Source organism: Pseudoliparis swirei, chromosome 18, assembly GCF_029220125.1.
Source record: "Pseudoliparis swirei isolate HS2019 ecotype Mariana Trench chromosome 18, NWPU_hadal_v1, whole genome shotgun sequence".
Taxonomy (NCBI): Eukaryota; Metazoa; Chordata; class Actinopteri; order Perciformes; family Liparidae; genus Pseudoliparis; species Pseudoliparis swirei.
The window spans coordinates 6,724,853-6,786,552 of NC_079405.1; the positions used below are offsets into that span (position 1 = coordinate 6,724,853).

At 41.0% G+C, this 61,700-nt stretch overlaps 2 protein-coding genes across 6 annotated transcripts; both read left to right on the top strand.

Moving 5' to 3' along the window:
- Positions 1-21,135: 21,135 nt before the first annotated feature.
- Positions 21,136-46,813, top strand: LOC130208744 (immunoglobulin-like and fibronectin type III domain-containing protein 1). 5 transcript variants are annotated; one of them, XM_056438040.1, is made up of 24 exons: positions 21,136-21,431; positions 26,039-26,125; positions 32,329-32,448; positions 33,901-34,043; positions 34,279-34,378; positions 34,512-34,556; positions 36,117-36,150; positions 36,276-36,459; positions 36,581-36,694; positions 36,789-36,957; positions 37,161-37,433; positions 37,543-38,670; positions 42,046-42,170; positions 42,316-42,457; positions 42,634-42,927; positions 43,043-43,339; positions 43,872-44,051; positions 44,173-44,301; positions 44,395-44,703; positions 44,854-44,939; positions 45,044-45,236; positions 45,339-45,635; positions 46,129-46,455; positions 46,576-46,813. In XM_056438040.1, the coding sequence occupies exons 2-24, from the start codon at positions 26,077-26,079 to the stop codon at positions 46,578-46,580; spliced, it is 4,743 nt and encodes a 1,580-aa protein (XP_056294015.1). In that variant the 5' UTR covers positions 21,136-21,431; positions 26,039-26,076; the 3' UTR covers positions 46,581-46,813. The 5 variants fall into 5 exon arrangements, with proteins under 5 accessions (XP_056294015.1, XP_056294017.1, XP_056294018.1 ...); XM_056438042.1 differs by lacking the exons at positions 21,136-21,431; positions 26,039-26,125 and adding exons at positions 26,132-27,222; positions 29,689-29,785; XM_056438043.1 differs by lacking the exons at positions 21,136-21,431; positions 26,039-26,125 and adding exons at positions 26,132-27,147; positions 29,689-29,785.
- Positions 46,814-50,978: 4,165 nt separating this feature from the next.
- LOC130207885 (immunoglobulin-like and fibronectin type III domain-containing protein 1) lies at positions 50,979-58,312 on the top strand. Its single transcript, XM_056436623.1, is given in 24 exon segments — positions 50,979-51,030; positions 51,206-51,328; positions 51,439-51,575; positions 51,726-51,825; positions 51,931-51,972; positions 52,057-52,099; positions 52,170-52,353; positions 52,446-52,559; positions 52,664-52,826; positions 52,958-53,230; positions 53,346-53,885; positions 53,977-54,101; positions 54,197-54,338; positions 54,470-54,763; positions 54,864-55,160; positions 55,250-55,429; positions 55,537-55,665; positions 55,755-56,016; positions 56,018-56,061; positions 56,149-56,234; positions 56,391-56,583; positions 56,883-57,179; positions 57,889-58,215; positions 58,308-58,312. Coding segments are annotated over 24 exon segments (4,152 nt in total).
- The last annotated feature ends 3,388 nt before the right edge of the window (positions 58,313-61,700 follow it).

A 61,700-nucleotide genomic window follows, 5' to 3' on the forward strand; every position in this document is an offset into this window, starting at 1 on the left:
ATATGAAGAGGCTAACATGTGTAGCGTGTTGTGTGCGCCACATGATGGGCACTTACAGATGACGGGGTTAAATACACGGTGCATAGAGAGAGAGTGGGCGGTCAGAGGACACCCAACCAACTTCCACATGATTCCTACAAGCATACGGCCACTCTAAAAAATAAACTTCCAATCTAGATTTATTCCGATTTTACTTTAATTTGTTAGGTTTAGGCAAAAAAATATACTTATACTGTACTTGGTTTGGATTTAATGAGGATGTCGGCGACGTTAAATACCTATTTGTGTTAACTAATTGATGCCCAGCAGGCTGTGTATGCAATTCATGACAAAACTAATAAACTCAACATTTATTTGGTTCCACACAAATGCCTGTGCTTATTTGACCCGTCCATCTTTCCCTTCCACCTGCTCTTCACGGACCGCCTCGCTCTTCATCAGTTGTCGGTTGCTCTGACCGTCGGACAACGTCTATTGGATAGGTAGACATTGGAGTTCGTTGGTTTCAGACGCCAACGGGAACTGACCGAGCATCGTCATGTTGACCAATTGGGAAGTGAGATCGCTTTGGTTTGTGATGTCAACTGTGTTTTGTGTCAGCACCAGGAAGGAAGAAGAGTGTTTTAAGATATTTGAATAGAAACCGGAGTTTTTGGGAGCATGTGGGTGGACAGAAAGACTTTTAAGCCCCTCACAGCCTCTTTTCTCCATTAAAGTGCAGACCAAAAACTTTTTACAGCCATCGTTCAAGTCTACAGAGTTTAGTATTTCAAAAGATACTGTAGGTTTGGGGTGGAGTATATCACTTTAACAGCCTGAAGGTGTTGTGTAATTCACTGCACTGCCTGTCATCTCCTCGGAGAGCTTTCCCGGCTGCTTTTGTTTCAGCACAATCACGAGTCCTTGAAGCTGACAAACTGCTTTAATCTGGCTTTAAATGACTGACGACATTGACGAGGAAACAGCCTCAGAGGAAGAGGAACATTCTTTTCGCACGTACAGCGAAATGAATGAACCTCATCAGATGGACTCATGATTCATAATCTACGGGCACAGGTGGGGGAAGCGAATGAGTAATACTTCCCTTTCCTCAGAAATTACGGTCAAATTGCTCTTGATGAAGGCGCTGGAGTTGGTATTCAGTAGTGGGGGGGGGGGGGGCACAGTGATCCGATCTCTAGGAGGATTTTGTTTGCTCTGTAGTGTCAAATAATTGTTGGAAAATAAAACGTGCATGTCTGATTAGCATCACTGTTGTGGCAATTAGTGGTGCAGAGGATAGGGAATTTATTTGTATTCAAAGAAAAGATAGAGGCTGACTTCAAATAATACTGAATCAGCAACACACGTCTGAACTGATACCTCACTGCTACAAAGCATTTAACATTCAAATTGAAACTCTGCCGGTCCCGCCCCTCCATCTCATTCCAGCTGATATAGGGGAGAGACGCAATCACCCTGATTCCCGACAGCTGAGGCCAATTAGGCCTCATTCCGGCACGTATACCCTGAGCCACTCCCAATCCCCGAACCACGCCCCAGCCACCACACTGAGCAAAAATAGTTGTGTGATTTAAGTGATATTTTAAATGTTCACATTTTTTTTCTTCAAATCAGGTTAATCTAATATTAGGACCAATGAGTTACATTTCTTCATTGTGCGATTACTAGATTTGGAATGAAAAACAGTTGTTGACTGTCTGTCTGTTGTCCGGTCTCCGGATGTCTTGACTTTGCTGGTCAACCGTTTACTCCACCTTCTCTTGTCATTCACCTGTTTGTAAGTTATATATTTCATTTAGTCTGTATGCTTTTACGTTGTGTCTCTGACATGATGTTTTTATTCTGTCCATTTTAACATTGTTCTCCCTTATTTTATTTGTCTGTAGATTGTATTTGTAATCTTATGTTTTTAGGTTTGTTCTTAACATCAGAATCACTGGGACTACAGATGAAAAATAGCTTCTTGGCTAACTCTGGCACATTTACTGAAATGTTTTTATCAATGTGCACTGTCCCTTATTAAATAAACCATTAATCAATCGTCGATATTACACAAATACTCGAGAATACCTGAACATACACAAATACATATTCAACTTGTTCATCAGAGAGACAAAAAAGGTCAGAATGATGTCATACTTAATATGTTCAGGTCAATAAGACCCGATAGATCACATCAACATCATGTTTCTGACTAAATCTTGTCAAATTAGGCACAGTTACAACATATCAAGCTGGTAAAATAATGCGCAGTATGTTTTATATTCACTTTTAAAGAGGGACGACAATTTGAAGAGCCCGAACAGAGCATTAGGCTTTATAACACACTGTAAATCTGTGCCACAAACCTACCAAAAAGGTGTCTCAAGACACCTCTCCACTCCTAATTCTCATATTCTGAAATGATGCTTTGCAGTAAATGTGTCAGAGCTGGACATCAAGGCTGAGAGAACATGATAACAACACTTATGGTAAGTGCATGCACTGCCGATTGGAAACATGATGCCCAAACAACGTAATTTACAGGAAATGTGAGGGCCAGTGAAAGGGCTGAAGGTAGTGTGTTTCGGATACACAGAGACATTCGTCTGAGCAGTACCATCGATAACGTCGTCATGCAATGAGCTAAAGCTTACTTTCTTGAAAAGGACTCATCCATTGGAATCCTGGATTAAGGGCAGTTTCTTTATCAATGTTAAACGTTTTCGTCTTCCTTTTTAGCTCGAAGAGCTTAAAATAAGTGAGTAAACCTACACAGTGTGACAAGTAGTCGGCCTAGATGCTCTTTACAATAGTCTAATATTGTAGTCTATTACCCTCCGACCTCGGGGCTACACTCTCGCCTCACAGTACTCACACTGCATAGACATGGATATACATAACATTTTAAATATATGTCTGCACTTGGTATGAGAGTTGTGTTGATCATATTTCACAAACATCCTTTTTTTGGTATTGCTGTGTATTTGCAGTGAGCCAAGTTTGATCTGGATCTGGAGTGCAGCAGGATAAATGGTTCTTATGATCGAATATGATAGACTGTACGAACAAGAGTACTTTTTTCTTCTTTATTGGCTATTTCCAAGGTGAGGAAAAAAGCCTAGACAGCAGAACACATTACATTAGCAATTCTACTTCACATATAAAAGCTCAATTGTTGAAGGGTTTTGCTCGTCTAATTCCTTCCAGAAACCATATTTATCCTCTTCAACTTGTAATCCGTCACAGAGAAAGAAAAAAAAGCTTTCTTTGCAGAAGTCCACTATGTTTGAGATTGAGTTTTAAGGTCTAGGATTGTTTTCATGTTCTTCAGATGGAAGCCGAGCTGCTGGACTCTTTCGTTGTTTCACCTTCACTTCAGGCCGACTGGGCAGCGGTACATGCTCTGCAACTCCCAGAAGAGGACTCATGTGCCGGATTAGCTTTGTGGGGTTCAGAGGTCAAGTAACAAAAGGTCATTAGATTTTTTCATTCTTATTTCAATTGCCCTTTTCTCCACCTGATCCACAACAAGAGGAAGAGCTGGGGAAGCGTCTCACTGGGCCTGTTACTATAAGGCTCATCAGACAGTCCATCAGCGACATGAAGAAGAGAGGCATTTAGCATAAGCAAAGCCTAAGATGGGAACCTGAGAATATGACCCGAATTGATGACGCCCATTTCCCCCTGCAGAGGACAATGGAAATTCACTCCTCAGAGGGCTTTACAATCTGTACACATATGACATCCCTGACCTTTGACCTCACATCGGATGCCGTAGATGACAAGTCAAGGATGACCACACGTTGTTGCAATCGATCCTGAGGGGCCCATGAACGTCGATACCAAGCTGTCTGCCAATGCATCACATGTAAGCTGCTGGTGGAACCAGATGAAAGCCAAATCAAATCACCAAAGCCAGTCGGGTGGATCCTCTGGGGATCTTCAATGTCTGCACAAGATTTCATGCCAATACATCTCATAGAAGTTGAGATGCATCATTCTGAACCAAAGTGGTGGACCGACTGACAGACCGAGGGACCGCCATTGGCATGCAGGAGCCTCGCCGCTTGAAGAGCTGAAATAAATGCCTCAGCTTTGTACAATTGACCTCTGACACCGTGCGGCTCAAATGTGCCTACAAATGGTGAATGAAATAGACTTATTATGTTTTTTTCAGCACTATTAGACAGGAATTTATTCTGCATAGTGACAACCTTGGGCAGCTCAGATGCCCAGAGGAGAAGCGTGGGGATTTAATTTCTCCTGGGGTTTCACCTACATGACACTTCCAGAAGAAAGGACCCTTATTAAAGAAGTGTGTTTTATTAACAATACCTTCCTACAAAGCAGGGACTCGTCCATCATCATGGCTGCTCAGAGGTCCATTATTACAACAGAGTTATCGCTCCTGTTCCTGGTAACACTGCAGTGCTCAATCGGCTACTATGAGGAAGGGTAACGGTGACCAAGACAGAGAGATATACAACGGCCAAGCATCACATGATGAATTACGGCTTTGCCTGGGCTTATTTGCTGGTACTTAGGGCTGGCTGTGATATATACTAAAAAGCTGTGGCGCGGTACAGAGGTGGTTTGCGATAGTCTGTCAGGGTGGTTGGGTGTCGGACAGGCCAACCACCGAAAAGAAAGAAGAAGGTGGGGGTGGGGGAAAAGAAGATAATGTTCTAACATACACTACCGTTCAAAAGTTTGGGATCACCCAGACAATTTCGTGTCTTCCATGAAAAATCACACTTTTATTTATCAAATGAATATAAAATATAGTCAAGACATTGACAAGGTTAGAAATAATGATTAATATTTGAAGTATTAATTTTGTTCTACAAACTTCAAGCTCAAAGGAAGGCCAGTTGTATAGCTTATGTCACCAGCATAACTGTTTTCAGTTGTGCTAACATAATTGCACGGGTTTTCTAATCAGATATTAGTCTTCTAAGGCGATTAGCAAACACAATGTACCATTAGAACACTGGAGTGATCGTTGATGGAAATGGGCCTCTATACACCTATGGAGATATTTCATTAGAAACCAGACGTTTCCACCTAGTCATTTACCACATTAACAATGTATAGTGTGTATTTCTGATTAATTTAATGTTATCTTTATTGAAAAAACAGTGCTTTTCTTTGAAAAATAAAGTCATTTCTAAGTGATCCCAAACTTTTGAACGGTAGTGTACATGGGGTGCTCTATTTCATTATCCCATCATCCATCACTACGCCATGAAGAGGCCATAAACAAACCTTTCGCGGAGAGCCGTGAATATGGCTGTAGGAGTCAGCTGCCATCGGAAATATATTTTCAATATATGTAGATTTCCTTGCAGGCATGGATGGAATAAGAAGGATAGGTGGAGAAAATAGGCGGATGGACATTTTTAAGTACTGACTTATGGTGAATAATATATGTGTGATACATCAAATAATATCCCATGGATTTGACAATTTTGGATCCAAATGTTGAACACATTTGATCCAAATTAGTAGCTCCTCTGGCAGAGCGGACAAGACCGAGTCCTTTACCATAACTGGGTTTGAACTACAGTCCTTTACTGCATGTCCTGCCCTCTCTCTTCCATTTCCTGTCTATCTTCAGCAGTACTAATAGTTTTTTTTAAAAGCCCCAAAAAATAAAATCAACAAAAAGAGAAATAAAAGGCTGTGCCCAACAATTACCTCTGTCTCATTGCAATAATACAGAATTGTAATTACTATAAAACTGGCAAAAGAAAATGCACCATAATGTGCATTTCCACCCACTAACATTGTGCCCATTGAGATAAACATCTGGTCACATTAATTCTCCTGTTGAATACCATGAAACCAGGAAGACGGAGGGCAATAATGAGACCGAAAGAGCGACAACCGAACCTCAAACTATGTCGTAGATCACGCAGTAAAGGAGACTCATGCTTCATGGACATCACGATGTCTTCCCTAAATCTGTTTCCATTGCACTTAGTCACATTTCTATCAATATATGAACTTTTCCATTACATTTAACACTTTCTCACCTAATGGCACTGCACCTGTATATAGAATGGATACACTGGAATGATTGAAATGTTTACATCGGAGGAAACCATTTATTATCGACTTTGAATGCATCGCTACTCATTTACTTTAAATTCACTATTTGTAAGGTCATAATATAACATTGACTCCTGGAGGGAGGTGAGAAAATGTGTCTTCAAATGTTAGACTTCACATAGATGGAAAGTTTTATCTGACACAAATCAACAGATTTCAGGGAAGGTTAGTGACGTATCCTTCTTAGCATTTATAATACAACACCAATCGGCGGTTTTAGATGAGAAGTACTTCCCGGGTAGATGTACTCAACTCACGCTTTTAGGAGTCAACAATCTTGAAGTTTGGTGCTCAAGATCATTTTTGTAGAAAATAATAAGATGCTAATCTTATTAGCCTATTTCTACATCACTATCCTCTTACGCAACTGACGTCCAGCTGACGTCCAGCTTTGAAGCTTCATGTTTCAAAATGTTGCCTCAATAAATAAATAAAATGTGTTATCCAGTCGTTGTCAAAGCCTTTACTGTTGTAAGAGAGTGTTCCTAATGGATGCATACTTGATAGATCTGTTTGTAAAAGTTTAAATATCTATTTTTCAAACTACCAACTATTATTGATTCATATTATTGCAATGTTCTCGTCAAGATGACCTTAACCCCAATATAGAGAAATAAAAGGCTCCGTGATAGCTTGTAATCTCCATATTTTAATTTAATACAAACTTAATTTATGAATTGTCATTCAATGTCCCCTCCGGTACATTATCCACATGATAAATGGTTAATGTGATTTTTAAAGAACAGTTGGTTCCTCATCGATGAAGAGCCTTCCCCCTTGGCAATGCAATCCAATTGTACCTCTGCCTTCAACGCACTGCTACATGTCTGCTAAGAAATGGATGGCCATTAAGAAATGGAGGTCTCTCTGTTTATGTATATACATATTCCAAGACACCACTTATCATCGAAGTGAATTTCATAATGCAATCGATACTTCATGGCCACACGCCAACGACATCAACGCAATGGGAGCCCAGCCTAAAAAACTAAAACGCATTGCTACTCGGGATCTATAAATCCTGACCGGATGACTCCGCAAGTTTTTATTTTTTAATGTACTCATCTCATCCCCTGCTTCGAGGGGAACCTGCCCTCAGCTGGTCGTGCGACACAACAAAGTATAACAATGCCATCTAGTGGCAACGCCATACACAACATGACACAGACACGGGGAGTCGGGTCGTGTTTGTCTGTGTGGCCGCCGAGCCACACTGGAAGGAACAGATCCTTATTAATCGACTAGCTTTCAGCGGCTGATCCACAATGTCGTTTCATAATGCTGACAAGGCCCTTCGTGTCTTAACCTCACTCTGATATGGAGGAGACATTCGATCTCTATGGTTTTCACTGCTGCTCAGCACTGATGATCACTTACCCAGGAACTATTTTAAACCCTGCTGGCCGCAGACAGACACCAGAGCCTCTCCGGGCCTCGTCTGGCGCTCATGGATTGTAACTCTGCAGTTTGTTCACTTTCTCATCATCATGAATACTATATGATGCTTTAATCAAACTGTTATAAATGTAGACCATTCTCATATGCCCGTAAATTGTACATTTTTGGGGAAATGTCCATATGGTTATCGTCAAAATTCTGGGCTTTGACACATCTAAGTCCTGTATGTTTCTTTACTTTGGTAATATGACAACAAATACTGTGTTAGGGGATGATTATCTGCTGAAAATTCTGCTAGCAGCTAGTAAAAAGGAGTAGTGGGACAAATGGACGACGCTTACGCATCAACGATAACACAAGATAAGAACATTTAAATGTTTCTCTGGATTTATCTTTATATTTAGCTTTTGAGAGGACAGAGCAAACCAAACCCCTTTTTATTTATTGATTTGTATTTCTCTTGCTGTTGTTATTTGTTTTCATTTCTGTATATATGTGCTCTATCTGTGGTGAAAAGACAAAAAATAAAGTGTGAATAAGAAACAGTTATAGATGAATGCACTTATTGAAATACCACAAAAAATTACTACAACAATGCTTATAAGTCACAAGAGGTCATCTACAACCTCTCTGCTGCCCGACATAAACATCCACATGAGCTCCACTGAGAGATCAGAGTTCATAAACATCTCGCTAGTTAATCAGTACATCAGTAATCATGTACAATTCATTAAAAACCAATCGCAGTATTTCCTAACTTAAGATATGGAAATATAAGCAGATTTAAGAAGAGGTTGTTTTCTGACAAAACGCAGGAATTTGTTTTCTTTTCCTCTCTTCAGGTTTTCCATCTGTTGACCTATATATATCCACATGTGTCTGTATTTCTGCCTAATTAGGTCTCTGAGAAGAAAAGAGGGGAACAAAGAGAGTGCTTTGTCCAGTAGCCATGGCGACTGAGGATAATGATTAGACAGTTGTAATGTCTTAATGATAATAATTATTGGGAAAAATATTTTGAGAAATAGACCTTGACTACCTAATAATGTCTAAATACGGTATAAACTATTGATCAAAGGAGATAAACAAAATGGTATCTAAGGAGTTTAATGTATTGGACAATTCTTTGTTGATTTATATATAAACATAAAAGTGTTACGTGAACCTTTCAGTCCTGTTTTCAGCAATCGAAGCGACTGTGTGCATCGACTTCTTTCCCCGTTGATTTCCTGTTGGAGTAGTTTGGGGTTCTGTAGGTCTTGTCTTTGTCTGATCAATAACACGTGCTTCTAATATCCATTTAAAACCTTGTTGCTGCTTGCAGAAATGTACACAGAACCTTCCTGTGTGCGAGAGGATCCACCAGCAGTAGAGGTGGTTGGCCAGTACATGTACAAGCGTCCATGAGCTGGAAATATACATTATGTCATCCAGCAGATGAAAATAGTCAAATGTTGTTACACATGTTCAGGATTATCGCTTTAACTCAGAGGCGCTCTTGAAAGGCCGTGGCAACATCTCAAATAAATCTAGAGGCCGTTCATGTGAGAATGTGCCAGCGGCTCAAATGTCAAAAGGCGCTTCTGTTTACTGTTGCAGAGGCGTCAAGTTGAAAACAGGGCAGACGCTTTGGATCAGCGTATCATCCATCATCCGCTGGGCAAGGCAGGAGAGGGGGAAACCAGTGACACTCGGCCGATTACAACCCATGATAAAAATCGTCGAAAGGCCAAAAGATGTATCATTCCAGAACTGATTGTTTAAAGTCAGTGGAAAGAAAATCAGACTCAGTCTAAAGTTTTATTGTTCCAAATAACGACTTATGGATACTTTGGGCATGTTGCCAGTATTCTGGAAGGTAGTCCTCCAGTTGAGTGTAATCTCCATGAAGAAGACTGCTGTTGTTATGTTAAAATGTTAAGGTCAGAAGCTGTTTGTAAAAAAAGGTTTGAATGAGTGAATTTATTTTAGGCAGCATGGGAGTAAAAGCTGCCTGAAAACAGAATTTTGAGGAAGTCCAAACTTCAAACAATGTTGTTGATCATGTAGTAAAAGTGAGTCATGCTTCATGTGCATCACACTTTCTTCCCTAAATCCGTTTCCATTGCACTAAGTCAACAAAGATGTTGGGATATTGAAGCATATATTTGGTACCATTAATTTTGATCTGGTTAATTAAATAGGGCAGTGAATATTAATATTTTTAGGCATTCATTTTATTTTTGCCGACTGGGCAGAACACCTCACAATCACTGTACAACATGGAACTGTTCTGCAAATAATGAACCAGTTGTGTAAATTTGTTTAAAGTCATGCATTTGTAGGATTTCAAATTCCCAGAGGGGCTGATTAATCTCCATAACCCAAAAGCGATATAAAGGCCGAAAAGTACTACGGTGAGGTTTCTAGATTTGATGTGCGAGTACAGTTTCTATATCATTATTGGCATCTCAATGTCTTCAGGAGGGGTAGCAAACTTCATCTACTGATGAAGTATAACTTCCCCCTCAGGTCCACCCACTGAATATATACAGTATATATATTTTTTAATGCAAAAAGAAAATTGGAGCTTGAAAAACAAACGATGAAAGTCTTGACGCAGCCTCAACAAATATGACAGCTTCAGTAGCTTGGAAAATAGCAATATGACCCGGGGCACTGAAATCAATGGATTCATTTGTTTATCAAACCACAAGTGAGACAAGAATTACACCCCATAGTACCTCCGTCTCACTCCCCGCCGCTAAGAGACGACTTCACTGTGAGGAGAGCGCATGCCAACTCCAGAGAGAGACCGTCACGTGGCGGCTGTAGCAACTCGAGCCGTCTCCTAGCTCTCGTCTGGATATATAGATAGATACTTAAGTAGTCCTGGAAGGGGACATTTGTTTGTCTCCCAGCTGTCGTCTCCCAGCTGTCGTCACCTAGCGGTCAGGAGCAGGAACCCAACGCTGCTGCTAACCACCAGCCCGCTTTCCCCGCTCATTTCCCAGTGTTAGCATGAACGCATGTCGCTATTAGCAAGCTAACGTTAGCTAGCTTACTCGCCAGCTACTAAATGAGAACAATTCACATTTTGGGAAAGGTACATTGCTGTCGCTAGATAGACATTCACACTGACTCACCAGATGTTGTGTTGTGCTAAAAGGCTCATTTACAGTACACAGAAAGGAGAAAAACGGCTTGTGCTGTGATAATGATGCCATACAGTGGTTACCCAAAAAGTAAAAAATGATAATCCGCTGTTGAGAAAGGCGAGTACCAGGGTCTGCTCAGAGAGGGTTTTAATTAATTTTATTTCATGATGCAGATAAATCCAAACTGTCGCCTCTCTCAGAACTGCAAGATTAGGACCGATTTCAAACTTGACATGGTCTTTAGTGCCTTTTCAAACATGAAATGCTGATTTTTTTCAACACACTTGAAGAAATGTATATATTAACACCCTCATTGATGTCTATCATCAAAGTACGGTCATATAATTTAGTTCACAGCTTAAAAACATGTTTAAGCCTTTGATTATGTAAAGGACACATGTTTTTTCAACATATCACCCGACAGCTGTATTCCAGACGATCATCTCTTTCACAGCACAAGTGTTAATTTCCCAGTTATGTGGTCATTGTTTAACTGGATTCTCATGGATGCCTTTTGTTTGTGGTTGTAAATCGCTGGGCTTATCGTAGATTACATCAAAGCTACTTTTTTGCATTAACCAGGAACGTTGTTAATGAACGCTAGAATGTTATCTTTCCACTGTAGAGGCTTATGTGACTGACCTTTTTTTTGACTGAGTGGATCCTAGATAATTGTACAGCAACTACCACTGATGCTGGGCGACAGAGCTTACAATTAAGGCTGCGTTGAAGATCTTAAGTCTAAGATTTCACGCACAATTACACTCGACTATTTCACATCAAATGCACGTTGTAGACCTACCAATGTGACATAACAAGGAAACAAGTGGGAGAAATTTCAGATAACCTTTAATTCGTTGGACATATTTTCTACTTACCCAAGATAATTATAATTACTTCACAGCAGCTGTGAAACGCACTCACTCCCCCACTGCAAAAAGCTTTTACAAACTAATTTAGCAGAATCTAATCTTGAGTCTCATGTTAAGTTCACTGAGCCGGCTGAGCATTAAAACATTGCACCACAGCAGCAGCAGCAGATCCTCTGAGATTACAGCGGTTTAGATGTACTATGGAGACTGAGATGACTTGCTATGGAGGTCAGAAGACTCTTGGAAGTACATACTGGTTTTTTTTTTAAAGCAATTATATTTATCAAAGCTGTCAACTGTTGATTGCCTCTTTGGCCCCAAGATGTGTCGATGAATATTTATTATTTTGGCACAGTTCATCATCCCTTTCAGAAAGGGCACATATTTTTTTAAGACCTCAGCAGAAAAACATTGTTGTTGGCACCTCCCAGTGACGTAAAAGAAATATATCCGTATCACTGCTTTACTGTCTTCACGGTGAATGTTTGGTTTAGGCCGTAGCCTGTAAGAACAATACGGATGAAGTCTCCGTGACGTCACCCATCGGTTTTCTGAAGAGCCGCCGAGAATATATACACAATTCACTCGTTTGAATTCTATTAAGGTTGAAAGTCATGCGTGATTGTGGGTCACAGGTGGGAGCCGCCTCGGATCGCTCGACAAGCCCCATCTCCTCAGCTCCACCGTCGATCCACCTCCTTGCTCGCTTTTCGTAGAGGTCGCGAGTCCGTCCGTGTGTTCACTGCAAAGATGGCACCTCACAACATTGTTAACACCTTATATGGGTGACGACACAGAGCCTACGTCCATATTTGATACGGTCCATGATGCTTCCCCATGAAGTCTGGCTAACACAGTGTTATGCTGCTTCTGGCGTTGTTCCTTGTAAGGACTATGGCATTTAAATAACAATTTATTTTTATTTTTATCAGGCATATTTTTTTTTATTAATGCAGTTGCAGTTTTCCAGAAAAATATAATGATAACTATTTAAGAAATTAAATATTTTCGATAATATTGTCTATTTGAATTGCAGATGAATAGGCACGTAACTGCCTATTTTAAATAGTGGATTAATGCTCTTACAGTAAAGTACATTTGTGCGGTATGAAAGCTCTAATGCGTATACACTACCGTTCAAAAGTTTGGGGTCACTTAGAAATGTCTTTATTTTTCAAAGAAAAGCACAGTTTTTTCAATAAAGATAACATTAATCAAAAATACACACTATACATTGTTAATGTGTTAAATGACTATTCTAGGTGGAAATGTCTGGTTTCTAATGAAATATCTCCATAGGTGTATAGAGGCCCATTTCCATCAACTATCACTCCAGTGTTCTAATGGTACATTGTGTTTGCTAATCGCCTTAGAAGACTAATGTCTGATTAGAAAACCCGTGTGCAATTATGTTAGCACAGCTGAAAACAGTTATGCTGGTGATATAAGCTATACAACTGGCCTTCCTTTGAGCTTGAAGTTTGAAGAACAAAATTAATACTTCAAATATTAATCATTATTTCTAACATTGTCAATGTCTTGACTATATTTTCTATTCAATTTTCAATTTATTTGATAAATAAAAGTGAGTTTTCATGGAAGACACAAAATTGTCTGGATGACCCCAAACTTTTGAACGGTAGTGTATATACGTAAATCCATAGTTGTTTTTTAAGACGTGAATAGCAAATATATTCTGACTGCACACGGTGGAAGATTAACAACATTGTTGATCCAAAACTTTCTAGCATTGAGCCATCAGCCTCCTGCTTCTCTGCTTAAGGCAGCACGGTGGCTCAGTGGTTAGCACTGTCGCCTCACAGCAAGAAGGCCCTGGGTTCGAATCCCGGTCGTTCCAGGTCCTTTCTGTGTGGAGTTTGCATGTTCTCCTCGTGTCTGCGTGGGTTTCCTCCGGGTACTCTGGTTTCCCCCACCATCATAAAGACATGCACCGCAGCCTCACCCCGGTTTGTATGGATGTGAATGAATGTTGGTGGTGGTCGGAGGGGCCGTAGGCGCTGATTGGCTGCCACGCTTCCGTCAGTCTGCCCCAGGGCAGCTGAGGCTACTGATGTAGCTTACCACCACCGGGATGACTGTGTGTGTATGACTACTGGACTCTGAACTGTAAAGCGACTTCGGGTGCCTTGAGAAGCGCTATATAAAATAAATGATTATTATTATTATTAATATCTACCTTGTGTTAGCAATGGACTGAGCAGCATTATTCAGACCCATGACACCAGTAAAAGGATACCCGCATGGGGGTTGGGGTGCTTGGGGTGCCACGTTTGCAGGACTTCAAGTGTCCCAGCATGCAACAGCAACAGGTGGCGCCTTCATGAGTGTCGCATGACAGTGACAGCTATGCGTTTATCGTCACGGTCAAGGGGAGAGACGGGCGAGAGGAGGGCGAACAGGAGTTGAATGTCAGTGGATGAGAGGGTAAAAGTGTGACTTATTGATAAGCGGTAACCTAGATGGCATCGGGGGTCAAAAATCCCCAGTTAATGATGATTAGTGAGGTCGGCACTACTTCTCTTTTTCCATTACGGTGTGGAGGAATGAAGTAGATCACCTCCCGGCTGAAAATAGAGACATCTCCGTCATCCCAAACACTCCGACAGAGAATACCGGAGAGGCCACGCTGACCTCGACCCCGTGAACCCCGTGCAGCTGAAAGAGCTTCTGATCGTGACTCAAGCCAGTCGGAGGACCCGGACGAAACTCAACCAATCACGAATCTTATGACCTGCAATAAAATGACCCAGTACAATAATATACGTCACGTACAACTCCACCAGCCAACGCACAAGTCAAAATGACATATGCAGTATCATAACTTTCAAACAGTTTGTACTACAGCCCCCCACCCCGGGCCCTGGAGGACCTTCAGGCCGAGCTGACCCACATCCACACTCACATCCATCTTTAATAAGGGGGGAAGTAACAGCAATTGTTATACTTTTTGTCCCTTATTGGTCTATTTTGTTTGCATTTACTGTCTTCTATATGTACACTACCATTCAAAAGTTTGGGATCACTTAGAAATGTCTTTATTTTTCAAAGAAAAGCACTGTTTTTTCAATAAAGATAACATTAAATTAATCAAAAATACACTCTATACATTGTTAATGTGGTAAATTAATATTCAAGGTGGAAACATCTGGTTTCTAATTAAATATCTCCATCAACGATCACTCCAGTGTTCTAATGGTACATTGTGTTTGCTAATCACCTTCGAAGACTAATGTCTGATTAGAAAACCCGTGCAATTATGCTAGCACAGCTGAAAACAGTTATGCTGGTGATATAAGCTATATAACTGGCCTTCCTTTGAGCTTGAAGTTTGTAGAACAAAATTAATACTTCAAATATTATTCATTATCTCTAACCTTGTCAATGTCTTGACTATATGTTCTATGAAATGTTCAATTCATTTGATAAATAAAAGTGTGAGTTTTCATGGAAGACACGAAATTGTCTGGGTGACCCCACATTTTTGAACGGTAGTGTATATTTGCCCTTAATGCCTCTTTCATACCTCTAAGTAATTTATTATTATTAATATAATTTACGTCATTATATTCGATTACATATTGCTTTAGTAAGTTTCTGTTCAGACTGTTTTTGACAATTGTCATGAGAAATTCCCGATCTATAACGTAACTTTAGGATCGTTATTTTTCCTCTTCCCTTTTTTCTCCGCTGTATCGTGAGTCTCGGCCCCCCGACTCTTTTCAGTTGTTCAACTCCGGAGACGAAGGGGACGGAGTGACTTCCTGCATTTCTGTAATTTATCAGACGGGCTTCACAAGGCATAACTGCCCCCATCTTAGGAGACGCTTCGATTAGTTATTGCAGTCGTAATCTTTACCGCGAGTGCCTCAAGCTCAAACACTTGCATGCTTAATAAATGCCATAATGTACATCATTAAACCACCCAAAGGCTGGTCAAATAAAGTTTTGTGTTCTGCTCTGAATCAATCTCAAGAAGTGCAGCTTCAAGTTTAGCATAGCACCTGCTAAAATCACCGTGACCCTGCTCGTACGCACCCACCTAATCAAGAACTAATTTGGTCTCCGTTCAACTTCATCTTGCAGCTAATAGCTGCGTGAAAACCAATTTAGCTCAATATGCCGCGCTGACAGGTTGACACCGGCTCCCGCTCTAGCGATGGCGCCGTGCCAAGATGTGACCGTTTTGCGTTCCTGCTAGATTGTCAATTAACATGTATGACGAGCGTATCACCTCTCGTCGCGAGGTACCGCACGCGTCTGCTCGGCCATCTGTTGACTTCGCCACGCCAGAGCCGTGTCGCGGCCACGCGGCCGCAGAGAATTCAGTTCCTCGCGCTCGCCTCCTCATTCGAGTAAAATGTAGTCGTGTGTGTGTGACAGGAAGGGTCATTTATTCGTTAGCATCAAGGAGATTATACGATAAATTCTCTGCTACTTTTTACTCCTACGCCATCGGGATGAAGTCACTTTTTAGTCGACTGCAATGACAGCTGTAATTCAATTCAATTTATTTTGTACAGCCCATTCCCACAAATTACAAATGTTCCTCAGAGGGCTTTACAATCTGTACACATATGACATCCCTGACCTTTGACCTCACATCGGATCAGGAAAAACTCCCAAACAACCCTTTGACAGGGAAAAAAGGGAAGAAACCTTCAGGAGAGCAACAGAGGAGGATCCCTCTCCAGGATGGACAGAAGTAAAGACTAGTCATTGGTTTATGCGCACAACAAATTAACATATTATTGCACTTCCACCCCAGTGAGTTTTATTTTTGTATTACCACAAAAGAGAAAGACAGAGGAGGACTTCTGTACTGTATTTTTCCATGTTCATATTCAGCCCCACTCAAGAGCTTCACATCCACTTGGGACTGAACAGCATGTTCCTCAGTGCTCTATTAATCATAATGATAACACAGTGTAAGGCCGACTACTCTTGAGAGTTGGGATATTAGGATGGAAACCAAAATATTTCCCATTAACTTAAGGGAATTTGTGCGTCTCACTGACAGTCAAATGAAGGTAATCGCACATGTATAGTCCACTGCTTCCACTTGATCACATCAGACTGCAGCGTCTCTGGGGGTGATACGCATTTTGCTACCAGGGTGACGGTAAATGTCTCATAGTACATTTTCAGTATTTCTTTGAACGTATAATTCCGCCAAAATGTAGTTTTCCGAGCTGTTGAGTCCATGACGGGGACATGATTAACGCGCTTTAGAGTCAGACAAGTGTGAAAAGTAATCGTTCAATTACTCTGGCGGTAAAGGGAGACGTTCGACATCACTGGTTGAGGGTGCACGTTTGCTTTAAAGAGGTTTTATTTACTTGAACCTCTTGGTTTAAAAGGTGAGATAGAGGCCAACATGTCAGTCTCAGCAACCCAGTGTATCGAGAGATTTCTAACACCATTTAATGTGTGGATGATGCCATTAAACTTGAACATGACATACATGCCAGAAAAAGAGAATGCTACCGTCACGGCGCTATTAGAGTGGACCCAAAAGCACGACTCAGACAGGAGTAACAAAGATGACTGTCTTTGGTTGGAAACAGGCTGGGTCAAAACCGGGTGATAAGTCGAAGAAGCAAACAAGTCCAATAAGGGGCGGGGCAGAGAATCAGAGGTCAGGGCAGGCAGGCAGGGTCAGAACAGACAGGTCAGGAATATACTCTAATAACGCTTGAGAACTTGGCACGAAAACACAAGACAATCTGGCAGAGGACAAGTGGAAGTGAGGGAGCTAAATAGTGAGGGACTAATGAGGGGATGGGTTGCAGGTGAGAAGGGCGTGAGGACCAGGTGAAGGTAATGAGGGACTAACGAGGTGACCAGAGGCAGGTGAGAAGGGCGTGAGGACCAGGTGAAGGGAATGAGGGACTAACGAGGGAGTGATCGGAGGCAGGTGAGAAGGCCGTGAGGACCAGGTGAAGGGAATGAGGGACTAACGAGGGAGTGATCAGAGGCAGGTGAGGGGAGTTGGATTGACGAGATGGTGTGACAGGATGAAAACAACTATTACAAAAAGGAAGGCGTGGAGCTAAACTGTTACAGCTACAACCTCTGAAACACTTTTACAACTTATTTTACCATCAAGAAGGTATCAGAAATATCTGGCTAATATGTGCTGCAGTGGGGTGAGTTCTGACCAGGATGTATCAGCACAGCTAGCAGAGCAGTAAACCAGACGCATGGTGGGGCCTCATCAGCCCCTGGCTTCGAACAAGGATTGGGGGCATTACCCTTCCCGATGGCGCTGGTGCACTTCCCCCGACGCTCCCCAAACATTATCCACGGTTGATAAAAATGTCTCTCTTCTGACACCATTAAAATCATTCTGATAACACCCGAGGAGGAGAGACGCCGGACTGCACTGTTAACTGGGAAAATGTCACCTTTCCAGTCGAGTCTCTTCATACCGTGATATTTAAAATAGCATTCGGGCAACTTTTTTTTGAAGCAGTTTTCATGTCAAATGGTGCAAACTAACAAACTGATGGATGCTCCGCAGATAAATATCAAATACAGCTCCCGACGGGGGGCAATAATGAAGCAGCAAAGTGGTACATTGACCGAGACGGATCCAAATGAAAGGGAGCGAGATAAGACGCTGCTTGAGGGAACAGACTCAAAGGAAGGACGATCAAAGAATAGGTAGATATGGAGGGTAAATGAAGTGGAAGGACGACAACAGGGAGCCGGGGCACGTGGAGTGTGAATTATGTGTGAAGACCATCGAAACAGATGCAGACAAGACACAGTTGTTAGGAGCCAGCAGGCAAGTAGGTGAACGAATTTGGAGCGACCACCGTGCATGATGCCAGGAAGCTGAAATCAGAATAAGAAGCAGCGACAGCCGGGGTCCCGAGCTTTGTTGTATATGTGTGTGTAAATATATATATTACACAGATATATATGTAAATATGTGTCTGTTTGTTTATATACATACATTTGTATACACGCACATATACGTATATTATATATATATACATACACACGTGTATATATATTTACACACATAAATGAAAATATGTGTGTGTATATATATATATACACTGTATATATACATATACATATATATATATACACAGACATATACGTATATTATACATATAAACACACAGAGGTATATATATATAAATGAAAACACAACTTTGCAAAATAGGCTGTATATAAATTTTTTCTTAACAATATATAAAAAAATAACACGTGAAAGCAGATAAACATATTGAATAACTTTCGTAGTTACAGAACCCGGACGACCACCTGCTTGAAAACGATACCTGGAGGCCAACGAGTTGAAGTGAGACGGATTTATGATTGTTAACGTTTTGCTGAAGGCAAAGTTCACCCGTTTTACTGTTGGGGCAAGACATCATTTCAGGGAGATCTGTCCTATTAGATCGTACACATTTCTAACAAATCCATAAAAAAACTTTACAGATATTTTACATTTACGAGCAAAATACAGGTGTGTTTTATCATACAAGTCCCGCCGGTCATCTAATCAATATTCTAAGACCCTAAAACACAAGAGTATACTGCACTACTTAAAGTAAGGAACAAAGGTGCTCCCGCTTAAATAAATGTGGATCCCTTTGGAGAGTGAAATGTTGAATGTTTATCGTTTAATCCGTTGCTTCATTTACTTCATGTGTGTACTTACTGTATGCTCGGGATGTTTTCGTTGGGGACGTCGATCCCCTCGATCGGGTTTCAGCCGTCGAGGTGTTCATCGGGACATAATCAGTGCGTTTACATGATGGTATAATTCGAATCTTGCTTTAGTCGGACTATGCTATCTTTTGGGGGATCTGCTATTATCCCAATATACATGGCAGTGAGTAATTCGAATCATTGGCGAAGCATGTCATATCCGTGCGATACGGCGGCGCTGTTTTCATTACAACTCGTGGTGATACAGCCATTTCCGCTTGACCTCTTCACCACTACCAACAACAACATTTCGAGAAAGATGGCGAACAGAGCAAACTACATCCTCTACTATTCTTCCATGGTGTTAATAGGAGTACAGCGAATGCAAATGGCGCTATTGGCTGAGTTGATAACGGAGAGAAGACCCGCGTCAAGAACGGACAGAATTTAATTTATCGGGTCACGACATGGGAGGGAGGAGGCGGAGGGATCTCGAGCATGCGCAAAGGCGGAAAGTCCAGTTGCGAATCAATTCAGAGTTACATGCCGCGAGTCGAATTATCAACTGGATCGGACCGAGCTATCCAGGGTGTTAATCCGAAGTCGGACCGCACATAGTCCGACTAAGGTGTTTACATGAAACGGATAATTCGATTTCAGTCCGACTAAGCCAATAATTCGATTGCATGTAACCGCACTAGTGTAAGTGCGGAACAGTTGCTCAGCGTTTGGTTCCCCCCCCCCCGCTAAGTGGGAACAGTGTGTCACACCTATAACATCACTTCTTTATTTAAGCCTCTGAGGACACAGCGGCTGGCAACGTTCACGGTGTCGTCTCAAAATAACACAACTCTGGACATGACGTACAACTGGAATACCGCTCTGTGATAAAAGACGGGAGGGAAGAGCGTCCGAGGGCTGCAGCCTGGAGGCAACACATCAGATGCAGCTTTCGCTTCTAATCTATAGGTTTCCTTTCATAAAACGACCCAGTGTTATAATAGTATGTGATTAAAAACTATTTATATTCTAATGCGTCTGCTATGTTTTACAAATACCTGCAGGAAAGAGTTCTTTGGTATCATGTGAGCGTGATCATTATTTGCTGTATTTCCACCCACGTCAACCCAATGTTTTCCATTTGAATATTCCTTCTTTTGTTATTTGAAGTTGGCAGGATGGTTATTAAAATGTTCCAGTTATCTCAATATTAATCAGATGAACAAAATGCGCTGGACAGAGTGCATTTGAATGGGCTTCATGTTAATGTTCTTCGTTTTTCTTTTGAGGTTTTACTCAGTTTGTGCTTTGTAATAAAAGTGTGCTGAATGGCGTGAGATAAGCCGGCACATTGTTACTCACATGATTATATATTCAGGATTTATTATTGACTTAACCCTCCTGTTACCTTCACATTTACTAACATATTTTACCCTCTGGGTCAATTTGACCCCAGCAATTAAAACCTCCAGAAAATTATTAGAATTAATATTGTTTCCCAAGTTTAAGTGTGAGGTACTGTTTGTTTGTTGACTACCTAAATAGCCCTTTAAATATATAAAAAAGTTGATATTTCTTATATGTTTGACACAGTGAAAAACAGCCTGGGGTCAAATTGACCCCAAAGAACACCGACATTAAACATTGAATGGGATCAAATTGACCCTAAAGGTAACAGGAGGGTTAAAGGTGGCTGCATTTCATGTGTATTAAAAATGAACAATCCTTGAAAGTGCTCTTGTAAAAACAGAAACGACACTTTGGTTGCGCTCAGTTGTACCTTCTTTATTTTCACTAAGAATCATTTAAGTCAAGACTTTAATGGTTACACAATCCCATGAACACACACACACACACAGGAGCTAACCTCATCAAGTCCCGAAACGTGTAGCTAGATGTGACGCTTGTCAACAAATCAACACAATCATGTGTCGCTGCATCTGGTTCATGGGAACGAGTGATTCTCACGGAGATATTTAACCTGCTGTGACCCGGCCTCCGCCGAGCCCCCCTCGCAGCCTCACCGCCCACCCGACCTCCAATGTCTTTGGAGTCAACACGAATACAAAAAAAGCCGAAACAGCTTTTGGCAGTCGCTGGTTCTCGGCAGTAGAGGAGCATCGAGCGCAGACTTGCACGCTGCCGAAAGGATCTATTACATCGAGAAGGAAGGAAAAGAAGGCTCAGTGTGAGCAGAACTGCCGCCTGCAAGGGAGCCGAGAGCAGCGAGGAGCGCGAGCAGGTAGGTGGCCCTCAGCACGAAGGCATGCCGGACAGCAACATGTTGTGAGCAGACATGAGAGATGAATTACTGCTCAACCCATTTCTTTAAAGTCAGCCCCCATAACGCGCTCAGGATGAATACGATGTGTGCCATCGCTGGAAGTCGTTCTGCGGGCAGGCGCAAGAAACGTGGCAGTAAAAAAACGAAAAATGCGCGTAATGGATCCTCGATTCTATTTTCCTCCGCAAAGAGTTGAACTTGTCGAGTTTAAAGAGCGATGAAGTGACATTTTTACGTGCTATCAGATTTCAGATGCTCAAATTACAGTCTCTGTGACCATGTTATTTATTTTTTTAGATTCAGTGAACATTGTAGAGGATTCAGTCACACAGAGGACACGGTGCATGGAAACCGTTTTGGTAAGGCACGCAGGCTCCTCAGTTTTGAATTTCACACTTTTAAATCCGGGAAGCTGGATCCCAGACGGGAGGTCAGAGCTGTGAGGCCGCCGGTTGACGGCTAACTTTAGATAGGTATCAAATCAATATGTAACCCGAGAAACAGAGTGCGGCGTCAATGGCGTGGGTGGTGTTTTGGGCAGAAAATACGATTCTCTTTCCACGTTAAAAGAAATACACAAGCCTGTATAGTGTATGCTATTCTCTCTCTCTCTCTATGCCTGAGTCTCACGGCATGCACGTGCAGAACGTGTTTTTGTCAAAGGCAATTATCCCCAACGCAGTCACGCCTCGTAGATCTGAACGAACACAATGAATTTCTCAGATAAGACCACACACAAAAAAAAGTTTTTAAAAAAAAGTAAATGAGAACACGCACCGTCTGATCAAAAAACAAAACATGCTGCGAGCCACCGTGCAGCAGCTTAAGCATCTACGACAACATATACAGTACATCGACTTGTCGGCCCACCGGAGCGAATCCACCAGGAAGCTCAAGAAGCCCCATTAGTGCTTATTTGACACCAAAAAGCCTCGCCGCCGGGTGCACCGTGGTGCCAGTTACACGGCTGAAGAGACTTTCTCCGTGTACGCGTCGCTGCTGTCAGCGGACGAATGCAGTGAGGGACATCTGAGAAGCTAGAAACACATTTCAACATTCTGTGGCCAGTGGAAGCAGACGTCCGTGTCGGGACACATGTCCACGTACCACCTGTGACGTAAATCCGTCGATCCGACGTGCCGCAGCTTGTATATCTGTTGTTCAATCTTCAAAGAACACTGCTGACACGAGAGGTCAACTTTTAGTAACGTCGAGGGATTTGGCGCGCATGCAAAGACGAGAGAACACAGGCAATTATCACAGGGACAGCTCACACAAACACTCCAATCGGCCCGACGACGACGGCAACCAATTAGTTATCGAAGGACAAACCGTCAAAATAACTAAAATAATAAGGGCAAATAACTGCAACGCAGGCCTTCTTTTAATTAGCTTACGCACATCTATAGGTAAACATCCATCATATGCATATTAGTGAAATGTTCTTCCTTATCATGGTGTGTGCAGAGCAGAGAGTGAGATTTCACACATGTGACCCGATCAGTTAGTTGGGCGGATGAGCATGTACTTGGCCTGATGTCACCGACAGCTGGGAAGAGCTCTTGAAAAGTGATACAGAGTCTGGTGATGCGTGGATCATGTGTACACACACACACCCCCAGACCCACACACATATTATTATATTATATATAATAATAGTATATATGTATATAATATATATATAATATATATAATATATATATATATTATATATTATATATATAATATAAATTTATATATATATATTTATATTATATATATCTATATTATATATATAGATATTTTATATTTCTATATATATAAAGTTAATGACAATGGAAGGCATTTACAGAGGCTCCGAGGGTGAAAAGTTGGACATATTCTATTTTTGCTGCAGTGGACCAACATTTCAGATATCTGTCTCTAATTTGGGGATTGGTGACTTGTTGCCTGCAGTGACAGCCAGCCTGCCTCCACTGGTCAGATGTAATGATGTTATGAACCGTTTTTTTTTATTTTTAACAGTGTTAAAACGGCGACTGGGGGAGACGCTCAGGGTCTATTGACAGCTACTCTGTGGACAACTTCCCCTCCCCCCACCAGTCACATGCCATTTAATCGGATGAGAACATTAAACTATAAATATAATGAGCTAAAACAGCAAAACTATTCGGTGGGAGGGAAGAGGAGTGCGCTTTCCTTTTTAATGCAAAGGGTGTCCTGCCAAAGTGTCTCCTGTTGCAGGCGCTTTTGCTGTTGCCATATACGTGTCGCGTGGTTCATTTTCAAGACCCAGCAAACAGCCAAGATCGCTGCTGGAGCCCACGGCCTCCTCTGAGCATACGCCGGAGGACCAGCACAGCTAAAAATAACATGCTCACTTATTTGAAGCGAGAGGATCGTATTTGAATGTAAAATCCGGACGGATGGGAAATGTTTACATCACTTTTTGATGCAGTTGCACAAGCAGTTGCAATTAAGAAAAGAAGAAAAGAAAATCATTAGAAAGGGGGTAATGCATAAATGCTTCTATGTTCCTCAAGGAGATGAACTTGCTCTATTTAAAGATAGATTTAATGATTTGTATGTGCCATCTATAGAAATAGAAAATGTGAAACCAAGGTTTCAGGGGCTTCAACAGTTTGGAGACGTTGGAGCAAGTTTAATGCACAAGTTGTTGCAACCACGATGGGTTTGTACCGGTTCCAGAAGACGGACATGATAACGTAAATTAAAGGGTTTGTAATGGTTACAGGTGCTGGAACCCAAAAGTATGACACGAAAACAGAAATGCAGGAGGAGGCTCTTTACTTAGTGATGCAGGCAAAAATCTTAAGTCGGGTCAACAGGCAAGCAGGGTCGTAACGGGCAGATCAGAATTAGTATTTTTGGAATTCTCTGGAGAGTTTGGCAATGACACACAAGACAATCTGGCAGAGGACAAGTGGACGTGAGGGAGATAAATAGTGAGGGACTAATGAGGGGATGGGCTGCAGGTGAGAAGGGCGTGAGGACCAGGTGAAGGGAATGAGGGACTAACGAGGTGGTCAGAGGCAGGTGAGAAGGGCGTGAGGGCCAGGTGAAGGGAATGAGGGACTAACGAGGTGGTCAGAGGCAGGTGAGAAGGGCGTGAGGACCAGGTGAAGGGAATGAGGGACTAACGAGGTGGTCAGAGGCAGGTGAGAAGGGCGTGAGGGCCAGGTGAAGGGAATGAGGGACTAACGAGGTGGTCAGAGGCAGGTGAGAATGGCGTGAGGACCAGGTGAAGGGAATGAGGGACTAACAAGGTGGTCAGAGGCAGGTGAGAAGGAGGAGGACCAGGTGAAGGAATGAGGGACTAACAAGGTGGTCAGAGGCAGGTGAGAAGGGCGTGAGGACCAGGTGAAGGGAATGAGGGACTAACGAGGTGGTCAGAGGCAGGTGAGAAGGGCGTGAGGACCAGGTGAAGGGAATGAGGGACTAACGAGGTGGTCAGAGGCAGGTGAGAATGGCGTGAGGACCAGGTGAAGGGAATGAGAGATGACAGGATCTGGAAAGCAGAATTCAAACACTCACCTCTTCGGGTCGACAGCATTTTCTGCAAAGTAATAATGACAATAATATGAATGTGCGTGCGTAACCACACATACTTTAAGACCGTGTCCATTTAGAAGGTTATGACCAATTAACTTGAGTCCTTAGGTCACATTTTAAAAGAACAGAACAATAGTGACGGCTTCAAGCTTGATGCACGTCACCTTTCATACCAGAGAGGAGACATTACTCATCTAACGGTTAAACAGTGAGTCAGGTTTTTCTCATGATTTTTTATCTATTTTTGGGTCTTTTTTGTTGTTGTTCTTTAACCTTTCATTTCTCCTTTCCCTTTCTATTGTATCCTTAAAGTCCTGTCTTGTTAATTTGTAAAATCAAAATAAATATATAAAACATATATTTTTAAATATGAAATATAAATATGGGATATTTTGAGGAGAAAAAAACAGTGAGTCAATCACCATTACACCTGATGTCTATATATTAAACTTTTCTGGTGTCTTTAAAGAACATTATAATAAAAAATTGGTGGTGGAGAAAATATTCCCTCTCAGAAAAATCTCTCGATTAATCTTTTCAGAGTTTGCTTTCCCTAAAGCCTGAGAAAAGGCCATTTCAAATATAGTATATTAATACTTACTAATAATAAATAAGGACCGTAATACTATAGCAGTGCCAGTGTGAGAATTTGGAAACTAAGCCTCCGTCTCCACCCGGCTTATGATAGGCGTTCATCTCACACCGAGGCCAACAGACACCGGCTGCTGCCTCATACCGACGGTCAGAGGAACTGCACTGAGCTTTGGACAAAATACAACCCGTAGGTCAGAGCAGCAGCATCTTCCTCCAAATGTTGTGAATAAATAAATGAAAACCTTTGGGTGGCATCTGCTTAAATTCTCATTTGAAACACACCAACGTAAAAAGACTGACGCCTCGAGTTCCGAGCAGAACGTCGGTCAATATCGCGGTTTTGATTTTGCGCCATGCTAATAAGTATGCGCCGCTAAATATGTCCTCTCGTCTCTTTTGTCTTTTTGTCTCGCCTACAGAGACTTCTGAATCAGCAGCGCTCGAGAGGAAAGGAAAGATGTCGAAGAAGGCAAAGGTGACGGATGAAACTGCCGCTGGGCAGACGGGTAAGTGCCAGGTGGTGGACGGCCCTCGGTCCGAGGGTTTGTATTGCAGCGGCCTCGGCCTTTACTTCCTCTGAGGAACAATCACGAACGGGATTCGACAGACACCACTAATCTTTAAACAAAACCCAAAAAATATTTTAGGGAAATAGCATTTACGAAAGCAACAAGGAATGAAAAGACACCGGGAAGTTGACCACGTCAAAGATCACACGAGGTGTGTGTGTGTCTACGAAATGCCTCTTTTGAAGAAGACTTGGGGTGCCCGAGACCTCCACTGAGTCCAAATGGTATTCATGGCTTTTCCAAGAAAACTCGACAACAAAGAAAAATTGTTTTGTCATCAAGAACACACTTTAAAAAGAAAAGAAAAGCTTTTTGCTTTGTGGAAGATAAACGAGCAGCAACCGGCCAATGTATCGACGTATCTTTCACGAAGATGTCCGTCGACTGAATGAAGGAGGGGGCGTCGGAGATGCCAGAAGATGAGATGCAAAAAGGCTGAAGAGGGAACACCGGGGGGGAAAAAAGGTCTCAAGGAACCTTCACTCTGCTTTACTGCGACTGACGAAATGGAAGACGACATGAAGGCGTCCTTTAAAATCGATTTCCGAGAAAGTATTTGCACATAATTTCTCTCAAGCACTGCGCAGGAATCATCCTGCCATGAGCCATGAGAAAGAGTCTGAGCGAGCTTGAAGTTAAGTGTCATGCACAGCACAACTATTAACATGCTGCTGCAACAACGTACCGCTAACACACTGTATGACACTTTGTCTCCGACTAACCGTTGTCGTCTGAATATTTTGTTCTGCCCAAGTTGTGTGTCTGTGCGCGTGCCGCCCACTCCTGGGTGATACTGCTTATCGTGTTGTTTTATGTTTATTGTGACCATAAATCCTGTCGAAGTTCCAACCTGCCGTGGTGCTTTTGTCAGGATTAATATTTACCTGTCCTGTTCCCCTTCTGTCACGTTGTTGCGTGTTTCATCGCCCAATCAGAGGGAGTTCAGCCGGACGACAAAGGTATGCGAAGCAACAACAACAACAAACAAACAAAAAAAAGAAAAGAAATCAAATTGCACAAACGACTCACCTCCTGTAAGTGCATGACTCCACGATGGGTGAGTTGCATGTCGTGATGTGATCTCCATCACGCCTTGAAAGGTGCCATCCGGAACGGATGATCCAACTTTCAGTGTCACAACGGATGCATTGTCATTGTGACCGTTTGAATAAACCTCCATATGAACACTAAGGCTGTCGCTATCGGGCACTGCGGTTGATTTCCATGCGGCTGCTTCATCTTGGAATTTAAAAAGGAGAACAATGTATGTCGGCAAGGTTCGGTCTCAAGAAGGGAACTTGCTCGACAGGGACGTCCCCAAAGGATGGGGTCGCTCCTAAAATCAAGCTGAACTGACTGGCCACTTTGTTTGTTTGTTTGTTTGTATTTTTTATTCAGTCAATCAAATCAAATACAATACAATATTATCCTATAAAAAATACAAAAGAGAGAGACTGAAAATTTATAGGTAGAAGCAAAAAAATGCTTATAAATTCCTATCCTCAATTGAAATCAAAATAAATCAGAAAATTAATATAAAATAAAGAAAATTAAAAAAAGAAGAAAAAAAACAATAAACAAGATTTAAAAAAAAATATATTTATATATACTACCACATACATCTTCCATATTAATCCGTTTTTATTTACATTTATAATTCTCAAGGATTTTTTTATAAATATCAGCTTTAACAGCCCCTTCAAATCACATATAACTTGTAAGATGATGTTTAGATGCAAACTGCATGAATGAGTAGAGTACAAGTACAACCTATTTAAGGCAGTACTCTCATTCTACGATTACCAAAGCAAACTGACCTCCCTTAAATTACACATTATATATTACTTCATGTGATTTTTAGCCTTTTTTCACACCTGACCCTTACGCTCTCCTCGGCTTCACCGTGATGAAAAGAACTGTCACGGATACAAAATTGGAATTTTTATGACCCTCGCAGTTCAAAAGGTGATCTACGAGAACCGTATGCTGTCTAGTTAACACAGAACATTGAGGTCTGGAGGTAATCAGCTGGAATGACCCCTGTGACCTCTGGGAGCCCTTTTGGCCTCACGCAACTCTCAATACCTTTTGCTTTCTTGGCTTCCTTTCACTGCTGCTTTGGGGGAAACACAAGTAAACAACGCGCTTTAGGATCAAATCTCTGTTAACATTGGCCATGGAGGCAAATACATTAGAAATAATGATAAATCAGAAAAATACTAGTTTACATCTATAGAACAAAAACTGGTAAATTTAAAGAAAACCTGGATTATTTGTTGGATCAAAAACAAATGAAAAGAGTCCATCATTATTTACGGCATATGCTTTTTTCCGGCTACAAATAAGATAGTTAAATGTAAAAGAAAAACAAAAAGTCTTTAGAGCCAATAATGTAAATGGTGAAAGCTGCACTGATAATAAATGCACTAATAAACACAACATCACACAACAGCGGGCGAGTGGACACACACCAAACTTTTGGAGAGCTTATCGTTCATTCATTTATTTGTTTGACAATACAAGCCCGCTGTATTTATAAAGCTGTTTTCATTCACAGAGACATTTTCAAAGTGCTTTCAAAAAGCCATGCAAGACGTACCATTTTAAAATAGCCAGAAGCAGATAAGAAAGAAAAGACGAGAGCACAAAGCAATAAGTAGAGGAAAGTGCAGCACTCGGGTGTCGAATCTAAGTTCATAATATTCAGAGAGTTAGAAAACTGCAATATCTCCTGTGAGTTTGTTCCAGCTCTGTGGAGCGTTGTGTTGTGCTCCACATACATATGGTTAAAGCGAAAAAATTTAAAATAATTATCAAAAAGGTGGGTGGCTGAAACCGCAAACAAAGGCGCCTTCCTTTAGAGGGGATGCGTATCCTGTTGATAAGTCGTCCTCATTAGACATTAGCAAATAAACAACTGCAACACACTTTGAAAAAATAGTTAAATACAAAAGTAAAGCAAGTAAAAAGTCCTCCAGTGCAACTGTGTTAGAAAACAGATAAGAGCAGTCTGGCACTTTCCGCCACAGGCTTTTCAGACAAGGACTGAACGTAACACCCTCAGCTTGTGCATGCTCATCCTTAGCTCCGGCTGTCAAGATCTCTTGAAAAACTACAAGAATCTGGTGATGTTTTGCATCTAATATGACTTGCTTAATATAATCAAACGCAGCATTTACTAAGCAAAGTAAATCAAAACAAATCTGCTTAGGAGTTACTTATTTCTGTCCCACATTTATGCCAATTATACGGCATTAATTTCTTTTTGCTCACTGACCCATGAAAGCAATGCCCAGCTGACACGCGCAGCTTTAATCACTCTTCTTTATTAATAGGCTGATCAAAACAAATTGCTTTTAACGGCGTCATCTTCACAGTTTCCACTTGTCATGTGCATTTCAACTCCATTGCGCTTAAGACTGCAAGATGCTGCATCGCCCTGCTCATCCCTTCATACTTAAACAACATATTCTATAGTATATATATTCTGCCTATTACAGGTCTTTCATGCCAAGAGAAAAGATAATTAAAGATCCCCGGACCAGCTGAACCCCGCGTGATCAGCATTCAGTGATGTCGCCCTCGAGACGTCTCTGGGTTAGTCCATACCGGTGCTCTCAGGTTCTCAGGGACTTAAACCGGCTTCGGTGCCTAATTCTACAGTTTGTAATAGCTTTAAAAAGGAAGCCAAGTCGGACTCGTACTTTGCGTCCTGTGTACCTCTCGAGAATGCAGACGGGAGAAAACCTCTGGCCAACTTTCCCTGTTTTGAGTGCTCACAATTTAGACTGAACTGTGCTGGAAATAAGAATAATATGAAGTACTGGTGTGAAGAGAGAAACATAGGGGGTGCAATTAATTACAGATGTGTCAACCCTTATGCCTGTTAATAGCAAATTGTCTCGTTTGAATTATATCCTATAGTATACAAATATATAAATGAATAATTAAAATAAACAATCGAAATGTCTTTATATTGTAAACGTTACTTAGGTGACGCAATTGTCATTTTATGTATATATATATATATATATATATAAATATATATACATATATCTTAATAAATATATATATATATATATAAATAATCATATATAATATATAAATATGTTAAATACAGTATATACTATATAAATATATATAAATAAATACATATAAATAGATAAATTAATATAAATATAGATTGATGTATAAATAAATATATATAAATATATACATATATATATCTCAATATATACATATATACAGGACTGTCTCAGAAAATTAGAATATTGTGATGAAGTTCTTTATTTTCTGTAATGCAATTAAAAAAACAAAAACGTCATGCATTCTGGATTCATTACAAATCAACTGAAATATTGCAAGCCTTTTATTCTGATTTATTGCTGATTATGGCTTACAGCTTAAGAAAACTCAAATATCCTATCTCTAAATATTAGAATATCATGAAAAAGTATACTAGTAGGGTATTAAACAAATCACTTGAATTGTCTAATTAACTCGAAACACCTGCAAGGGTTTCCTGAGCCTTGACAAACACTCAGCTGTTATAAATCTTTTTTTTTACTTGGTCTGAGGAAATATTAAAATTTTATGAGATAGGATTTTAGAGTTTTCTTAAGCTGTAAGCCATAATCAGCAATATTAAAAGAATAAAAGGCTTGCAATATTTCAGTTGATTTGTAATGAATCCAGAATGCATGACATTTTGGTTTTTTTAATTGCATTACAGAAAATAAAGAACTTTATCACAATATTCTAATTTTCTGAGACAGTCCTGTATATACTGTATATATATATTTTAGTCAACTCTGAAGACACTTACAACATGTCTACATGGTACATCTATCATGGCCATGAACTGCATCTTTAGCTTATAAAAAGAGAATAATTTTGTTATAAAGTAAAACGACTGCGGTGCCGACATATAAAATAACAATAAGCACAAGGCTTCTTTAAACTTGATCCATTTACAATATGTAAGTTGTCCACAGAAAGTATGGAGCTCTAGAAATTTAATCGATAATGTAGAATAGACCACACTGTGGACAAACACAATTAACCAGTAATATGACTGAAATAAGAATTATTGGAAAAAGACCAACCATCTTCAAATAAACCAAAATTCATTTAAAGTAAATAGGAATCGTCTCATATTCTAATTAACATTAACTGAAAGTTCCCACTCACGTTTTCAACATGACATAAACATTGATGTTTATGGGAAGAGTCCGACAACACCGAATATCAGCTTATTATGCCTGCTACTGACATAAATACGGTCGATTTGGGATGCATGTTCATATGAAGATTAAACACTCAATACTAATGTCAAGAGGCCCATGAGGTGGAATATCACAGAAAACCTTACACTCTTTTACAAAGTTGCTTTAAAATTGGTAACGTTGGAAATAGTCACGATGCATAAATTGGACATTCACGATCCTTTTTGGAGAGGTTTCTGACTCTTTCACCTCACTGGTGGTGGTGTGCGCCGCTCCTTTAGAGCACTCTGTTTCGAGGGAAGCCAACCCACAGGAGACGTTAGAGTAGGTGGGGATGCCAATTACCGTATACTCACATTCTGTTCTTTCACAAAGAGCATGGGATTATGGCAAAATAAAATTAATAAACTTTTTGCAGGGTCAAATCTAAAAAGGTGGCGAAGAGGGTTATGTGAAAATATGATGTAACTTTTGTATTTGCTTAAAAGTTATCTAGATTTAGATGTCACTCAATTTATTCATAACATAACAAGAGGGTTATGTGAAAATATGATGTAACTTTTGTATTTGCTTAAAAGTTATCTAGATTTAGATGTCACTCAGTTTATTCATAACATGCTGGATAATCTTTGATAACTACCCGGGTCACGTTATTTAGTTTTTAGAAGTTTGACCTTTAATCGTGGCATTGTTATACCAAGAGTATACATGTGATTTATGTTAAGTGGGAATTTGCCTGGTTTGTAATCTTCTTTAATCTGAATACAGTCGACCAAACTGTACTCACTGATATACAGAAGTGGCTTCGAAAATAAAATTAACATTGCCATGCTTTGTCGATTTATACTGCACCTACTGCATCCTTTAATACATTTAAGGTGGTCTTATTGCTAATTCATTGTTTCGTTTGATCAGGCATCAAGAAGAAGTCGAAAGTGCCCGGTGTCATGATAACGCAGTTCATGGAGGAACTTCCAGAGGAAATGACGACTCCAGATTTCACCCGCAAACCCATTGCTCTGACTATTCAAGAGGGTACGTCGATGGACTCATTCAATATGAAAGTGAAAAGAATATTGGGTGTTTTTCTTTAAACATTTTAAAGTTGTTAAGCTTACACCACATTGACACATTTGCCATCATCACCAACGAATTCCGTCAAAATTGATCTAAATCAGAAATGTATGAATGTATTTTTGCGTGTATATTTAGAATGTAACCATTTTACATGCAATTTAACACGTCATTGACCCAGGTTACTTCTAATAACTTGATGCCATGTGTGTTACGGGTTTTCATGGGTAAAGCTTAGGTGCAGAAAAACAGGCTGGACTCCAGGTTTGAGTGACACAAAAAACAAGTTTTTACTGACAAGAAGGATTTGTCGTAGGTGAATTGGCACATGGGACAAAAACACACAACAATCTGGCTTGAAAGCAACTACAAAAAAACACTGGGAATCACCATGCGAACAAAGACGGCGACATCGAATCAGAGACACTACAAGACTGAGAAAAAGACATCAAACCCACAGGAGACAAGGGAAAGACTGGCACAATATAAAGGGGAAAACACAGGTGTACGGCATGATGCAATCAGGGAGACAGTGGCTGAGGGCAGGTGAAGGTAATTAACCAATCAAGGAGACAGAGGAGTTGTTGAGGGCAGGTGAAGGGAATTAACCAATCAAGGAGACAGAAGAGGTGTTGAAGGCAGGTGAAGGGAATTAACCAATCAAGGAGACAGGAGTGGCTGAAGGCAGGTGAAGGGAATTAACCAATCAAGGAGATAGAGGGGTTGTTAAGGGCAGGTGAAGGGAATTAACCAACCAAGGAGACATGAGTGGTTGAGGGCAGGTGAAGGGAATTAACCAATCAAGGAGACATGAGTGGCTGAGGGCAGGTGAAGGGAATTAACCAATCAAGGAGACATGAGTGGCTGAGGGCAGGTGAAGGGAATTAACCAATCAAGGAGACAGAGGAGTTGTTGAGGGCAGGTGAAGGGAATTAACCAATCAAGGAGACAGAAGAGGTGTTGAAGGCAGGTGAAGGGAATTAACCAATCAAGGAGACAGGAGTGTCTGAGGGAATTAACCAATCAAGGAGATAGAGGGGTTGTTGAGGGCAGGTGAAGGGAATTAACCAACCAAGGAGACATGAGTGGCTGAGGGCAGGTGAAGGGAATTAACCAATCAATGAGACAGGAGTGGCTGAGGGTAGGTGAAGGGAATTAACCAATCAAGGAGACAGATGAGTGGCTGAGGGCAGGTGCAGGGAATAAAACAGAGGAGTGGCTGAGGGCAGGTGAAGGGAATAAAACAATCAAGACAGAGGAGACACAGAGGAGACTTAGAGGAAAGGAGACAGGAGACACAGAGGAGAAACAGGAGAAACGGAACAGGGCGTTACAATGTGGAGACATTGCAAGATCCAGTCACTGGGAATGATTTGTCGCTAATCAGGAAATCTTTACCTTCTATCATTCCAGGGAAATATGCCGTCTTTAAAGCCATAATCGTGGGCACCCCAACGCCTACCGTGACATGGAGTAGAGCAAAGGGAGAAATACATTTTCACCCCGACCTGTGCCTGCAGAAGTACGACGAGTTGTCTCACAAACACACCATCGAGGTGAGCTTCACACGTGGCGGTGAGGTGTAAACGGAAACAAAAATAAGGATGTGACATCACAGGAAATAAACATTGATAGACGACCAGACTGTAAACATGGTTGAATTGGTCCGTAAATTGGGAATATGTGAATTTGAGCGAATACTCGTACACTGGAAATGTAATGTGCAAATGCCTTAAGACTGAATATAGTGATAATAATAAAATGCCTTTAACTCTGTTTGCATTTCATTAGATTCCCAAGGTCACTCCAGAGGACGCCGACACCTACAAGTGTTTTGCCACAAATGAATATGGAAAGGCTGTTTGCACCGTTGTCTTGAATGTGATTCAGGGTAGGATTCTTTATTTTGTCTTTAATGTATCTCTCAAGTGTAATTATTATTGAATTAATCACTTCAAACGTTTCCACATTTGTGTTGAACTGTGACAGAGAATGAAAAAAATAAGTGAACTGTTTCTTTACAGTTGGATTCTCTAAAAGCAAGGAACTTCAAAAGAATGCGGGTGAAGGTGAGGTTTATTTTAAGAGGTTTGAAAAGATTACTTATTTTTTGTCATTTAATGTTGGCTGTCAGGTCAAGGCTCATCATTTTAAGGTCACAGTCATTAAAAAAATGAGCTATTATATATATATATATAGTATCCGTGCCCTTATCAGACACAAACATATGAGACCAACAAGCACTGCGATCAAAAACATATATATATATATTTTTTTTAAGAAGACACTTCTAAACATTGGGCAAACTAGCTGAGTACAAAGATGGTTCTCATCTCAGATATCAATATAATGACGCAGCAGCTCAATGTCTCTGTGCTACATCGTAGCCCATATATCTTCATCTTATCCACACTAATTGGAGTTATGAGACATCTGTCATATTAGCACTGTGCCACTGTATACTTGACACAATAATGATTCTCCAAGAAATTCACTGAAGAATTGAGCACATCAGCAACCAGAATAATGTCCAGTAATATAAAGCCCAACACAACGTGCTAATGTTCAGCAACCTGGAAGGTTTGTAGTCCACTACCTTTATTTCTTGGGGTTTATTTTTGCCCAAAACTATCAGAGGGACTCCTGAGATCAGGAAACTCAGGTCAGTTATTCTGATTTCTCTGGCTTGCACATTGTTAATATAATGTTTGATCATTAAGATTATGCGTTTCAATAGTCTAATAGGATTAGACTCTTCTCTATTAGCCATATAAGGGCATCTTCCCCCCTCGGAGTGAGCCTAACATAAGGCAAGGGGCTGAGAGGGGGACTGAGGAGGGATGTGGGGTGTATAAGGCAGGAGTTGCTCATATGTTAGAGGGGATTCTTTTCTACAATATACATGTTATGATGTATATAAGTCCCAAATGGTCGACTCTGGCTCTGCGATGTTAAAGGAGCTTTAAAGTCTGATTGAGAACATCAGGTGGGTGTCAGGCCATTTTTAACTGATACATGTTGTAAAAATGTCAGTAGAAAGTAGAGTAGTATCATTTAGATTACTGTAACAAATTATAACTAGAACGGGCACTCGGTAGAGCGCATACCTTCGCAAATCACAAGATTGGGCATTGAATTATGAACATTTTGGCATTAGTTGCATGCCAATTGGATAACAATTGACCGTGCTATGGTAACAAGAAGATTTTGACCTATCCATGACCTTGACCTTTGACCCGATTGATCCCAAAATCTAATCAAATGGTCCCCGGATAATAACAAATCATCCCACCAAATTTCATGCGATTCAAGAAGATGTTGACCTTTTCATGACCTTGACCTTTGACCCGATCGATCCCAAAATCTAATCAAATGGTCCCCGGATAATAACCAATCATCCCACCAAATTTCATGCGATTCGGTTTAAAACTTTTTTTGTTATGCGAATAACACGCATACAAATAAATAAATAAATAAATAAATACACGCCGATCAAAACATAACCTTCCGCATTTTCAATGCGAAGGTAATAAGTATGTATTTGTGTGCAGTATATCTTCAGGTAAAAAATACTGTTTTAATGTATTCAAAAAAGTTATTGACTGATGTTTTTCGTCATGGCTCGCCAGATACAAAGGACCTCAGGAAAAAGCTTAAAGCACGGTGAGTAAAACATAACCCTAGTCAACAAATCTGCGATGCTATTCGTATTATGCCGGTGATCACGTGTTTCTTTTAGTGAAAGCGCCTGGCTCTGTGGGGGCTTAATGAAAAATATCTCTCGACAGCAAAGCTGACGGAACACGTGAGGAGAAGCAGATGGAGCCGGTGGAGAAGGTCTGGGAGATCCTCCTTAGTGCCGACAAGAAGGACTACGAGCGCATCTGCTGCGAGTACGGCATCAAGGACTTCCGCTACATGCTGAAGAAACTCACTGAGATGAAGAAAGAGAGGGAGGAAGACATTGCGGAGGTACGTCTATCCAAAGCACGTCCGGCCAATCATCTTTCACTTTTTGAGTAGTCGTGATTTGTTTTTCGCGTTCTCATCAGACGTGTTGATGATTTTTCGTCTTCTTTCATTTCTTCCGCAGTTCGTGACCCACATCAGTACACTGAAACATATTGAAGTCAATGAAGACAACTGTGCAACGATTGAGTTGGACATGGACCTCAAGGACCCGGCCAGCAAACTGTTCCTGTACAAGGTGAGGGGGGGCCGTGAACTCCTAACCAGGAGTGTGACCTCGCTGCATTTCATGATCGATCGTCAGGATGGTAACATGCATGTGAATTCTGCAGGACGGCGTCATGATTCCATTCACCATCGAAGAAAGCGATTCAATGAAGCATAACCTGAAACGAGTCGGCAAGAAATATGTCTTCACGATTAGAAATCTAGGTTCAGAAGACGCCGGACTCTACTCGGTGGATGTCGGGGGCATCAATGTGTTCTCCACAGAGTTTAAAGGTACGTCTTCAATCAAGTGATTCAAATTCGATTGGGTTCAAGTTAATTCAGTCCAAAGATTACTGATATATTGTTGCTGAGCACAGGTGTTTTCCATGAGCCTGTACAGAATAGGTTATTTAGGAAATGTATGGGATGGATTGGTGAAGTTTAAATAAAGTTTCTCCCTGCCTGTATTTTTGTTCCTTTCTGTAACCCGACAGTGCCTGAAGTTGATTTCGCTGTCAAAATAAAAGAAGTGAAAGCAGAAGAACGAGAGGACGCCGTCTTTCAATGTGTCCTGACTGCGCCGATGAATGAGCTCAAATGGGTTTGCAAAAGCGCGCCCCTGTCAAATAGCGAGAAAATTCAAATCACTGTATCTGAAGATAAGCTGATCCACAAGTTGATGGTGCGCGACTGCATGCCTCTGGACGCCGGCATCTACGCCGTCGTGGCAGGAATCAAATCCTGCAATGCCTGGCTCATAGTTGAAGGTGAGAAAATGACAAATTGCATTGAATACCTTGAAGATAATTTTCCCTGACACCAAATATTTGTTAAATATTGAATTGAATATTGCATTTGCCATATTATCATTTATAGCTGACAAGGATCCTGCCAACAAGGGGAAGAAGGCAATTCGCAAAACCACGATGGCCGGAGGCGGCAATGACGAAGAACTGATGAAAATAGCCAAAGATCAACAGGAGAAATATCAGAAAGAAATGGGAGAAAAATTGGAAATCGCCAACAAGGCTCAAGCCGAGCGGGAAGTGAACGAAGCGGCGGCCAAAGTGGAGGCCGAAGCGGCCAAAAAGGCGAAGGCTGCGGCGAAGGCAAAGAAGTTAGCGGCCGCCAAGGACGCAGCTGCCAGGAAGAGGAAGGAAGATGGAGCCGCTGTTGGTAGTGGAGGCACTGGCGGAGCAGGTGGTGCCGGGGGCGCTGGGGCTCACGGTGGCAAAGGTGTAGGTGCTGCCGGTGCTGGGGGGGCAGGGGCTGATGGAACTGATGGTGGTGCCGGTGGAGGAGCAGATGGAATTGCAGCTGGAGCTAAGAGTGGAGCTGCAGCTGGAGGTGGAGCTGCAGCTGGAGGTGGAGCTGGAGGTGGAGCTGCAGCTGGAGGTGCAGCTGGAGGTGGAGGTGGAGCTGGAGGTGGAGCTGCAGCTGGAGGTGCAGCTGGAGGTGGAGGTGGAGCTGCAGCTGGAGGTGCAGCTGGAGGTGGAGCTGCAGCTGGAGGTGCAGCTGGAGGTGGAGGTGGAGCTGCAGCTGGAGGTGCAGCTGGAGGTGGAGCTGCAGCTGGAGGTGCAGCTGGAGCTGGAGCTGCAGCTGTAGGTGCAGCTGGAGGTGGAGCTGCAGCTGGAGGTGCAGCTGGAGGTGGAGCTGCAGCTGGAGGTGCAGCTGGAGCTGGAGCTGCAGCTGTAGGTGGAGCTGGAGGTGGAGCTGCAGCTGGAGGTGCAGCTGGAGGTGGAGCTGGAGGTGATGGGGGTGATGATCTGGGAGAAGAAGACTACGATTCATTTGAAGATTCTGATGAAGAATTTGAGGGAGAGGGAGAAGAAGAAGGAGCAGGAGATGGTAAAGGAGCGGGAGAAGGAGGAGCGGGAGAAGGAGGAGCGGGAGATGGAGGAGCGGGAGAAGGAGGAGCGGGAGATGGAGAGGCAGAAGGAGGAGAAGGAGGGAGACGGAAGAAACGTGAAAGAGCTGGTCCTCTGGTTCCAGATGCAGTGACAGGTAAGAACATCATTCATACGGATATTTATTTTGAGAGACGTGTTGACAAACAATTACTTCCAAAAGTTTTACCAATAGTGCAATCGGAAGGTAATTTGTTGTTGATGATTTTATGTTTTGATATTACTCTCCTCTGTATTTTCTCTACATTTTACAAATCTCTTGATGTTTATTTGTTACTGTTGTTTGTCTTTGCCATTAACTTTCAGATCAATTATGAAAGTATATTCATATATTGATCTTTAATTAATATCTTAAAATATTTATATATTTAAAATACATCAAATTCTAAATTGATATATAATATATAAACGTTTTAAATATATTATGTTTACTCAACAATACTTTTAAAAAACCATTTGAAACATAATTTCAAAAGATGAAGTGAAAGAGATCGTGTAGAATGAATGTCAGTTTGTAAATCACATTCATTATTAGTCAGTCAAGTCATCATTAGTTTAACATTGATAGTAAATTATTATATTTAGATGCTTGACATTCTGAATAAAGATGCTACTTCTCAAGATATATTAACGATGAGGGAGCCACAAATCAAGGACATCATCTCAAAATTAAAATGTGGTGTTTGAAGAAGCTGTTGTTGGTAAGAGATGTCAAAGGCTGCAAGTTGTAGCCAAGTTACCGACTATGAAAGACTTTGACATTACGAATGAGGTACATTTCCAACGCCCCCTTCGCGTGTCCCGGAGATCTGAAGACGTAGTCCAGACAGATTGTGTCGAGCCTCAGTGGCAGAATTTACTTTATTTTATATTTGACCTATTCTGCATAGGTTCAGAGAAACGTTTAGTCCCAGGAAACTTCATTGTTCAGACGTTTTTTAGTTAAAGCCATTTGAAAACCCTTGGATTTAACTATTTATTATGAACTAACTGCTAGATTTTGCAAATATCAACACGTTTGACCCCATTGACTAATAAAACACAAGTATAGATGTCTTTATGTTTGTTTGTGTGCCTCTTTCGAGAAACAGACACTAGTATAACATGTATATAATATGCTAAATTCTACATCTAATCATTTACTTGAATGAATTTAGATGGTGTATATTTGTGTTGTGTATTACGTACGCTTTAAGTGTGTTGACATGTTTGTCGTATTCCTGGTTTAAATAACTTGTTTGATCCAAGTGTGTAATGTTAAAGGGGTCAAATGGAAAAGGTGATGATGTATTGAAGTTGAACACATAAAAGGTGAGTTTGAGGTTTGTTAGATTTGAGAAACAGAAATATGAATTGCACTAGCAATTTACAACTCCGTTCATTTTGTTGAACACGTATGACGTATCAGCACTTTTTTGAAATAAAGTATTTGTGATACCACATCTACATACTTCACCACACTTACTGTCCAAACTGAAACAGAAAAACAAATTCAAGAGAGAAATTGCATCTTTTTACTTTGCTCCTCTTACATCCCTAATGATCTCAATTATCCCTAAAGTTCAAGTTTGATATTTTCTGACATCTGCATTTTGACATGTATTTTATGATTAGAAATCACAAAACGTTTATTAGCTTGTGTTGGACACATGAAGAATTTAACTTGGCGGCTGGTGTGTACACATTAGACAGACAAACAAAACAACAACAATCACAAACGGTCAACATATAAGATGAAATAAATCTTATTTGTAATTAATTTTCATTTTAAAAGTAAACTATATATTTTTTAAATGCACAACGAAAAAAGCGTTTGACCGTGAGGTAAGTGTCCAAACATCCGTTCATGGATGCATTACAAAGATACCACTATGGAATCGATCCTAAAACACCACCTTTTCCACCACCCCCTTTCTCTGTATTAAAGTTAATGTCTGTTGTTTCTTGTTTCAATGCTAACATTTAAATTGTTAAAACTGTTTTCATTCATGTTACACGTAAGGCATATCCAACGGCAAATGAGAAACATTGGATTGACGGTAATTACGATATCCTCTCTAAATGAAAAAAATAAATAAAGCAAAACGCAGAGAAGCGAGTGGTGCCAGTGGTGATCATGGCAGCGGGCCAGCAGCAGGCTGCGGTGAATCTGCTGCAAATGGTGAGGGTGCAGTCGGCGGTGAGCCAGCAGCAGCTGGCAGGCGTTCAGGTCGCGCACGGCGAGGCCCATTGATCGCGGAGACAGTTAGTGGTAAGACGACTGCCGCTGCATTAACTGCTGCATGGGAAGCACCATCACTGAATGAAGTCATTTCATGAGCAGATGACTTTTGGAGGTTTGTTGGGGTTAACACTAAAAGTTTGTGGCCACTGAGCAGAATGCTACATGTTATCTCTAATTGGTTAAACGGCCTTTGAGAATGATCAGTAAGAGTGGATTTGACCTTGAGAGTGTCTTTAAGAAAATGTTATTGACAGTGAAATGAATCAAAACATACTTAAGACTTATGTTTTGTAGACTATCGCATTGTTTTATAATTGTATGTCTATGACTTACAGGTTGGATATCAGCAGGGTAATATTTATACGTCCACGTCTGTCTCTTAAGTATTGTTTTGCAGACTGTGTGTGTGTGTTTCAGAATCAGCTTTATTCTGCGTGTGTGTTTAAGCAATGTTTAACTGCCCATGTGCTCTGTGTTAACAATCATGCTTGCCTTTTGAAATGGTAAATCAGGATGAGTCGGTGCATTGAGGTGAATTATTTACGTGAGCAAAACATGTTCTTGATGCAATTACTGCAAAACTTTTATGGAAACACACTCTTGCATAATATGAAGATTAAAGACGACCAGAGCCGACTCAGGAGGATGACCGTGCTCCAAAACCCTCGTCTGCACAATGAAGACCGAATTCAGATGAACCAAACGGAAATGCTTCCCAGTGACCAAAGAAACATCCGGCTGGAGTGGGATTTTACATATTTTAAGGGCACGTATTTCTTTCAAGAGAAACTAAAGGAACAGAGGCAACCGAGAGCCTCGCTGATGACATTCTTATGAGCTTCAACCCAAAGACGGTTCGAGGTTGAAGAAAGGTCGCCCCCCCCCCCCCAAACCAGACAATCAATCAAAACACGAGCCAAGAAGACATCTTCATCAAGTTCCAAATGAAAACCAAATGCGCTCCTCTTACATCCCTTATGATCTTGGATAATATAGTCCGTTCAAGTTTAATATATTTTCTGACACATCTGCAATTTAACATGTATTTTATGATTAAATGCCATTTAAAAATACATGACATCAACAAAAATGCACAACGATAAAAAAAAACTTTGGATGACCGTGAGGTAAGTGTCCAAACATCCGTACATGGATGCTTTACATAAACTTGAAACAAGTAAACAACGTGTATGCAGATGAGAGCCGTTGGCTGTGAGCGTTCACTAACTTAGTGGTTGGAATCCTCAGATCCAGGAGTTCACTTTCATGCCGGGCTTTCTGACTGCAACGCCATTATTGGAGAAGCAGCAGAGCTGGAGTGTAAAGTGAGCAGGGAAGACTGTGTGGGACTGTGGTACAAAGACGGGGAAGAGGTGAGCCCGGGGTCGACGGTGCTATTCGGCTATAATACTGCAATTACATCAAAGCCATTCACTGTCACGTATTCATATATGTGAGATCGTGAGATGAGGCTTGAGCCATATTCGATGTTACAGTAATATGTTTGCTTTGTTCTAGATTCAATCATCTGAGGGTATGACCATTTCCAAAGATGGAACTTTCCACAGGCTGAAAATTCACAAAGTCACAGAGGAATATGCTGGAAAGTATAGATTTGAAGCAGACGGACGGAAGACGGAGTCCTCGATTGTTGTTGAAGGTAGGAATAATTTCCTTCCAGACATTACTCATGTGGATAAATAGGTTGCATCACCCACAAGTTGCGATGAAAATCGAATTTTACAAGTTAAATTGCATTACTTTGAAGTTAATCTAACTAAAATGCTTTACACTTTTTAAACATATCCCACTTTATTATTTTTCCAATCGCTATAGATCCACCCAGATTTCCTGCTGAGGACCTGGAAGAATTTAAAAAACCCATAACAGTGAAAAAAGGACTCAAAGCTACCTTCAAACTACCTTTTGTTGGACGGGAACCTCTCAAAGTTCAGTGGTACCTTGAGGGTGAAGAGCTTTCGGAGGAATCAAATATCAAGTTAGATAACTCGGAGGGTTGCAGCCGTCTGCTCCTAACCAAGCTCCAGCGCAAGGACAGTGGGGAAATCAAGCTAAAAATCAAAAATGAGTTTGGCACTGTTGAGGCCTTCACCCAGCTTATTATACTGGGTATGTATACACACATTATTTGACAGTATTTGGAATGCACTTAGAGAGTAAATGGCTGACAAATGCCTGCCTTACAGTTAAGGTTTAGAGTACTCTTCTATTTGTTTCCTGGTAGATAAGCCCACTCCTCCATTGGGACCTCTGGAGATCGTGGAAGCCTCCTCCTCTGCACTGGAATTCAAGTGGAGGTCCCCGAAAGACAACGGGGGCTGCAAGATAGGCAACTACATCCTTGAGCGACAACAAGTTGGCCGCAACACCTGGAAGAAAGTGGGGCCAATTGGTCCAGAGGCCAAATACAGGGACTGTGACGTAGATCACGGCAGGAAGTACTGCTATCGCATCAGAGTGGAGACTGAGATGGGCACCAGTGAGCTGATGGAAACAGAGGACATTCAAGCCGGAACAAAAGGTAAACTCGGAACAATGTCTGAGGTCACAATGCAGACTATTGGCTGATTCACTTGCAAAGAAAAATCTTCAGTGGATCAACAAATGTACACAGCTGTCCAAAATTATCTTGAAAGTGTTGATGTGTCAGGGGAGTCTGATAATCTAAAATAAAGCAAGCTATTGTAGCTTTTAGTTTATTTGCATCATCCAGTTTGGAGTATACACTGCTCCTCAAAAGAGGCATGATTTGGGTCATCTCTTTTAAATCAAATTAACGTCTTGTTAGCAATGCTTCGGTAGTTAATGAAGTAAAACCATGTACTATCCTGAGAAAAACATCCTAGTGGATAAAACGCCACAGCTTTTGTGACTACATATGGTGCTACCACGTTCAAACGAGCTTAGTGGGTAGACCCTTCACCATCAAGCCACGACCATAATTCATGAAATCACACTGGATTTCACTCTGCCACTTTCAGGTGTGAGTGAACCACAAATAAATGTAACATAAAAAAAAAATGATAACAGATCCCAATCTTTTCCGTGTACAGCATACCCGGGACCTCCATCAGCACCAAAGGTTGTAAGTGCCTTCAAGAACTGCATCAACCTTTCTTGGTCTCCCCCATCCAACACTGGAGGAACCAATATTCTGGGATACAACATTGAGAAACGCAAGAAGGGCAGCAACCTGTGGGGCCTCGTCAATTCACCTGATGAGATGGCCAAAGGTCACTGATTACTCATGCATTATTTCTGTTTGATAAAGTGATGAAAATCCATTTCAACACAAAAAGGTAACCCCTCATGATGTATTCCTCTGTTGCATTTTTTAATTTTTTTTTAATACAGGGAAGGAATTTGGAGTTAAAGACGTGGTCGAGGGCGTGGAATACGAATTCCGTGTTTCAGCAATCAACAACTCTGGAGCGGGTGAATACAGTCCGCCATCCGAGTTTGTGTTTGCCAGAGATCCTAAAAGTAAGTGGACAGATAGATTACAATTGTCATTATTTCATCAACACGTCATATAGCCGACGGATTGCAGCCCTGAATATGGTTCCTGTGTTACAGAACCTCCTGGTAAAGTCAAAGAGTTCAAAGTGACAGATTCCACCTACAAAACCCTGTCCCTGTCTTGGATCAAACCCAAGGACATTACGGGGGTTGAGGATGAAGCCAAGGGATATTTTGTGGAGATCCGGCCCGCGGAGAGCACGGAATGGGACCGCTGCAATTCAAACGCAATAACCATGACTTCTTATACAGTGAAAGGCTTGAAGTCAATGGGCATGTACTGGGTGAGAGCCATAGCGACTAATGATGGAGGAGAGGGAGAGTCACAGGAGCTGGATAATTACATCCTCGCTACGCCCCCCCCTGGTAAGAATATCACTTTTGTTTGTGTCAAACTGTTATATTGTAATTACAGGGAAACCATGTAATAGTTCAAGAACCAGTCGTTGTACAATTAGCAACTTTAATTTATTGATGAACAGTAAATGACCACATTTTATCCTACTGTTCACCCAGTGAGGCCAAGATTCACAGATGCCAAAATCAAGAGTTTCATGGTGGTGAGAGCAGGAAATTCTGCCCGATTCAACATTAACTTTGAGGTAATTTAACAAGAACTTAAGGATGGCATAGAGCCATGTCTATGAATATATTGTGATTTAATTTAGTCTTCTGAAAAAAAATCCCATTTCCATATTCTTTGTAGGCCTCTCCTTGGCCCGATGTCATCTGGCTGAAAGATGGAGCCCCAGTTTCTAAAAAGGTGACCATCAGCAATACAGAGGGAACATCCCAACTGCTGATTCCTTCCGCTGAGCGCACAGATACTGGCATCTATACCATCATTGTCAAGAACATTGTTGCCCAGGAATCATTTAGCATTGAAATAAGAGTCACAGGTGAGCTTGATAAAATACGGTGCCTACCTACTGTATAAACAGTTACCTTCTATTCCATGTGCTCTAAATACAAATATAAAAAGGTTTGTATCTGAACTCTAGATGAGCCAAAGCCACCAGGTCCTGTAGAGACTGACGAAAACGTGCCCGGCACAGTGACCGTTTCATGGACCTCATCACCAGATGAGAAACGTGACGACAGGCTGCACTACATGGTGACCAAGCGTGACTCAAGTAAAAGCACATGGCAAACCATTGCAGACCACATCTTCAACAATAGATTCACAGTCTGCAACATAATGCCGGGCAGAGAATACCAGTTCAGAGTCTATGCAAAGAACGACATGGGCTCCTCTGAGCACTCCGAATCACCGAAATGGCTGATTCCTCGCAAAAAAGGTATGTAAAAGCTGGACAAATACCAATAATGCCTCTACAAAGCTATTGATAGTGTATTCTCAATTGCTTTTTAAAAATTAATCTGGACATAGTTCAGTTCACAAAATGCAGGTGAACATTTTGGAGTCAATACATCAACACTTACAGGCTCATTCTAAAAATAAACCCAATGTTTTGGCCTTGAACATTTATTTTCTCCTGTCAATATTCAGCCAATTAATCTGGTCGATATGTTGGCTTTTCATCCGATGACCACTTTAAATGAAGTATCCTTTTTTTGGCTATCTATCCACATCCCTAGATTGTACACTCCAAACCATTTAGCCATCACAGACAGAACCAGAGTGAACATTGTTTCTATGTTTTGCTGTCCATGTATATATACAGACATTACCAATCAAAAGTCTACATATAGAACATACCGCAGGTCAATGCTCTTCTGTTAGATGATTTTAGTTTTCATTTGACGCAATGCCAATGTTCTCTTTTGCAGAAAAGTTCATTGTGAACATCCCAGAAACAAAGGCATGTGATCTACAGTGTCCTCCCAAGTTCCTTGTCCCACTGAAATTGCACACTGCTCCTCAAGGGTATGAATGCTACATGAGCTGTGCTATCAAAGGGGATCCAACACCTCATGTCACCTGGCTCCGCAGCAATATCAGTCTGAATACCAACACCAACTACTTCATCTCCAACACCTGTGGAGTCTGCTCACTACTCATATTGAGGGTTGGCCCCAAAGACAGCGGGGAGTACACGATTGTTGCAGAAAGCTCCATGGGGAGGGCTGAGAGCTCCACTAAGCTGACAGTCAGAGGTGCGTCTTTGCCTGAGTGGAACTGCATTTTAAAGATGCTTTCACCGTGTCTCCATGTTATACAGTGGTGATCTTTGAATTCTAACACTAACAGCTGCCTTTTTCTTCTTTTTTTCCCAGAGTAAATTAACACACTGAAGATGGAAGAATTTCTCTAAAATGCTTAGAGAAACCAATTAGTTGGCAATTCACATGTCAAATGTAGAATTAATGATTATTATAATATTGCCGTGATACTTTCCTTGTAGCTCATTATCTACTTGACTAATTCCCGTACAGGCTGCCATTTATTCAAAGTTAAACTCACAATAAAGTCTTAGAGATGCAAATTGTGTTGAAATAAAAGCCACAAGCTTGGTTTGTTTGTTTTGATTTCTATTGGGTAATCTCAATCAAATTAAAGCTTGAAATACTTGTGTAAAAAGCAGCATATTTTAACGGAGGTAGTAAGCATGTCATATAGCCAGTGTTGGGAGTAACGCGTTACTTTGTAACGCGTTACTGTAATTCCACTACTTTTAGCGGTAACGAGAGTGTAACGAAGTATTTTTTAAATCAACTAACGCAGTTACAGTTACTGAAATTTAAATGAGTTCGTTACTCGCGTTACTCTCTTTTGTGAAAAATGAACACTTGCAGACAAGAAGACAAGCTAGGCTACTTTAGCTGCTTCTGATCTGACATCGCAGGACCTTGGTGGCGCAATGATATTGTAACGTCTCGGACGTTATGGACTGATGACACGGAGACGGGGCGACGTTATTATTCCTCCCTTTATTGGGCATTCACCAACACAGACAGCTGCTCCTCTCGGCTCAGCAGCTCCAACGTCAACAACAACGGTTCCCGTCAACCAACCTTAACTTCCGTTTTCCGACAGGTTAACCCCGCCTCCCCTCTACTCCGCCAATCACAGGCACGCCTCCCCTCTACTCCGCCAATCACAGGTACGCCCCCTCGACCAGCACGCACGGTGCCACACTGTGATTGACAGCCACTTCCAGTGTTGCCAGGTCCGCGGTTTTTGCCGCTGGTTGAATTTTGTGTCCGCTGGTTCGGGTAGACCTATTTTGCATGCAAATTACATGAATATCTTTAAATAAAAATCCATATTTTAAATGAAATAATTTATTTATACCCAAATCCTACCAAACTGACTCCAGATCAGCACGTACACGCCTCACTAGCACCCCCCCCTCAATTATATGCAGCACCTCAAGGCACCTTTGTTTTCTCTTTTAATTAGTGTTAATACTGTGTAGGCCAATCACTTTTATTTCATTGGGCCTAATGTGGTAAAAAAAACACTGTTAAATCACTGAGACAGTTATTTTGTATTAAGTTAACTAAAAAAGGGACTTTTGTACTCCTGCTTGATTTGAAGGCCTGTTGCCCTGTTGATTGCAATAAATAGGTCTACAACATATGTTTATTGTGTTTGACTGTTCAGTACTGTTCATGACATTAAAAAAGCAGACATAAAAGTAACTTAAAAGTTACTTTCCCTAGTAACTAATTACTTTGATATACAGTAACTAGTAAAGTAATTCAATTACTTTTAAAAGAAGTAACTAGTAACTATAACTAATTACTAATTTTCAGTAACTTGCCCAACACTGCATATAGCAAAAGTATTTGCAGCACATAACACTATGTAGCCATATTTTATTAATTAGTGTTATATTTAGAGATGTTTGTCTAACTATCGTGGAACTATCTGCTTGTGTCTTTCAATCAGTTAAGATGAAGAGATGGTTCAGTTTTAATTTTGTTTCCGTCATTATAGATTTGAAATTTTCTCAACTATGAACAGAAAATACATTCATATGGATAAACAAAGCACATGTTGAGCCAAAAATGTATATCCATGTATGACCATAGACTTGAGCATATTTTCAGACCATGACATAACAAGCAGGTGTCAAGCTTCATACCACTTGTTCACCTCCATAAAGGTAATTTATGCCCAGTCTTCTTGAATTACGACTCTGGGCATATTTTTTGTGAGGTCGGACACAAGTCCAAGTTTAGATTTACTGAAGAGAGGTTCAGCAGGCTAAAACATATCCGACGAGTGCGGGATGACGCCTCTCGGTTTCAAAGTCAAGTTCTAGTTACAATGTTAAAATGTATTCAACCACGGAAATATCCTGTCTGTTGGGTTTCAATCCAACAAGACACGAAAAATAATTAGTTTTTCAATTGTTTGGTTTGCTTTTCGACCGATACGTCCAGAGCTTGCACGTGTCAATAAGAAAACATGAATGTTCATGCAAATTGTCAATTTTTGGGATAAACACTTTTAGATAGATTTGAATTGAATGGACACCTACCTCTTGTTAAATGTTGGGATGAAGATCAGCAACCTACATGTTCAATTAAGCTAATGGAGAGGCAGTTCAAAGCACTACCAAGTCACTTCCAATGAGACTTCTCTTTTGAATACAAAAAAATCACCCCACTGCTGGAATTCCGGTTGTGGAGGAGGGAGTAGGAGCGGCCCTCATGCATTTGATCTGGCACCCCTTTTCAAGATCCTATGATACTATAGGGCTAACGTGCATGACAGTAAACCTATCCCCAGGAGTCACAGGGGGGGGAAAGCAGTGGGTCAGGTTGTGTGTCTCTGAATGACTTTATTGCCTCTCAAAGGACCCACGAATCAGCTGAAGCTGGCAACTGACAGCAAGGAACAGCAGTTCACTTGAAAACAGAAATAGTAAGTACATTTACCAAATACTGGGGAAATTCCCAATATGGTTGGATATTTCTTTAAAATCTTTATTCTGTTAGCCAATTTATATAAATATGTGTATGTTGGCAAACTGGATACTAGTTTCATATTACCTCATACCTGTTCGCCTAAGTCAGAATTCTAATTGAACGATGACAGCAGTTTAGTATCCGATATGATAAAAACCAACATGAAGATCATAATATTGTTGTTTTTAGGACAGAATTATTGATGAAAATTAATAAAATAAAGGAAAATGTTGAAAAAAGATCAGGATCAGATGAGTGATTGCGCAGTTTCAAGAAACTAGCGGGAACTCATAGTCAAACTATAGAGACATATAAACTTGTTTGTTTATTCAAACTAAAATTGGTGCTCTGTGTTCCAACAAACAAATTAATGAATGAAAGTATATGCTCAACTCTTACATAGATCATGGAATAAGTTCCACACCCTTAACTAAAGCATTGATTTATACTTGAGTATAAATGTATACTATATTCAATTCAGTTTATTCGTATAGCCCAATTTCACAAATTACAAATTTGTCTCGGAGTGCTTTACAATCTGTACACATAGACATCCCTGCCCCAAAACCTCACATCGGATCAGGAAAAACTCCCAAATAACCCTTCAAGGGGAAAAAAATGTATACTTATAAATCAAAGCTTTTCAAAATGAAAACTTTTCTCAGTCTGAAAAAAAATTACCTTTCTCTACCATATATCACGATGTGACCATATGATTCTTCAGTTTAATTACAATAAACAATCAAATTAGGAACTACTAATGAGTATATTTGTGTATTAAAATAGATTTGTTTTCTATACTTACTGAAATGCTTTGTTGCAATAAAGCAATATTGCCTGGAACATGGCATCTGACTAATCATATATTTCTGTAGTAATTATACACTTATTAAAGTGAAACACTACCAACAAAATGACAATCTCATAGTTTCAGAAAATCTTTGATTAAATTAAACAAATTTAGAATATTTTTTTAACCACCCAAATTTGAACCTTTTTCTCATGGTAGTAGTTTTTAAAAATGTTATAATCGTTTACCTTCAGATAATTCAGGGCTAAAAAGAAAGCAAAGCCTCAATACAAAGATGGTTATAACTAATGCTACATTTGCAGTAAGGCCACCTCCTGAGTAATGACACAGTACTGTACATATTTTATGAGGCATGTGACCTACTGCCTGCCAAATTAAGCCAGCCGATTCTACAAAGGGTTGTTCTCAGGAATTCTTTCATATATAGAACAGCTAGAGTTACTGACTGAGTTGTGTCCTCACACCGTTTACGACATACATCTCACTCTCATAGATGTACAGTGATGTCCCACAAAGCAGCGCTTGTAACCGCACGGAGGAAAACATTGTGTGTCATTCCATCTTAGTGGTCTCTCAAAGGATAGGCTTTGATTAAAAATGCATGGACGCAGTGTTATAAAAGCAGGGTATTGCCTGTTAAAACAATGATAGGATACCCATTACAGATTCAGACCATGTGCTAGAGATTAAGTGCATGTCAGACAGATGGTAACCACCAGTGGTCCAGTCATGACATCAGATCCAGACTACATTAGGATTCTAGGATATGTTGGGCATTGACCACGGGAAATAAGCCCTTATTCAAACAAAGAAATCATCAAAGTGAAAACCCCTTAAAACTGTGTCTAAGCAAACTTAACAGTGTTGCCTTATTAATTATGAATTGTTTCAAAAGTGCATTGTAATGGGGATTTTTTGCAGTAGAAGAGAAGCCGTTATCAAGATCACGATGTTTAAAATATGTAAAGCAAAGGAAGAGGAGCCAAAGGCTTCAGGGCAGGGTAAGTAAGGAGTTTGAACACTGCAAGTTTCAACTGCACATTACTGACGAATAATAGATTATGTGAGGAAAACTAAATGTATAGTAGAGCCTTTTCTGAAACATATGAATTGAAATCAAAGCTGTTGAGCACTTGTACATTTCTAAATAACGCAATGCATCTCATGAATCGACAGTGAAAATAAAAAAGAAGTCAAAGGTGCCCGGAGTTATGATCACCCAGTATGTGGAAGAACTACCTGAAGGCATGAGCACCCCCGATTTCACACGGAAACCCATTGCTCTCACTATTCAAGAAGGTAAGGTACAATTCCACCTCTAATCACACGAGTGAACTTATTTATTTGAGATATTTCTTTCAGATAATACAAATTAAATAATGGTACATTGTGTGCTGCCACTCCTGTAGGAAAATTGGCGATCTTCAGAGCAGTCGTTACTGGCGACCCAAAACCGACTGTGACCTGGGTTCGGAATAGCGGGGAACTGAATGAAGAATATAACAAGATGGTCTTTGATTCGAATGCTGGCGAATACCAACTACAGGTAAGACCACTGACTATGTGACGTAATGACTGCTCATTCAAATCAATTAAAATCAAGAAGGAGACTTGAGAATCAATAAATGGAATAATCAGTCGGCCGTCTTGCATTATTTTGTGGCAAAATCACTGATAATCATGTGTTGATTGATAGATGCCTGATGTATCGGCGGATCAAGCCGACACCTACAAGTGTTTTGCTAGAAATGAATATGGAAAAGCAGTTGTAACCGCTGCGCTTAATATCATTGAGGGTCAGTTACACACTTGTATTCCATTATTCCTATACTTTTGTATTATTTTAATGAATTAAGATAAATAGCATCTGTCTCACTTCACTGAATTATCTTCCATTTTAGTTGGTTTTAAGAAGAGCAAAGCCATGCAAGAATCCAGAACAGGTACAAAAGCCTCCATTTAATCTATAATAATGCAACGTCAGACATTTAGTAAAAGCCGTTAACGTGCTGTTGTTTTTGTTGTAGCGGTGAGAGAGATACCCGAGGACTTCAAAAAGACCTTACATAAGTAAGTGCTACATTTGCATTGCGTGACCATTACCGTATAGTGTTTACTGATATCTTTGGGCGGTTTGTAGGGTTGACATCGAGGCAAAAGAAGACAAAAAAATTGAAATTGATGACAAGTTTTGGGAACTGTTGATGAGTGCGGAGAAAAAAGATTATGAGACCATCTGTGCTCAGTATGGTGTCACTGATTTCCGCGGGATGCTTAAGAAACTAAGTGAGAGGAAGATAGAGAGGGATCAAGAGCAAGAAAAGGTACGTTTCAGCTAGATAGAATCTCTAATCATATGAATAAATGGTGTCGTACAAGTACAAACTCTAAAAGCATTGTTTCTTATGTAATACAGGTTGTTGAAAGGCTATGCAACCTAAAGCCCATTGAATTGAAGGCTGATGGAAATGCCGAGTTTGAACTTGAAATGTCACTAAAAGACCCGACCAGCAAAATATTCTTATTCAAGGTGAGATGTATCATTAGAAATATTTACTTGTGTTCCTCTCATTGGTGAATGAATTAAACAAAATGGACTGACACTAACAAGTATGACTGCTTTTGTTTAAACAGGATGGAGTTATGGTTCCCTTTGAGTTGGACACAGACTCAAAACACGGACTGAAGCAGGTGGGCAAGAAGTTTGTGTTCAGCATCAATGGTGTCGACCCAGACGATGCAGGTTTATACCAAGTGGAGGTCGATGGAGTAAAGATCTTCTCCACTGAGTTCAAACGTAAGAAGATTCACCAAATTATGGATCTGCACAATGAAGTCGGGAAAAAAAGCTGCGAAGACACGAGTTGCCCTGAGACAGGCAATGAGAAATACCATGTTGTGCATTTAATAATGTCTTTCTTTTACTAGTTCCCCCAGTGGAGTTCTTGGTCAAGATGAATGATGTGAAAGCAGAGGAAAGAGAAGACGCTGTGTTTGATTGTGTCCTCTCACAGCCCCTGAAAAAAATTAAGTGGATGGGAAAGAATAACCCACTAGAGCAAGGAGAGAAATATGATATAACTGTGTCAGAGGACATGCTGATTCACTCGTTGGTGGTGAAGGACTGCCTGCCATTGGACAAAGGAATCTATGCGGCTGTGACTGGACTTAACTCCTGCAATGCCTGGCTTGTAGTGGAAGGTACTGTTTGAACATGTTAAACTGCATCTATTCAGACTGTTTAAGTTCATCAAATACTGAAAATGTCACATTTGACAAATTATTCTTGATTTGTCGAAATATTTTTTTTTGTCAGCCGACAATGATCCAAACGCAAGCAGAAAGAAGAAAGCTCGCAAAACAACCAGAGCAGGTGGTGGTGGAGCCGACCTTTTAAAGATTGCGGAGGAGCAACAGGCTAAGATACAGATAGAGAGAGAGAAGTTGATTGCTAAGGCAAAGGCCGATGCGGAGGCTGCCGCCGCAGCAGCCACCGAAACAGCCGCCGAAGCAGCCGCAGCAGCCGCTGTGGCTGCCGCTGAGAAAGCGGAGGTTAGGGCCGCAGCGAAAGTGGAGAAGGAAGCCGAAGCGAAAGTTGAGAAAAAAGCCAAAGCTACAGTAGAGAAGAAAGCCAAAGCTAAAGCCAAGCCAAAGGCAGATACCAAGACTGAAAAAGAGGCGGATGATACATCAGAAGCAACCACTGTTGAGGAGGAGGAGGAGGAGGAGGAGGATACAAAAGAAGATGTTCAGGGAGAGGCTCCTCCTGAAGTTGATGATACTGAAGAAGAGGAGCCAGCCCAAGAGAAAAGAAAGAGAGTGAGAGCAGGCCCACTTGTCCCTGAGACAGTCACTGGTAGGCATTGGAAGATAGAAATTACAATTCGATGCTTTGTTGTTTATATATTCCTGTTCCTGGTGAACAATATTCTTTTATTTCCATTAAGACCCGGGAGTATACTTCACGGGAGGACTGTCCGATGTAACTGCAATCATTGGTGCTGATGCAGAACTGGTCTGCAGGCTGAGCAGTGAGGACTGTGATGGAGTCTGGTCCAAAGATGAGAAAGAGGTGAGGAGGAGTTGAGAGAGGAATAGCTTTCGTCTTTAACCTTCTGATGTTTAAGTGTGTTTACGTGTACGCGTGCATGTGTGTGTGCATTTCAGATCACGGAAACAGAAGATATCTCTATTGTTAAAGATGGGACTTTTCGCAAACTAATTATCAAGAACTGCAAAGAAGAGGATGCCGGAAAGTACCGCTGTGAAGCTGATGGCCGTAAAACAGAAGCTGCATTAAGTGTTGAAGGTATTGTAATCAGAATCAATGAGGCACTTCAACTAAAGCACAGCTAAAGGGAAGCCACTGAAAGTGTGTAAAACAATATTATTCTCGGCTCAGCAATAAAATTCTGATATTATGTGTGTGGTTTCTCTTAGATCCTCCTAGAATTAACCCAGATGACCTGGCAGAGTTCAGAGAACCTGTCATGATCAAAACCGGAAAAGATGCAGCCTTCGAGATATCCTTTGTGGGCCGGGAACCCATGAAGATCCAGTGGTTCAATGAGGGTGAAGAGCTCTTCGAGGATGCCCATATCAGAATAGAGAAGTCTTCCTCACACAGCCGCCTGGTGCTTACTAAGTGCCAACGCAAAATCACAGGAGAAATTAAGATTAGGATAAAAAATGATTGTGGAGCAACTGAAGCCATCACGCAGTTTGTCATTTTAGGTACGGTTGGTACACTGCTTGTTTTCAGTTGTACGAAAGCTATATACAAAATAACGGAGGTGGAAATGAGTGTGTTTGTGATATTTCGTCTCCCCCAAAGATAAACCAACGCCCCCACTAGGCCCAGTTGATATTATTGAAGCCTCGTCAACTTGCATCGACTTCAAATGGAGGATTCCCAAAGACAATGGAGGTTCCCCCATCACGGACTACATCCTGGAGCGCCAGCAAATTGGCCGAAACAGCTGGAAGAAATTAGGAAAAATTGGCCCAGAGCCTAAATACAGGGATCGTGATGTTGATCATGGCAGAAAGTACTGCTACCACATCCGGGCGGAAACTGATCAAGGCACCAGTGAAATGATGGAGACGGATGACATTCAGGCAGGGACAAAGGGTGAGTCTATTGACGAGCATGACGATGTGTATCGAGTGAATCGGTTAAAGAAAAAGTGACAATGTTTTCTCTTTCATTTCATCACTCAGCATACCCTGGATCTCCTTCGACACCAAAAATTGTAAGTGCTTTCAAAGACTGTATCAATCTGAGTTGGTCTGCACCCACTAATACTGGAGGAACCAACCTTTTGGGATACAACGTCGAGAAACGCAAGAATGGCAGTAATCTGTGGGGCCATGTCAACCCTCCCAATGAACCCATCAAAGGTACAGTTCTGCATCTTGAATACAGTGTAAGCATAGTTCAATTGAAAATGTCTCGAATGATATTTTACATTCGATAGTCGTAACTATACTTTTTGACACGCCAACAGAGAAGACTTATGCAGTGAAAGATGTAGTTGAAGGCTTCGAGTACGAGTTCCGTGTATCGGCGATCAACATTTCTGGAGCTGGAGAGCCAAGTTCGCCTTCTGTCTTTGTGTTTGCCAGAAATCCAAAGAGTGAGTAATAAGCCAATATAAGCTATATTATTATTATCTCAATGCTCAACTGTTTAAAATGTCAATACTTAAAATTGTAATGCCTTCAGAGCCCCCAGGTGAAGTCATTGAACTGAAGGTGACAGACTCCACATACTCCACCTTATCGCTGGGCTGGACCAAACCAACGGAAGAGGAAGGGGTCCAGGATGAGGCCAAAGGATACTTTGTGGAGCTCAAACCAGCAGAAAACCCAGAATGGGGTCGCTGTAACTCCAATGCTATCATGTTAAGCTCCTATACTATTATGGGTCTGAAGTCCATGGCCATGTACTGGGTAAGAGTTCTAGCCACCAATGAGGGTGGAGAGGGAGCCTCGAGAGTTAAACAACTACATCATTGCAATGCCTCCTGCAGGTGAGTCAGTGGAAATTGAAAACTGTCTGCAGTCAGAATTCGATACATTTTCCCTTTTATGTAATTCCTTTCCCCACACCATTACAGTGAGACCTCAATTCACTGACAAAAATATGAAGAACTTCATGGTGATTAAAGCTGGTGACTCTGCTCGAGTGAACTTCAACTTTAAGGTGCAGTACAACATTCACACAAAATCCTAGGAGCATGAAAACACCAAGTCGCGTTGTTCAATGTCCCGTTGAAAGTGTCAGATTACACACTCTCTGCTTCTCTACAAAGTAAGTGTGAAGCCACATCTTAAGCCCTGTACCTCCTGTGGTTGGCAGGCCTCTCCAATACCGGCTATCAAATGGCTCAAGGACGGACTTCCTGTCGCCAAACATGTGACGGTGCACAACACAGACACATCATCGCAGCTAATGATCCATGCAGCAGAGCGCCATGACACTGGGATCTATACCATCATTGTCAAGAACCTTGTTGGTCAGGAGACCTCCAGTGTTGAGATAAGAGTCACAGGTAGAGTGAGAAAGGAAAATGTCAACTAACATGTAGCAAATATGAGTTGAGTACCAATTGTCAATGGAGGTGCATTCTCTTTTTCAGATTATTAAAACGTTTAGGTCGTTTTTGGAGGAAGCAATATGCTTTAAAAATATGTCTTTAAAAAAGGTGCAAAGAAAATGAAGCAAACATTCCTACAATATATACAAAGTATAGTGGAGATGACATTTTGTGTACCCTTTGGACTGGTAAAAAAGTAAAGAGAGCAACAGTCATAGCAAGATAATAAAAAATAATGTCTGACCCGTTGCTAGACGAGCCCAAGCCTCCGGGCCCCGTGGAGCTGAAGGAGAACGTGACGGGAACTGTGACGGTGTCCTGGACTCCCTCTCCAGATGAGAAGAAAGACGACAGGCTGCACTACGTGGTCACCAAGCGAGACTCTGTGATGCGTTCTTGGCAAACTGTGGCGGACCATCTTTTCAACAACAAGTGCACCGTCGTCAATATCATGCCGGGGAGGGAGTATAACTTCCGGGTCTACACTAGGAATGACATGGGACTCTCCAAGCCTTCAGAGTCCACAACCTGGGAAGTGAAGAGAAGAAAAGGCAAGTTTCAATGGTTTGATGGTTAATTAGTTCATCAACTGAGAATTAAATGGCAACCATTTTGATCATTAATGAATCGTTTCAGCTTTTAAAAAGTAGAGTTTTAAAATGTATATATATTTGGGTTTCATTCTGTAAGTCAGATGAAACAAGAAATGTTGTAAGATGTCATAAAGGCTCTCAAAACTTGTGATGGAATTTCTCACAATGTTATGGATCCACAATAACAAAATAAATGTTAGTTGCAACACTAGTGCAGATTAAAAGAGATCAACCCTAGATATAAATAAATGCTGATGATTATAGAGTTGATCAGCATATATATACACATATTTATCATTCAGTAATTGTTTTAAATCTGTATGCAAAAAGATAGCTGGTTCCAGGTTCTAAGATGTAATCACAGCTCTACACAAGCTGTACTTAATAAAAGCATAATCAGAGTCATAAAAATGATCATTAAAATGCAATTAAAGAATATCAACAGAACATGTAAGAGCATCACCTGGCTACTGTAAGTCTATAAAGTCGGTCATCATTGCTGATAAATGTTTTGTTCACTTTATGTACATGAAATTGACCATGGGCGGTATCGCATTTTTTATATCGCTACATATTCTGCCATAGACGCTAAGGGGAGGTAAATTAGTAAAAGAAATATAGATTACTCTGTATTAATGTATATCTCCTTTCTCTTGTATCCTTCCAGAAACATTTTCTTTGAACCTTCCGGCCACTAAAAAGTGTTGCTTTGAGACGCCTCCTTCGTTCTCTGTTCCGCTAAAAATGCACAAAAGTCCAGAGAGCTACGAGTGCAACATGAGTTGTGCCGTGAAGGGAAACCCCAAACCGTATGTCACCTGGTACAGGAACAACGTCAGCCTCAACACCAACACCAACTACTACATCACCAACACATGTGGCGTCTGCTCCATGGTGATACTTAGAGTTGGCCCGAAGGACAGCGGCGATTACACAGTCATTGCAGAAAACCCTCTGGGCAGAATGGAGTGTTCCACTAAACTGGTTGTTAAAGGTAAAAACACATTCAAATGCTTTTGTTACATCTTAAATTCTACTCCTCTGGCTTCGTGTTTCAATAATTATCTTCTCTCTATCCTCCTTCAGATTAGGAGGATGCGGTGGGCCTGAAGCCCTGAATATGCCTTGTTCCATTTAAGATGAACGCTATAGAAAGGATTTGCCCATTTGAAACCTGCTTGAAGTGAATTACACTAAAACTGGGTTTCAATATAGTGTGGAGAGGAAATTAAGGATGAAAGCCAGAAGGAAAGAGCTCTTGGTGTTTAAAATCTAAACAAATGTACTGGATGAAACTAGATTGTGTCGTATTTGAGGGTAGATTTTACTAAATGGATCAGCTGGATGCAAAGAGCACTTTGAAAGGACACATTCGGGATTCAACATCTTTTACCAAATGTGTTTTTTCATCGAACTCTTTTTCCTCTGCGGTTTCATGAAAAGGAAACAAAATGATCAGTTGACTTCCTCATGGAAATGTGCAGATGTACAATACGGCTATAACTGAGTGTTTCAGTGTTTGCATATTTACTGTTTAATTTATGAATAATTGCGCCACAAATGTAAATAAAGCATGTTGAAAACTGAACTGTCTTACTTGTCAATCTTTAACCTAGATTGAACCATGAGATTGTCACTTTGTGTCCAAGACATACAGACACTGTACTTGCTCTCTGAGGCTCTACTTGTTTTGAGCTAAATGCTAATGCCAATATGCTATTACTCCATATCAACCACCTTCACCAGTATCTTCACCAGAAGTCTGTTCTTCATTTTATCTTGAGAAACGTCCTGAAAAAAAGTCATCTCCAGACGTAAACCTCAGAACAGTTTGTACCAGTGTTTTTTAAATGATGCGTTCCAATGTAGCCGCAAAATTAAAAGCATGTACCAGTTTATCCTAACTAGCCAAAGTAAATGCTTTCCTATCCTCATAACAGGGCGTGAGACTGCAGGATGGTGTGCATGCATACAAAAAGATGTGGGTAATCAATTAAAGAATGCCACAACAAAATGGTGACACATCGGATAAAACATTTTTTTGAAAGTTTATAGTTCTGATGTGCTTGGACGCAAGTGAACGCCAAACTGGCATGGGATGTTATTACGCCATCAGTGTTTACGTCCAAGTGTAGTTTATGTATTCCCTACAGGCGAAGAATTGAAGAAAATTACAATAGAGTATGCATGGATTCAGTTTTGACCTAAGAACCAATTCCATTTTAATTGGTTCAACGTTCATGTGTGGAAGTCTCGCAGGTTGACACAGCAGGTTATCATGTCGACACAGTGCAGCTGAGGAGAATGGGCAATTCCATTAGTTTGGTCATAATACAATTTTGTACGACATACACATTTATATAATGAATAATAATGATGGTGTTGGATTACAAACATATAGGGTGTAACAAATTACATAAAAATCATGAGAGAGAGAGGGTACTTTAGCAGTGTGAAGAGACAGCAAGGAGGGCAGTCTGTTGAGTGGCCAGCCTTGAATCCAAACTGGTGAGGGTCAAGAATGTTGCTACTGTAAAGATGGGAGGACACTTGGTTAAAAATAGAGCTCGTTCGAGAGTTTGGGAATTAAAATATAGATTGTTGACTTCAGACAGGTTTGAGGGAGGGTTTCTTCAGGAGAGGGTTAACTCTCGTCTCCTTAACCCTCCTGTTACCTTTAGGGTCAATTTGACCCCATTCAATGTTTAACGTCAGTGTTCTTTGGGGTCAATTTGACCCCAGGCTGTTTTTCACTGTCAAACATATAAGAAATATCAACTTTTTTTATGTATTTAAAGGGCTATTTAGGTGGTCAACAAACAAACATAAAGTACCTCACACTTAAACTTGGTAAAGAATATTAATTCTAATAATGTTCTGGAAGTTTTAATTGCTGGGGTCAAAATGACCCAGAGGGTAAAATATGTTAGTATATGTGAAGGTAACAGGAGGGTTGGAGAGTTAGGGATACAGCCAGTTGTGAGGGAGCTGTTCATAAGATGGGTGAGAAAGGCAAGAAGGTCAGGAGCAATAGCCTGGAGAAAGTGAGATGGGGTCAAGGGGGCAGGTGGTCGGGCGGGCTGAGGTTACCGATGTAATAACTTGATCAGGAGACAGGAGGATGAAAGAGGAAAGCGAAGGGGATGAAGAAGAAGTTGATTGAAGTGTAGTGATAGAAGATGGATTTGTAAAGGAGGAGCATATGTCATCTATCTTGTTTGTCGACAAAGTGGCTCGGTAGAAGGGTGGAAGGAGGAGGGGGACCATGGGGGTCAAGGAGGTTGGAGAATATAGAGAAGAGTTGTTTAGGGTTAGAGAAAGAAGAAGGACAGAGAGAAACAAGAGATGAAGAAAGAGTAGAGAGGAGAGCGTCTGTGGCAGAGCTAGGATACATGAGTGAGAAGGAGTCAGTTGAAGGGAAGGCGTAGAACAGAGGAGGCCAGAGAGGAGGGAGAGAGCGAGAGAGGGAGCGAATGTTGCACCAAACAGGTGCAAAGTCTGTTGATGTGGGCGGGTTGTCAGTTCCAGAGAGTAAGTGGAGTTACATCACGGGAGTACACCCAACCTGTGTTGAAATATTTTAGTGCCAAACCAACAGACCTTCATTTGCGTGGCTAAAATATGAATATATACACAAAAAATATGTCCTCCCTAAAAATCCCATGCTCCAACATGTTGATGCGTGGCTTTCAGGTACAATCACCCAGTCTTCAGTTTCTGCCAAACGCTTGCTTCCCAAAATATTTTATATTCCCTGTTTTTTTATTTATGTCCCAATTAGTTTATGTCCCAATTAGTTTCGTACTCAATTATGAACATTATGTTTGGCTATTCCATTAATCCCATTCAGGGAGCCACAAATGCTACTCCCGGCATACGGCGGGACATTTATTGTGCCTTTACACTTAGTTCACAGCTTCTGCTTTGCCACCTGTCGCGTGGCTTCACGTTTCTCTTCGACTGCCTCATGTGTTTGCAATGCTTTCAGAGCATATTGCAAGTCTTTTATGGAAAGTCATAAAAGAAAAACATGTGCATGACTAAGTGCAACCTTGCAAACAACTGTGCATCTTCCTGTGTTATAACTAGTGCTGTGAAAAATAACGCGTTAACTCAGTTAATTCAATTACAGGTTTAACTAGTTTTTTTTTTTAACGCATTTAACGCATGCGCAGAATGAGCTTCCAATCCGTCTGTTGTTGGTCGTCGACGAAAAAGTCACTTGCAAAATGAGCTTCCAATCCACCACTTCAATCTGAACTCTGTCCGCTCTCATGCAGACGGTCTGTTCATCGGTAATGATCCTTCCGCAGGTTCACCTCCGGAAACCTTGAAACGACTTTTACTTCCTGTAGATCAGGGGTCTCAACACGTCGATCACGACCTGCCAGTCGATCGCGGCGCAGTGTTGGTAGATCGCATGACATTAAAAAGATTGGCCCGCCCCCTGACATGTTCTCTATAGCACGTCTTTGTTCT

Bases quoted from the DNA above. Each gene is read 5' to 3' on its own strand.
- LOC130208744 (XM_056438040.1), top strand. From the start codon at position 26,077: ATGTCGAAGAAGGCAAAGGTGACGGATGAAACTGCCGCTGGGCAGACG. The intron at 34,044-34,278 runs GTGAGCTTCACA...GCATTTCATTAG, and splicing joins CTCACAAACACACCATCGAG to ATTCCCAAGGTCACTCCAGA. The intron at 37,434-37,542 runs GTGAGAAAATGA...TATCATTTATAG, and splicing joins TGCCTGGCTCATAGTTGAAG to CTGACAAGGATCCTGCCAAC.